Source organism: Astyanax mexicanus, chromosome 21, assembly GCF_023375975.1.
Source record: "Astyanax mexicanus isolate ESR-SI-001 chromosome 21, AstMex3_surface, whole genome shotgun sequence".
Lineage (NCBI taxonomy): Eukaryota > Metazoa > Chordata > Actinopteri > Characiformes > Acestrorhamphidae > Astyanax > Astyanax mexicanus.
Genome location: NC_064428.1, coordinates 12,386,556 through 12,458,644, shown reverse-complemented (window position 1 = coordinate 12,458,644; position 72,089 = coordinate 12,386,556). Strand labels below are relative to the sequence as shown.

Here is a 72,089-nt window from a genome sequence, read left to right as displayed (position 1 = left end):
TGTGAAAACAGCTATGAACAAATGCTGTCTCTGCTGCTCGATGCTGTTTACACACTGACCGCTGTGCTGCATTCACTGCTCGCAGCCACGCACCTAAAATTCACACAGCACAGATATACACACTGGAACACAGAATCTTTTCACTATTTTTACTTTCTTGCTCCTTTCACACAGATCTGACCAATCAGAGGAGACGATGTGCTCGCGTGGTTTATTGGTGCGCATGTTGGTGTGTTTAGGTTTATGCCTGTGTGAAAACAAACCAAACAGAGGGAGAAACACTCCAAATAAACTTAAATAAACTCATCAACTGATCTAGATCATAGAAATTTTCACAACTACAAGTGTGAAAACATCTTGAATATTTCGTAAAAGTCCCCGATGGTTCTGAGAGCAGCGTTTCTTCAAAACTGGAATCAAAACATGAGTAAAAACAGGGTCTGAGGCCACTGCCGAGGAAGTGATAAGGTTGCGAGTGCGTGTGTGTGTGTGTGTGTTTTGGACTGTGTCAGAAGTGTGTAAGTGTGTGTGTTTGTGTGTGTGTTGGCGGAGGAAGAGGAGATGCACTGTGGCGACAGCGCGCCCTCCGTTCTCCACCCAGCGTCGCACAATGGAGGAAGTCCCTGGCCATTATGCATTGTGTTTAGCGGTGGAGGCAGCTCGAGAGGCAGCTCGAGAGGCAGCTAGGGAGGCAGCGCCGGCTGCCAGGTACACGCCATGGTCAGGGCGCGGTGCCAGCCGGGCTGAGGAGGGCTCTCTCACAGCAGGGGAAGAAAGGCCCTCAGTGTGCGGCTAAAACCACACTAAACCACACACACGGCTCAGCGGCCCATTAGCGCTAGCATGTGATTTAAGGGCTTTAACTGATTGGACGACTGGGAGAGTCTGCTCAAGTGTTTAACGCTCAACATCAACTTCTACTGACTGTGGCCACTTTATCGGAAACACCTACCTACTACGGACCATGTGTTTCTACTCACTGTGAGCACTTTATTAGAAACCCCTACTATTACTTTATCTTTTGCTTCCACCTACTGTGGCCACTTTATAAGAAACACTACAGACCATGTGCTTCCACTCACTGTGACCACTTTATTGGAAACACCTACTGATCTACTTTATCTTGTGCTGTGGCCACTTTATTAGAAACACTTACCGTATTACTATACCTTGTGCTTTCACTCACTGTGGCCACTTTATTAGAAACACTTACCGTATTACTATACCTTGTGCTTTCACTCACTGTGGCCAGTTTATCAGAAACACTTTCTAATATGTTGCCCAACTCCACAAGCATTTAGTTAAACTCCGCCCACTTGTTTGACTTATTTAGTTGGTAACAGCAAGATGTTGGCACCACTGTCCACTTTCCTAAAATCTACGCAATTATAGATAGCAAAAATAAGCTTTATAGAATCTATATAATACTAAATTATTAAAATATTTAAAGCAAAAACCCATATTTTCATATAACTACAAAATAAAGTAAGATCTGTGTTTTATTAGTACCTTACACACACCAAATCACACATCAACTCTTTTCTATTGGCTCCTGGCATCAGTTAGTTGCATAATGAGTGTGTGTGCCCAGACCTTATTCGTCATCAGTGTGTAGTCTTTCCTCACAGGGCTACCTTCTCATGTGTATTCAGTTTTATTAATGAATTGACTGCCTGGCCACAGTGCTGTAGGCTATAGGAGCAAGTTACCATTTTCTTTACTATACATTTACATGCTTACTGAAAACTGCAATTAACTGCAATTAATTCTAAACCCTTTTTTGTGATGCTTATTGCTATCTTAAACCTCACCAACAGTCCATTTTAAATAGTGACAAAGTTTATGAATATATCTAGGCTGATGGGTGTGGTAGTCTGGAAATGAGGGGTGTAAACACAGGTGATTAGATCCCTGAAAACAGTCAAAAGTCAGGCATTCATTGCTATCTTGGCATCACAGGCATGCTGCATGTACACCCCTGCTCGCACACATGAACACACAGCAGCACAAACCCAACTTTTACATCAACAATAAACAGAATATTAAATACAATAGCTCTGTTATTTTGAGAAGAGTTTGTTGGACACGTCCAGGTAGCTGTGCTGTTAAAATAGCAATCCTTCACAGTCAGAGCTCACCTGACTCTTAAAGGGAATGATGAGCGACAGAGAGACACGTTGACTGGTTCATTTCACGTTATGCCCAAAATTAACCACAGCAATAATTAATTAAGATAAATAATACATTGTTTTCCGCGCAAGGGGTCCTTTTCCTGCCATTTTATTTCTAATTTTATTTTATTTCTAATTTTTCCCATTTTCTCCCCAATGTATACAGCCAATTACCCAACCCATTCATTAGGACTGCCCCCATCACTAGTGTAGCCCCAACACACCAGGAGGGTGAAGACTAACACATGATTCCTTCGATACATGTGAAGTCAGCCACCACTTCTTTTTGCTCGGTTCCGATACATAAGCTCACAGACGTCCTGTGCTGCGGACATCACCCTAGGAGTGACGTGGGAAGAGAGCACCATCTACCCACCCAGAGGGCCAATTTTGCTCCCTCTAAGCGCCGGCAGCTTGATGGCAACGCTGCATGAGCGGGGGTTCGAACCTGCGACCTCCCGCTTATAGTGGCAGAACTTTAGACCGCTGGCGCCCCTCTTGTTCACTTGTTAAAATGAGTTTAACTTTTCTGTTTTGAGAACTTAACACTTATTTTCTAAATGTTTGCTGAACTCTTTTATTTTCACTTGTGTGAAAATGTGAGGAAATTAAGTTTTAGGTCCAACTTCTTTAGAAATCTAAATTTCTTTTTTTTCTAGAAGTTTTAAGCTGCACTATGCATGCAGAGTGAAGAGACTGAAGAGAGAGAACAGGTCTGGATTGCTTTGGAGTGGGTTGCCTCTTCATCTCATAAAGCTGTCTATTGTTAGCAGTGAGAAAATGACACATTCGCTGCGAATTCGCTTTCATCTCCACCATCCGACACACGGCGGCTCACGCCTCGCGCTGACACCAGACTGCACACGCAGCAGGTTCCAGACCGTACGAGCACAGCTGAGGCACGAAGGCGAAATATATATATATATATATATATATATATATATATATGTGCTTATAAATATAACGGACGAGGGGCGAACATCTGTTTGGCGTCACCGAAATGAGGACCAGGAGAGTGCTTTAAGCTGCGGCTCAGACTCCAGCCTAAGAAAACTAGCTGTCGTTACGCCAAATGACTTACGACGGAGCGCGGCGATGATTAATCTGCAGAGAATTCTTTAACGCAGACGCGGGCGGGCGAGCCAAACGCGGCCCAAACGACGTGTGAATTTCCAGCTCCGCCAAACAGCGAGGCGTATCTCCAGCCTGGTTAGCAGCGCAGGAAGATCTTCAGAAATATCTACACAGCAATAACATCCCAGAGCCAAGAAGCATGATCTCAGCGTAGGCCTTTCCACACGCCAACCGGTCCGCCGTCAGCCGCGTGAGCGATGGGCTTGGCTCCGAGGAACGCTGCTAATGTTCTGAAAGTCTGAATCTGCTCCGGAGCTTAACGATGGTCCGATAGGTCCAGATCTGTTCGCTTGTTATAAATATATTTGGTCAGCTGGTCCGGCCGCTGCCAGAACGCTGTTCTCATCCAGATGGAAATCCAGTCTGCAGCCTTTACTCACTGCCAGTGTGGAATGTTTCAGATCAGGATGATACTGTAATGTCTCTCTGTCTCTCGCTGCTTGGTGGGAGGATATGATCCCATCCTAATCAATCCATCTGTGTTCATTACAATAGTGTAGATACTAGGGTTTAATAAAATACTTCTGTAGAAGTTGAAGAAGTATCAACTCAAGCTTTTTACTATTTAAGCAAAAGTGTTTATAAAAGTACTGGTTTCAAAACTACTTAAAAAGTATAAAAGTAATATAAGACGAAAAAATAAAGACATTAGGCTACATACGTCTGCTATGTTCTTGCTGGATTGTGGAAGGGGGGGTGGGGCGGCGTGTACAGGTGTGATGGATCACAGTATAAACCAATAGTGTAAAGTTCTGGTGGGCAAACATGGCGAGTGGTGCCAGGCTGTTGTTGTATAATATATATACTGTGGTGTACTGTACTATACTCTAGTGTAGAGTACGTGGCAAGTGGTGGCAGGCTGTTGTTGTATAATATAAGTATTGTTCTGTACTTGTGTGTGTATTGTTCTGTAGTGTAGAGTACTGTACTATACTGTAGTGTAGTGTAGTTTAGAGTATGTGGCGAGTGGTGGCAGGCTGTTGTTGTATAATATATATACTGTGGTGAACTGTACTATACTGTAGTGTAGTGTAGTGTAGTGTAGAGTATGTGGCGAGTGGTGCCAGTCTGTTGTTGTTTAATATACATACTGTGGTGTACTGTACTGTAGTGTAGTGTAGAGTATGTGGCAAGTGGTACCAGGCTGTTGTTGTATAATATGTATACTGTACTGTACTATACTGTAGTGTAGTGTAGTGTAGAGTACGTGGCAAGTGGTGGCAGCCTGTTGTTGTATAATATAAGTATTGTACTGTACTATATTGTATTGTACTGTAGTGTAGAGTATGTGGTGAGTGGTACCAGGCTGTTGTTGTATAACATGTATACTGTACTGTACTATACTGTACTGTAGTGTAGTGTAGAGTACGTGGCAAGTGGTGGCAGGCTGTTGTTGTATAATATGTATACTGTACTGTACTATACTGTACTGTAGTGTAGTGTAGTGTAGAGTATGTGGCGAGTGGTGCCAGGCTGTTGTTGTATAATATATATACTGTGGTGTACTGTACTATACTGTAGTGTAGAGTATGTGGCAAGTAGTGGCAGGCTGTTGTTGTATACTATATGTACTCTAGTTCACTTTACGATACTCTAGTGTACTGTGCTGTAGTGTAGTGTATTTTACTGTAGTATAGAGTACGTGGCGAGTGGTTTTAGCCGTTTGAACAGTAGCGTAGCTGCTGTGAGCTGAAGCTCTGAGGGGCTGTTCTGTAGTGTAGTGTAGTGTAGTGTACTGTAGTGTACTGTAGTGTACTGTAGTTTACTGTACTGTACTGTAGTGTAGTATAGAGTACATGGCGAGTGTTTGAGGCTGTTAGCATAGCCTCTGTGAGCTGAAGCTCTTAGGGGTGTTCTGTACTGTAGTGTACTGTTCTGTAGTGTAGTGTACATGGCGAGTGGTTTTAGGCGCTTGAACAGTAGCATAGCGGCTGTGAGCTGAAGCTCTGAGGGGCTGTACTGTAGAGTAGTGTAGTGTAATGTAGAGTACGTGGCGAGTGGTGCCATGCTGTTATTATATAATATATGTACTGTACTGTAGTGTAGTGTAGTGTAGATTACTGTAGTATAGAGTACGTGGCGAGTGGTGCCAGGCTGTTGAACAGTAGCGTAGCGGCTGTGAGTTGAAGCTCTGAGGGGCTGTAGCGGTGGGCCGTGGGCGAAGCGTGGGCGAGACTTGTTTCATGCTCCTCGGCCCGTGTTATGCCTCCCATTTTCAGCCTGCCAGCCTCCGTGATCCGGAGCCTCTGAGGGACCTTCGCTCACAGTCGGAGTAAAGAAGGCAGAGACACTGAGATTACAGACCCTCATACAGCCTACAGCCTCCACTGAAAGGGAGGAAACCGGCCTGGAGGGGGGCGAGATGCTCTGATGGGCAGTTCAGCAACAATAACCAATAATTAATGCCACAGTGTGATCAATATCTATAACAACAAGTGACTATTAGGCTCTTTTATGGTTTCATTTTTTAAAAATTATAACACAGAGGATATGGCTTGTAAAGATCTGGATTTTAATGCTATTTGGAAGGAGGATAACAGTTAAACATGTAGTCATCGTTGCTATCTTAGACCCTGTAAACAGCTTATTTTCACGCCTTCCTTCTGCATCCTTTAAATAGCAACAGTGCTTCTGAATATATCTACGCTGATGGGCGTGGTGGTCTGGAAATGAGGCGTGTTCAGGTAAATTTATGGAGTTTTGCTTGATTATCTTGGCAACAGAAAACACAGGAGCTCCACTGACTGATTTGAACCCTGACAACAGTTAACGCTCATGCGTTTATTGCTATCTTGGCAGTAAGTTGTCAGCACAGGCGTATCCCCTGCATACACACCTGCTCGTTACAAGCCTGCATTGAGTACATATCTAATAAAATACTAATTTAATAAAAGCCCATCTTTGTGGATTCCCACCTTTTAGCCCCCTAAAACCCTCACTCCTGCTTCACCCCAGGTAATTTGGTGGATTCCTGCTGTTAATTTCGTAAATGAGCTGCTGGAGCTCCTTCACAGTGTGAACGAGCAGCTCAGTTTCCTCTGCTGAGAAGCGTTTGTTGGACACGTCCAGGTAGCTGCACCGTTAAAATAGCAATCCACCAAAGTCAGAGCTCACCTGACTTTAAAAGGGAAAGCTGAGCAAAAGATGCACCGATTGCTTTATTTCATGTTACGCCCCCAAAATTAACTGCACCCATGATTCATTAAGAGAATTAGTGCTTGACTTTTGTGAGATTTTCGAGTCATGCAAGGTGTACTTTTCCTGTTGTTACGATAACAAAGACTCCACTGAAATCCAAGTTCAACTCATTCTTATAGACAGTCTGGCACGACTACCCACCAATGTTCATTTCTGTTGGTTGATTTCTTTTGGATACTAATGGTTTATTAATGATGAATAGTGTATGAGTATACCTGGAGAGACCTGAGAACAGTACTTTATCTGAGGAGCTCCTGCTGCTGCTTCTCACTCTGTATGAGTGTTTTTATCAGAGTAAAATAGAAAAATAACAGCAAACAGCAATTATTCACTCAGAAAAGTGACAAATGGAACTGCGCAATCAATCCACAGCTCAGAGAAAGGTCCTCTCACCCCTTTAGATGAGCCCAGAATTCAGCTTAAGTGATAGAACTCCTGAAAACTCGAAACGAAGTGCAAATAAACTTCAAGAGCAGCAACTACACCCCTTTTAAATGTGTTAATACTGTAGCTTGAAGGATAATTTTAATGCACACTGAACTGAATGTATTTGTTAACTGGAGAAAGAAGTTAACAAACTTGACATCAAATGGAATGAATGTAGCTTCTGACTAGCTTGTGACGTAAGCCTCTAGTTATAATCTTGAACAAACTTAGTAAGCAGTGTTTTACCAGTTAGTCACTCTTCTGATGTTGTCCAGCCTTCATAAACACACTTTCCTCGTAGTCAGCATAGCATAGCATAGCATATTGCTAACTCGACACACAGAAGGACATTAGCATTTGGTTTATCCCGAGTTCCACATCAGTCCTGCAGTAACCGTCAGCAGGAATTCTTTCCAGCGGGACTCCGCAGCTTCCAGAACCTTCTGTTTTATTGCGCTTCGAGTCGACAGTACTGAGAAAACAACCGCAGAACTCAGCGAAGTCGTCCTGGTGTATGTCAGGCCGAGGCCTGATTAAGCTGCCGACTCTGTAGATAAAAACGACACGTGAGGAGGACCAGACGCTCGCTCTCTCTCTTACACACACACACACACACTCTGTGTTTTCCTGCCGTTGTGGGCTGTTTCCATAGCTGTCGGTATGAGTATACATAAAAGCTCCTCAGATCCACTTAACCCAAACCAACGTCTCCTTACATACTACTGCCAAAGGTCCCCACAACGTCAGAGCTGCCATGTTTTATCATCTCTCGGGTCCCCACGAAGGCAAGAATACAAACGAAAACATATATGTACTATAAACACACAGTATTATCTGTATTAGTGTTGAACTTAGTGGTGTAGTAGCTCCATCCTGCTGTTCCCATATCTTAACATCCTTAACCTCAACCTCACCCAGCTTTAAACACAATAAACATGATGGATGCACGCAAACGTACACACACACACACACATACACACACACTCACACAAATCTTTGTATGCTTACATTATGACCACATCCTTGTTTCTACACCCATTATCCATTGTTTCAGCTGCAGCTACTACAATAATTACAGACTGTAGTGTCCATAATACTTCATTACTTTACTGAAGTAGAAATGTAGGTTTTCTATACTTTACTGGAGGAATTATACTACATTTTTTTACAGTTTCACACAATTATCTGAACTTTCTACTCCTTACATTTTAATAAAAACAACCTCATTGCTCCTATTTCATTTCAGCTCATTTTTATTCTGGCTTCTCATCGTTCAATAAAACCCCTCTCCAGATAAATCTCTCCTCCATCCAGATAGAGTGAATCTGATTGTGATTGGATGTAGAGAAGTATAAACATATACCATTCCGACTCCCTATTGGTTTATACTGTGATCCATCACCTAGTATGAAGATGATCCGTGCAGAGACTCAAGAGACAAACTCCAGACAAACTCCATGCAGTCCAACTAAGCTTCTTTAATATATTTACATTCTACATATAAAATACATTCATTTACAATATATGAGCATATATGCAGCTGAAACACTAGGGAGAAGCCTAGTGCAAAATCCCAAACTATATTATCAACATTAACATTTTAACATTGGGAGGGCAATATAGGACTCTGTGGGCGTGGCCTAAGCTTTTGTTCTTAATGGCTATTTTATTATTTTTTCTCCTTAAATTACTTTTACTTTTATACTTTAAGTAGTTCTGAAACCAGCACTTTTTAAACACTTTTAATTAAAGAGTAAAAAGCTTGAGTTGATACTTTAACTTCTACAGAAATATTTTATTAACCCAAGTATCTATACTCTATTCTACCTACAGAATTATGAAAATGGTACATTTTTATTCAGTTTGTGTTTTATGAAAAATACGTACAAATATTTCTAAATATAGTGTTTGTTCTGGGAATCTACTGAATATTCAGTTCAAATTCTGAAGGTTTAATCACTATACAATTTAAGTTATGCATTTCTACTAGTTATACTCTTTATATTATAATAATTTACTGATTATAGAGTTTAAATTGTGAAAGTTTATTTATTATTCAAGATTAAGTTCTGAGATTTTTACTGATTAAATTGTGTAATTTATAAAATCTGATTATACGGTATATCTTCTGAAATTGTACTAATTCTAGTATACATTGGCTTTAAGGATAAAAAAAAACATTATTTTTGACCAATTTTACTGTTTAATTTAGAAATGTAATACATTTTATTACAATAATTATAACCAATTTATGGTTAAGATATATAAAGTATTTTTTACTTAATTTGACTTATTATACTGCTGATTATATTAGGTTTATTATAGCATTCAAGTTAATGATACTTTATACTGGTATAAGCCTTTATTGATTATATTGTAAACTTTTAGTAAAGATATTTACTAAATTATAGCGTTGACTAATAATTTTTTTTCAGAGAGTTTATCAATCACATTTTATCTACTACTTGAATTAATTAAAATATTTTTCCTGATTATAAAAAAATTAACATATTTTAATGTGAAATAAACTTTCATTCAATAAATTGTACAAGTTAGGAGATCTATTTAGTAGTAACCTCTGTTATGACACTTTGTTAGGATGCAAATCCGTAAAAAGAATTATAGCAACTTGACCCAAAAATACTAATTCTAAATGTAAATGTCTGGATTCCTAAATAAATCTAATCATTGCAGGGCTAAAAATAAATAAATAAATTAATACAGTACCAGTCATAAATTTGAACATCTTAAAATTAGTGTTTTAATTTTTTCTGCATTGTAGATTAATAATGAACTCATCCAAACTATGAAGAAAAACATTTGGATTTATTTAGTAAACAAGAACTTGTTAAACAAACCAGAATATTTTGTTATATTTTAGATTCTCCAAAGTAGCACCTCTTGTTTAGATGATCAGTTTTGAACATCTCTGCTGGATTTTCTCAGTCAGCTTTGTGAGGTAGAGTCAACTGGAATTCAGGCTTTCAGTTAACAGCTGTGCTGAACTAATCAAGAGTTAATTACTTGAATTTCTTGCCTTTTAATGTATTTGTAATGTTCTAATCCATATTATGAGAAGCAAGAACTACTCAACTAAGTCAAGAAAAAAGTCAGTCTGAAACATTTCAAGAACTTTGAAAGTATCCGGTCACCACAAAGACCGTCAAAAGCATTATAATGATGGAACTGGTACTCATCAGGACCGCCCCAGGAAAGGAAGAGCGAGAGTTACTAGAGTATTTTGGTTTGTTTAACACTTTTTTGTGTTAAACTTCATAGGATAAAAAAAGTATTGTACATGTTTTACTAAATTACATTAAAACATTTTAAGTACTGAGGATCAGCCGTACTTTTTACGTTAGTTTTTTGAGGAACGGCGTTCAGTATTGAGGCTGAAGCTTCAGATCCGGGTGTGTTTATGATTATGAAAACATGCAGATAATAAGGCGTGACCAATGGTTTAGTCTGGTTCCGTTAAGCGACTTCTTGATGTTTGGCATTGGCCCCGCCCCCTTTTCCCCATTCTCCCCCCCAAGCAGACACAACACACTGTTTCCAGCGTCTGGCAGCGTCCCCCGTTAATCAGCCCCTTTAAATCTGAGGGCAGCAGCGGCGTTCTGCAGAACGCAGGGTGGCTCTGGAGCTCTCGGCCGGAGGAAGGAAGCCGGGCTTTCAGTGCTCGTTTGACTGAAAAGAACTTTTTTTTTAAGAATTAAAGTTTTGTTTTAAGAATTCATGTTTTTTTACTTCGGTGCCCCCCAGCAGCAAGACCTGAGGAATTACAAGGGTCCACCTTAACATTCAGCTTAAAATACCCTATATTAACTGGAAAATATATACACTTAAACTTTTATTTTAAAATAACAGCTCTTAACCTGATATTAGTGGCTGGTAATGTGTGTAATTATGCGTATTTTTGAATCGCTGGGCTGATTTATTTATTTGTGGGACCGCGTCTTTGCTGATGCCGCCTGTTGGAGACATGGCTTAGCATTTCTGCACTGTGCCTATATGGGATTCAGCGCCTCCCAGTGGTGTTTAATGACATCGCATATGGTTTGTATTTGGTTTGTAAGCGCTGCATCGTTGCTAGGTTACCTGTATGTGGTGGAGTGATACATGGAGAGCTTCGGTTACAGTGCATTACTGGCTGATAACAGCGCTCATAAAATACTATAGTACAGTAAACTATAGTACAAATATTATACAACAACAGCTAGATGTTTGGCATTGGACCCACCCCCTTTCCCTCATCCTCCCCCACCAGCAGACACAACACACTGTTTCCAGCGTCTGGCGGCGGCCCCCGTTAATCAGCCTCCTCAAATCTGAGGGCAGCAGCGACGTTCTGCAGAGCGCAGGGTGGCTCTGGAGCTCTCGGCCGGAGGAAGGAAGCCGGGCTGAATGAGGGGAAAACTGTGTGTGCGAGTGTGTGTTTGTTTGCGAATGCAAGTGTGTATATATGTGTGTGTGTGTGTATATATTTGATGGATGGCGGCAGGAAAAGGGCTGGGATAATGCGCTGATGCTCTAAGGGACGTTATCATGGTGAAAAGGTCATTCCCATGCACTAAAATAGCCCCTGCTGACCATTAGCCGCGTGAGACCTCCTGAACGTCTTCAATAGATGGAAGCTGATGGAGGATCAGCTTCTCTGGTTAAATACGGATACGCTAAATAAAGGAGGCGTTACGTTTGCGTGATTTAAAGATGTAGGACAGCGTGGGGCATAATCCAACATGGGGTCAGTTCAAAGTAGCACTGATAATTTAATGTACGGGTGTTCCCTGGAGTTCCCATAACTCGTAAAGGTTCATTATAGACAAAGGTCATGATCATGTTGGGATTATAGCTACATAACCTTTGATCTGTTCTTTTTTTTTAGAGCAGAATGTCTTTTTCCAACTTCAAAAGCACTGGAACAGTGATAGCTTCACTACCTACTATGCTATCTGTTAAGCATGGGGGTGGTAGCATCATACGTTGCCATTTTGGAAGCCAGTGCAATAAAACCACTCTTGTGTTGTTGGACGAGGCTGGTAGCAATGTTGGACCATGCCTGTAGTGATATAAAGAGATGAGATAAAGTGAGATAAAGTCTCTAGCCACTATGCTAATATCACTGTAGAAGTGTGGGACGAGGCTAATCATACTAATGCTGTGATAGCAGTGTTAAATTGTGGGAAAACGCCACTACAACACAATTACAGCAACATTATATATATGTATTTTTTTTCATCCATTAATAGCTGAAATGTGTTCCTTTAAAGTAATGAAACATACCAGTCCTGCTTAAAATTTTATAATCATTTTCTAACATTTTCTAATCTTAAATGCTTTTATTGCGGTCATTTTCACCTCTGCAGTGCCCTCTCAGGTTCAACTGTGCTATAGAACAGAATGATGTTAATCAATAACACCATGCCCCTGCTGACGTCCAATCATCTGTGTCTCACTGCCATTAGAGGTACACTGCTCAGCCCAATCAGCTCTCCCTCCTGACCCGCCCCTAAACCCATACATCACCCAGTGCAACTTTCAAACTTCCCCTCCAATTTTTTTGCATTTTTCAATTTAGAGCTGAGGGTGGAGTCAGCTAAAATCAGGGGGTGTTGGTTACTCTTTAAATTAATACAAAGAAAAGAGGCCACAGTTTCTAATAAAGAGGTCACTGATTGGAAATATAAGGTATAATAGTTTGTAATAAATTTTCCAGTAATTAGGGCTGAACAATTCATATTATTTTAACATTGATGTCGCAATATACACATGTGTAATAGTCACATCACAGAACATGCTGTATAAATTGATTTTTATCTCCCTAGTAGTAGCATTTATTTTTCTCCAATCATCAATACACAATTCCTGTATTTCTTAAATATTGTAATATACAGCTCTAGAAAAAAATGTAGAGACCACTTTAGTTTCTGAATGAGTTTTTCCGATTTTGATATTTATAGGTTTATGTTTGAGTAAAATGAACACTGTTGTTCTTATTCTATAAACTACAGACAACATTTCTCCCAAATTACAAAGAAAATATTGGCATTTAGAGCATTTATTTGCAAAAAATGAGAAATGGCTGAAATGACAAAAAAGATGCAGAGCTTTCAGACCTCAAATAATGCAAAGAAATCAACAAGTTCATATTCATAAAGTTTTAAGAGTTCAGAAATCAATATTTAGTGGAATAACCCTGGTTTTAATAGCATTTTTTGGCATGTTCTTTCTCCACCACCAGTCTTACACACTGCTTTTGGATAACTTTATGCTGCTTTACTCCTGGAACAAAAATTCATGCAGTTCAGTTTGGTTTGATGGCTTGTGATCATCCAAGTTCCTCTTGATTATATTCCAGAGGTTTTCAATTTGGTAAAATAATTTTTAAGTGGTCTATAATGACGTAGAACAAAAAGATAACACAATGTACGTTTTTCCCAGTATCGCACCGCCCTAGTCACAACGGTTTAGCATCCACAGGTGTGAACAGAGAACTTTAGGAGAACTTTGTGAAGTGATATTAGACCGGGTGAGCGTACAGCCTCCCTCCCTCACTGTGCTTCATCCTGCCATCATACCATTCACCAACACCAAGAGCCAAACTGACAATACTGCCTGAATTTAGCTACAGGCTGCACTCAGCGGCAGCGGCCTGAGCCGAGCTGACACGCCGGAGAGCCGCACGGAATCATGGGAGTTTGGAAGATGTGCCCGTTTCACTCAGGACGCTGTCATCCCGTCCGGACTCATCAATCAGAGCCCAGAGACACAACCTGAGTCTGGAGATACAGCAGGCTGGACCATCTTCCAGATCATCTCCAAAATACACTGCTTTATTAGAACACTGCATACTCTACCAGTGGCCAATTTATTAGAAACACCTATCTAGTACTAACTACAGTTTATTACAAACACCTACCTACAGTAGTTTCTAATAAAGTGGCCACATTGGGTGGAAGCATAAGGTCAGGAGTACTTAGTAGGTGTTTCCAATAAAGTGGCCATAGTGAGTGAAAACACATAGTCAGTAGAAGGTAGTAGGTGTTTCCAGTAAAGTGGCCACAGTGAGAGGAAGCACATACTCATTAGCAGGTTGTAGGTGTTTCCAATATAGTGGCCACAGTGAGTGGAAGCATAAGGTCAGTAGAAGGTAGTAGGTGTTTCCAGTAAAGTGGCCACATTAAGAGGAAGCACATAATCTGTAGTAGGTAGTAGGTGTTTCCAATAAAGTGGCCACATTAAGAGGAAGCACATAATCTGTAGTAGGTAGTAGGTGTTTCCAATAAAATGGCCACATTGAGTGGAAGCATAAGGTCAGTAGAAGGTAGCAAGTGTTTCTAATAAAGTGGCCACAGTGAGTGGAAGCACATAGTCATTAGTTGTTTGTAGTTGTTTCCAATAAAGTGGCCACAGTGAGTGGAAGCGGATGGTCAGTAGTAGGTAATAGGTGTTTCCAATAAAGTGGCCTCAGGGATAAAGTGGCCACTAATAATGTGCTTCCACTCACTTTGGCCACTTTAATAGAAACACCTACTACGTATTACTGTATCTTCACTTCCTCTCAATGTGGCCACTTTATTGGAAACACCTACTACCAACTTGTTAAAAACAAAGATATGTAAGAGTGTAAAAATCTGATCAAAGAACTGGAAAAGCTTTTCCTTTAAAATCTTTGAAAAATAGCACCATCTTGAGGCCACCATATACTGTACTTACTGGATACTGTAATCTCTTGCCACATAAATATAAATGTAAATATTATTTATTAATTGATTAAATAATGATACATTGCAATGTTGATTTAAATTACATTTAAATTTAGAAAAAAAAAATAGATTTTAACTGGCATGCAAATACATTTAAATAGATTTTTGAATTAGAACTAGAATTAGAACTACTGTTCTTATTTATTCCAAACTCATCCAAACTGTGAAGAAAAACATATGGATATATTTAGTAAACAAAATTGTTAAACAAACCAGAATGTGTTTTATATTTTACATTCTTTATTTTAGATCATTTTACTCTGATGTCGTTATTCTATATCTGTTGGTTAAGTGTAGTACAGTGGTTACTCCCACAGTTCACTGGTACTCTGCCCAAACGCTTTCCTCCTCAGAGGCTTTTAGTCTAATTTCCTGTAACTGCTCCTTTCCTGTTTCACACTTTTTGTTTTAGCCATTTTTCTTTTTGTTTCTGACAAAAAAAAAACCTGATGTAAATCAGATTAACTGGCAGAGAAAGGTCTGGAAAATCTGTTCCAAGGTCTGTTTAAAAGTTTGGAATTAAAAAAGGACAGCATAGATTCCTAATTTTAGAGCCATAATTCCAATATTCCAAACCCTTGAGTAGATTTCAGACTTTACAGTGATGATTTTAAACATTTGAGCAGTTCTTTTTTAAACTTTAAAGATGGACCTCAAACTTTAATCACAATTCTGAACTATAAAGCCACTTTAAAATTTCAAATAATTAAAAAATAATTTTAAACTTCATGACGGAAAATCTTTGATCATATTATCATACAATTCTCAAATTCTGGAATTTCAAACTTTTAATAATGATTCAAAACTTTAGAGACACAATTCTAAAAATGTTAGGATTTATTTTGGTACCACCTTTATAAAGGGTTTAGAAATGGTTTACAATTAGTTTATTAATGGTTACTAATAAGGTTGTAGATGCCTTACAAATCATTAATAATCAGTTATAACACATACGTAGAAAGGGCAACAATATAGATGTATACAATATAGTAATTTGTAATTTTTTAAGTAGTTTTTAAAATAGGTAATTTTACTTTTACTCAAGTACATTTTGACACAAGTAATTTACTTCGCTACATTGGAAAACTCCCAATTACTGAGTAAAATATAAAATGCTGGGAAGAAATTTGTCTGAATTGTGGAATAACGAGGCAATAACGTCCTCATGCAATACAAAATGTGCCCCTGCCCAACTTTTTAACAGTAAAGAAAAAAAATGGATAATTGGATAAACCTATACCACTTCTTAAAAATGTTTTATGGGGTGGTCTGAACAAAGTAAAGATACTTTTACTTAATCACAGTTGTTCAGTACTTTTTCCACCTCTGGCTAAAAGTGGTTTAACCCTTTATAACCCTACTAAACATTAACAATCTTAAATCCAGATTCTGATGGTAACTAGTGGTCTAAACTGGTCCTTGATGGTCCAGGTGGTTTCTTGTTCTAAACAGAGCTAAGCTAAAGGCGCCATCCTGCGGTTATAACCTGTTATTACACACCTTCACATCTTCATCACTACTCCCAGAAACAAGAGGACCAAATTATACATCATTCCAGTTTCTAAAAACTCTTCTAAAACATCTAACTGGGCGTAAATATCCCAGTACAGTCAGAGTAATCAGACTGATGAAGAGATGATCGGTGGTGTAAGTGAAGGATCTGCTGTTACTGCTTTTGTTAATATATATTTTTCCTGTATGAAACTCAGAGATTCCTGGAAAATGAAAGTAGCGGCGCTGAGGAGGAGTTTCGATTTCTGATGAAGAGAACCTGAGCTCAGCTTCCTCCAAACTCCAGACCACAGACTACAGCAGCTGCGCTGAGGCACCTGACGTCCGCGAGGTTGCTACGGTAGGAGGTTGTTAAGGGACCTTAGGTTGTTAAAGTTGCTACAATTGGTGGTTGCTGAGGTATTTATGTTACTAAGGTATCTGAGGTTGCAGAGTTAACTGACGTCCGCGAGGTTGCTACGGTAGGAGGTTGCTGAGGTTCCTAAGATATTTAAGATTACTATGGTAGGAGGTTGCTTAGGTTTTTGAAGTTGCTACAATTGGTGGTTGCTGAGGTATTTATGGTTACTAAGGTATCTGAGGTTGCAGAGTTACCTGACGTCCGTGAGGTTGCTACTGTGGGAGGTTGTTAAAGTATCTAAGGGGGGTTAAGTAATTGACATCTGTGAGGTTGCTAAGGTACCATAGTTAGCTGAGGTATCTGAGGTTGCTACAGTAGGAGGCTGCTGAGGTATCTGAGGTGGCTAAGGTACCATAGTTTGCTGAGGTATCTGACGTTGCTGAGATATTTGATGTTGCTAAGGTAACTGACGCCTGTGAGATTGCTACTGTAGGAGGTTTCTGAGGTATCTGAAATTGTTGCAGTAGGAGGTTGCTAAGGTACCTGACACTGTGAGGTTGCTAAGGTGGGAGGTTGCTAAGGTGTCTGAATTCGACGAGGTACCTGACGTCCGTGAGATTGCTAGAGTAGCAGGTTGCTAAGGTATCTGAGGTCGCAGAGGTACTAGATGTCTGTGAGGTTGCTACTGTAAGAGGTTGGTATGTGTTAAGTGGTAAGTGTTGTAAGGTTAGTAAGTGGCTGCTAAGATACCTTTGGTTACTGAGGTTGCTACTATAGAAGCTTGCTAAGATACCATAGGTTGCTGTGGTTGCTACAGTAAGTGCTTGCTATGGAATCTTAGCTTGCTATTGTAGAAGGTTGCTAAGGTACCTTAGGTTGCTGTGGTTGCTACAGTAAATGGTTGATAAGATACCTTAGGTTGCTGAGGTTGCTACTGTAGAAGGTTGCTAAGGTACCTTAGGTTGTTTTAATTGCTACAGTAAGTGGCTGCTAAGATACCTTAGGTTACTGAGGTTGCTACTGTAGAAGGTTGCTAAGATACCTTAGGTTGCTTTAATTGCTACTGTAAAAGGTTGCTAAGATACCTTAGGTTGCTGAGGTTGCTACTGTAGAAGGTTGCTAAGGTACCTTGGGTTGTTTTAATTGCTACAGTAAGTGGCTGCTAAGGTACCTTAGGTTACTGAGGTTGCTACCGTAGAAGGTTGCTAAGATACCTTAGGTTACTGAGGTTGCTACAGTAAGTGGTTGATAAGATACCTTAGGTTGCTGAGGTTGCTAGAGTAAGTGGTTGATAAGATACCTTAGGTTGCTACTGTAGAAGGTTGCTAAGATACCTTAGGTTGCTGAGGTTGCTACTGTAGAAGGTTGCTAAGATACCTTAGGTTGCTGAGGTTGCTAGTGTAGAAGGTTGCTAAGATACCTTAGGTTACTGAGGTTGCTACAGTAAGTGGTTGATAAGATACCTTAGGTTGCTGAGGTTGCTACTGTAGAAGGTTGCTAAGATACCTTAGGTTACTTTAATTGCTACAGTAAGTGGCTGCTGAAGATAACTTACACACTAAGAAAAATAAGAACAGATTTGTACTTAAAAGAGTACAAAGCTTGTCGCTGGGGCTGTACCTTATATTGACTATATCAATATACAATACAATACTATACTATACTATACTATACTATACTATACTGACTATACTTTATAACATTTTGTACCCATATTTATGTTAAAAGTAAAGATTGTAAAGATTATAAATCTTTTCATCAAATGAATATATTTTTTAATGAAATATGTATAAATAAAAAATACATTTTATAAAGTGTATCAGTACAGTGATACTGAATGTAACTTTTGGTTTGTTAAATGGTTCAAATCTGTACTTCCTGCTGTTCGGAAAGACTTCGGAAGCACATCTAAACTCTCTAAAGGCCAATATTATATCTTTTACGGTACAATTAACAATTAACAAGTGAACCTATGAGTACAAGAAAGTACTTATATAGTACCTCTGTTTTTAAGTGTGTAGGTTGCTGAGGTATCTGAGATGGGTTCCACGCTGAATGAGCAGTATGAGGAGAAGGTCAGGCCGTGTATTGATCTGATAGATTCTCTCAGATCTCAGGGGGTGGAGAAGGACCTGGCGCTGCCCGCCATCGCTGTTATAGGAGACCAGAGCTCCGGCAAGAGCTCCGTGCTGGAGGCGCTCAGCGGGGTCGCCCTACCCAGAGGCAGCGGTCAGTCATCCATATATACACTTATATACTCTTATATTCATTTATATACACATATATACACTCATATACACTTATATACACTCATATACACACTTACATACACTAATACACACTTATATACATGTATATTCACTTATATTAACTCTTATACACTTACATACACACTTATATTCACTTATATACACTTATATAAAATCTTATACACTTACATACACACTTATATTCACTTATATGCACGTATATAAACTCTTATACATCTATATATACACTTATATTCACTTATATACACTTAGATACACACTTATATTCACTTATATACCCTTATATACTCTTATATACACGTATATTCACTTATATACACTCATAACACTTATATACACTTATATTCACTTATATACACTCATATACATTTATATAAACTTATACACACTTACATACACATATATACACTTATATACACACTTATATACACTCATATTTACTTATATACAGTTATATACAGTCATAACTCAGCTATTTTAACTTTATATATAACCTTTACAGCACGTTATGATCCTGCTACAGGAGCCAAACACGCCTATCAGCAGGTCTAGAGTTTCATCATTTAATAAATTAAACAACTTAAATGTTCCATAAACTTTCCATTTTTTTATCTACCTTTTTAAAATAATTAAAATCATCATATTGAGTCTTTTCACTCATTCGTCCAAGCACCAAGTGCTTTTTACTGTACTGTTACTATAAACAGCTCTGGAAAAACATATATACATATATTCCATTTTACCAAATGGAATATATATATATATATATATATATATATATATATATATATATATATATATATATATATATATACTGTATATATATATATATATATATTTTTTTTTTTTTTTATTGCGTATGAATGAAAAAATGCTGTCTTCTTTTCCAGCCCAATATACAGAGCTTTATAAAAAGTACCACTTTTTTTAAATTATTAAAATAGCACCAGTATAAATGAATAATACGGCACCTGTACACATAAGTAGATATATTTAATAATGTATTTAATAGTGACACCTGCCGGATACATTCTGTACTGCAGTAACAGACATACTTAAAGTTATGTATAAATATCACTAAGATTATTAGGTATTACTTGAGTATTTGAGGTGTTGTTTCAAAAATCACACAATTATTTAGAGCCTGTATAGTGATTCTAACACCAGTCATTGTCTATTAAGCTCACAAGGAAGAAGCGTTAAAATAGTCCTCTAAAGCACACCTGGAGAACAGGTATAACCGGTTTATAATGCAGCTTAAACAGAAAAGAGAAACCCGACCCGCTAAAACAACACATTCAAATCTTCTGTTGTATGTTTTAAAGCAGGAAACTCACTAAAATATGCACTTTATCCATAAGTGTAGCCCCGCCTTCTTACGATAATACAGCAGAATAAGGTTTATAAACTGATTTTTGGGGTAAATTAAAATGTGATGATATTAGCGAAGGGAAAACTACCCATTGGAATTGTTGAACATTACACTGCAGTACTGCAACCAGCCAGCAGAGGTCACAATCACAATGCAAGACATTATATTTTCATAGGATTTTACATTACGATATTGCTGGAAAAAGGGTACCTCTGGTTTCCTTTATCTAACAATCCTTCACAGTATTTTCATATCACTGTTAAAAATGCTGATAATTACAGGTGTTGGACAATGAAACTAAACCACCTGTCATCATTTTAGTGTGGGAGGTTTCATGGCTAAATTGGAGCAGCCTGGTGGCCAATCTTCATTAATTGCACATTGCACCAGTAAGAGCAGAGTGTGAAGGTTCAATTAGCAGGGTAAGAGCACAGTTCTGCTCTAAATATTGCAATGCACACAACATTATGGGTGAAATACCAGAGTTCAAAAGAGGACAAATTGTTGGTGCACGTCTTGCTGGAGCATCTGTGACCAAGACAGCAAGTCTTTGTGATGCATCAAGAGCCACGGTATCCAGGGTAATGTCAGCATACCACCAAGAAGGACCAACCACATCCAACAGGATTAACTGTGGACGCTGTAAGAGGAAGCTGTCTGAAAGGGATGTTCGGGTGCTAACCCGGATTGTATCCAAAAAACATAAAACCACGGCTGATCAAATCGTAAGAGATTAAAACATTCTTTCTTTTCTCTCTAAAATTCACGTAAAGGTATCGTGACGCGATGTCCTCTGGAGCTGAAGATGAAGAGGTGCCGGGAGGAGGACAGCTGGCACGGGAAGATCAGCTACGACGGCTACGAAGAGGAGTTAGATGATCCAGCCGAGGTGGAGAGCAAGATCAGAGAAGGTACGATATCTACGATTGTAACATGAAGCGAACAAAATGAGCATTATTGTAATTTTGAGAGATAAAAGCTTTCAGGCAGTTTTCATACATAACACAAGACAACCTGTGCACAGTCCTGAATGGAACCAAGCTAAGATTGGTTAGCTAGAATCCCTTCTAGACGACCAGCTAACAAATTAGTGCCCATTCCAGCAGTAGAAAGCTTATTCCAGCTTTCAAATGCAGATTTTACCCCAAGTCTCCTCGTGATTCAGGGGATGTGTGTTTGCAGGGTGCTCTCTTCGGCATAGATTAGTTACCCAGCTAACAAATTAGTGCCAGTTCGATCAGTATTAAAGTTAAAGCCATATCAAATGGAAGCTTTCAGCAAGACTACAGCTTTTAATCTCTATGGGCCCTTTAATTAAAAATACTAAAGTTAATGTTTCATTATTCCATGTGGTGGCGCTATAATCAAATGAATAGGGTTAATAAACCTGCAGTGAAAAATACTGGTTGTTAAGTTCTGTTAAAATAACACCAATTAATAAAACACCAATAATCCAAAATTTATGCAAGTATTTTATGCAAGATTTCTCATAATAATTATCCCATTTTATCCAGTTACTGTCAATTTTAATTTGAATTTAATTTTTAGCCCAGGATAAAATAGCCGGGGTTGGAGTGGGGATCAGTGATGACCTCATCAGTCTGGAGATAACTTCTTCCAACGTTCCTGATCTCACACTTATCGACCTGCCGGGGATCGCACGAGTCGCCGTCAAGGGCCAACCAGAAGACATCGGAGACCAGGTACCCAATCACTGCACTGATTCACAAGCACACACCTGCTGTTCCTAATGAAGTGGCCAATGAGGGACAGTACAGACAGTTAGCAAAAAGAGTGGGTAGGTGTTTCCAATAAAATGGCCAATGAGTGAAAATTGAAGGTAGGTGTTTCCAAAAAGGTGGCCAATGAGTAACAATTAAAATGTGGCCAGTGAGTGACAGTACAAGGTAGTACAGTAGGTGTTTCTAATAAAGTGGCCACAGTCAGTGAAGCACAAGATATGCAGGTGTTTCTAATAAAGTGGCCAGTGAGTGAAAATAGTAGGTAGGTGTTTCCAATAAAGTGGCCAATCACTAAAAGCTCAAGCTATGTATGTGTTTCCAGTAAATTGGCCAGTGTGTAAAAGCGCATTGTATGTAGGTGTTTCCAATAAAGTGGCCAGTGTATGAAAGCACATTGTATGTAGGTGTTTCTAATAAAGTGGCCAGTCACTAAAAGCTCCAGCTATGTATGTGTTTCTAATAAAGTGGCCAGTGAGTGAAAGCAAATGTCAGTGCAATAGGCGTTTCTAATAAAGTGGCCAGTCACTAAAAGCACAAGGTTATATTCATGATTCTAATAAAGTGGCCAGTCACTAAAAGCGCAAGGTAGTAAAGTAGGTGTTTCTAATAAAGTGTCCACAGTCAGTAGAAGCACAGGGTACTACAGTAGGTGTTTCTAATAAAGTGTCCACAGTCAGTGGAGGCACAAAGTAGTACAGTAGGTGTTTCTAATAAAGTGTCCACAGTCAGTGGAGGCACAAAGTAGTACAGTAGGTGTTTCTAATAAAGTGGCCACAGTAAGTGGAAGCACAATGTAGGTAGGTGTTTATAGTAAGGGGTTCAGGTGTTTTAACGCTGTAAAAACCTCTCGCAGATTAAGAGGCTGATCCGGAAGTTCATCACCAAGCAGGAAACGATTAACCTGGTGGTGGTGCCGTGCAACGTGGACATCGCCACCACTGAAGCTCTGAAGATGGCTCAGGTGGAGGATCCGAATGGAGAGAGGACTCTAGGTCTGTTCATGGTGGTGGATGAGGTGTTGGTGATCAGATACAGCAGTGCTGCTGGAGTTTTTAAACACCTTGTGGTCTATCCTGTGGGTACTGAGCATTGTTGCGTGTTCTGTTCACTGCTCATCAGGCATCCTGACGAAGCCGGACCTGGTGGATAAGGGGACGGAGGAGACGGTGGTGGAGATCGTTAATAACGAGATCATTAATCTGACTAAAGGCTACATGATCGTTCGCTGCAGAGGACAGAAGGAGATAATAGACCGCGTGTCTCTGACTGAAGCCACGGAGAAGGAGAAGGCCTTCTTCAGGGATCATCCTCACTTCAGGTGGGTCATGAGTTCTTCTCAGGGTTCCAGTTTTACTGGTGATCAGTCAGAGAGTGCAGTTGCAGCTTAGCAGTGATGCTATGATGTAGGTGCTTGTTGCTAAGGAGTGGTTGCTAAGGTGTTGCTACAGTATTGGGGTTGGCTCCTGAGGTATTGTTTGGTGGTTGCGATTTGAAGGAAATGGTTGGTGAGGTGTTACTAGACAGTTTCTAAGGTGTTGTTGCTAAGCAGTTGCTAAGGGCTTTGCTAGGTGGTTGCTAAGATGTTGTTACAATGTATCTGTTAGGCCAACACTATTTTAATTTAAAGTAATTAACATTACTTACGAGAGTAATAAACAATGATAAATAATGATTAAGTAATGTCTCAACTAGTAATTAATTGACACTAATTAATACCTAATTAAGACATTAGTCAAAAATGTTCTACTGATCATTAATGTCTTAACTGGCGTCAATTAATAGTTAGTTGAGATATTGGTACATAAGTCCTGATAAGTACTGATAATTAACATACACTTATTGTAAAGTGTTACCGCTGATAGTGTTAATGTGTTGCTAGGTGGTTTCTAAGGTAAAAGTGTTGGCTGCTATGGTATTTTCTATGCTATAGGTGTTGGTTTCTAAGATGTTTCTTAATGGTTGCTAAGGGTTGATTGTAGTGTTTCCACTGTTAGTGCTAATGTGTTGCTAGGTGGTTGCTAAGGTTAAAGGTTATCCACTTGAGGATGCCCCACAGATGCTCAATTGGGTGGGTTTTGTGCAGTTTCTCAGTTTTAGGATGTTAATAACCTTCGTATAGCCTAGGCCTTCATTGTGGAGAGCAATAGTTTTGCTTTTCTCATCCTTAGAGAGTTCTTTGCCATGAGGTGATTTGTTGAATATCTACTGGCCAGTATGAGAGAATTGTACTTGAAATGCCAAAATTAACAGCCCTGCTCCTTATTTACAACATAGACCTTATAATGATACCAGTCACATGATACCAGTGAGGGAAAATGGCTAAATAGGCACAATTTATACAATACTTTACATAGCTTCACTGTTGCCATCACCACTAGAGGGCACAGTACACCAGACTGTCAACTCATGCCTATAGATTTACAGTATACTGCATTTATGGTCACTCTGCACCCCCTGAGAATCCCTCTACTCCTTATATCTAGAGTCTAGGGGGTTTCAACCATAGTACTGTAGAATATATAAGAGTATGACAGTAATAAACATTGAAAAATAGTTAAATGATTACATTATTAAACTTTACTTAAGCAATAATACACTCGAGGTTTGTGCTATAATGTGTAATATTGGCAGTTTGCTGTGCTGTGGTCTTAAGCACGAGGCCACAGGACGAGTATTACACGTTATAGCACGAACCTCGAGTGTATTATTGTGATTATACCACAGTTCCATTATCACTGTTTATTGAAAGATTTTAAGTTAAAAAGGAGGAGAAAATATGATCTGTTTTGTTATAAAAACTCCGCCAGTTGAAATAGTTCCATTGCTGCTCTGTTTGTAGCTGCGCTGTTTGGTTTGTAAGCACTGCATTGTTGCTAGGTTAGCTTTACTCACGCAAATAAACGTTTTTTCGGTGAGAAATCTGTGAAATGATTAAAGTCCAGCACTCGTTTATATAAAAGAAAATGTTTCCACCTTTCCACTTTCCACATTCAGCTTAAAATACTGCATATTAACTGGAAAATATATACACTTAAGCTTTTATTTTAATAATAACAACTCTTAACCTGATATTGGTGTCTGATAATGTGTGTAATAGTACATATTTCAAATCATTGGCCTTATTTATTTTTGGGGCCACGTCTTTGCCTGTGCCGCCTATTGGAGACATGGCTTAGCATTTCTGCACTGTGCCTCTATGTGATCCAGCGCCCCCCAGTGGTGTATAATGACATCTCATTTGGTTTGTATTTGGTTTGTAAGTGCTGCATCGTTGCTAGGTTACCTGTATGTGGCAGAGTAATACATGGAGAGCTTCGGTTACAGTGCATTATCAGCTGATAATGTCACTCATAAAACACCTCTCAGCCAATCACAATGCATTTTATTACATTTAATTAAATATAAAAAGTGCTTCAAAATTCTGTTTGCATTTCCTTTTTATGGAGTGCAGAGTGATAGGGGGCAATTTTATTTGAATTATATATATATATATATATATATGCTGCTGCCCCGCAACCCAGACCCCCGGATGGATGGATATTTTCATCACCTTTTCTTTTATGTGGATTTTATGAAAATTAAAATGAATTTTGAGTGTGTTGAACGTTTTTTGCAGCGCGCTGTACGACGACGGCAAAGCCACCGTCCCCAAACTCGCTGAGAAACTGACGCTGGAGCTGGTCCATCACATCGAGGTACAGAAACTTATCATCATCATCAGAAGGAGAAGGATGAGCAGAGGGACAGTCTAACGCGTTTGGGGTCTCTAAACTAAATTTATATATTATCAGCACGTTCTAAAAAAGTTACACTAACTGAAGCATGTACAAGGAAAAAAGAAGTGGGCCTAACACAGAACCCTGTGGAACACCATAAAGTATATCGTGCTCCTTGGAGCGGTGGTCAGCTATGCCAACAAAGTACTTTCGACCCTTAAGATAAGAATTAAACCACTGCAAAACATTTCCAGATAGGCCTACCCAGGTTTTCAGGCGATTTATAAGAATGTCGTGATCCACTGTGTCAAATGCTGCACTTAAATCTAAAAGTATACTGTACGTTATATATTTTATTACACCATTTGGGCAAACATCTAGGCATATTTTATTCAATGTAAATGACAGGTAATGTAACTATCCTGACACTTCTACTTTGTTGGTATATTTCTTGGCAGAAATCGCTGCCGAGGCTTGAGGAGCAGATCGAGGCGAAGCTGGCCGAGACCCAGGACGAGCTGGAAAAGTACGGCAATGGTCCGCCCATGGAGCCCAGCGAGCGCATCTACTATCTGATTGATGTGAGTTTATCTCTACACACCCAAACCCAAACCAACAGAAATAAAAGTATAGAAAGTACAAACTGGAATTACGAAGTCCTGCTGGAAAATGAAATCCGCATCTCCATAAAATTTGTTATCAGCAGAGGGAAGCAAACAAAACTGCACTGACTTTAGACTTGATAATAAAACACAGTGGATCAACACCAGCAGATGACAGATATGTCTCTCCAAACCATCACTGATCATCAGTAAATTTCACATTTCATTTAAAGGAAATCAACGGAGCAGAGTCTGGAGGAAGAGTGGAGAGACACACAGTACAAACTGCTCGAGGTCTAGTGTGAAGTTTTCACCAATCAGTGATGGTTTGGAGATGCGGATTTCATTTTCCAGCAGGACGTGGCACACTGCCCACACTGCCAAAAGTACCAATTGGTCTTATATAATATTAAAATTTTCTGAGAAACTTATTTTTGAGTTTTTATTGACTGTAAGCTTCATAATCATCAACAATTAAAGTATACAAATGAAAGTATAGAAATTACCTGTCCAAAAGTAACTGGACACCCATTGCATGTTCCATGAAGGTAAAGAATGCTCCACTGACTTGTGGGATATGTAGGCGGGGTCTTCTGTATTAAATGCGGACACGGACAATTCTTACCAGACACCGCCAGGTCACCATCATTACCACCTACAGCACTGCACTGTCTACTGTGGGTGGTAATATTGGCCCTCTGACATACAAGTATTTCTGGTACACTGGCTCAATTATAATTCCTATCATCTTGCCATAACCACACTGGCCAATGTTAAGCATCACTAACAAGATAGCACCTCACAACTTACACAGCTACGGGCCTTTCCAAGCTGTCCCTTAAGGTAACAGTTAATGCCCAATTACCGAACATCAACTAGAGAGATAAAATGCACACAGCACTATAGTGATGTAAATCTGATTTATTCCATTTTTTTCTGTTTTTTTGTGTTAGAAAGTGACGGCGTTCACTCAGGACGCTCTGAACCTGACCATGGGGGAGGAGCTTAGGACTGCCCCCCACCTCAACATCTTCTCCAACCTAAGGATAAAGTTCGAGAGCTGGAAGCAGCACCTGGACCAATCAGGAGAGACCTGTGAGTGTTCCATTTACTGCTGTCCAGATCAGAGATACACTGTCTGACAACCCAAAAATCTGTGTCTCAATTCAATTGGTATTTTTGGCAGTGTGGGCAGTGTGCCAAGTCCTGCTGGAAAATGAAATCCACATCTCTATAAAATTTGTCAGCAGCAGAGGAGAGCATGAAGTGCTGTAAGGTTTTGTGGGAAAACAAAACTGCACTGACTTTAGACTTGATAATAAAACACAGTGGATCAACACCAGCAGATGACAGACATGTCTCTCCAAACCATCACTGATCATCAGTAAATTTTACATTTCATTTGTGAATCAAGGGAGCAGAGTCTGGAGGAAGAGTGGAGAGACCCACAGTCCAAGCTGCTCGAGGTCTAGTGTGAAGTTTCCACCAGTCAGTGATGGTTTGGAGATGCAGATTTCATTTTCCAGCAGAACTTGACACTGATTTTTGGGTTTTCATTGTCTGTAAGCCATAATCAACAATAAAATAAATAAACGCTTAAAGTAGATCACTCTGTGTTTAACACATCTTCATTTTTCTAAAATAGCTGTTTTATGAATGTTCCAGTTAACAGGCGAATTGAGAAGGAAGTGCAGGAGTATGAGGTTAAGTACCGGGGCCGGGAACTTCCAGGATTCATTAACTACAAGACCTTCGAGGTGATGGTGAAGGACCAGATCAAGAAGCTGGAGGAACCTGCTGTCAGGAAGCTGAAGGAGATCTCAGGTAGACAACAAAGTGTTTCATTTAAATACAGAAGACCCAACTTTCTGAGAGTCCATCACTACAGACCTCCAAACTTCATGTAGCTTCAGTAGAGCATTGAGAGACTCATGGAATGGAGAGTTTCCATGGCCGAGCAGCTCAATCCAAACCTCACGTTACCAAACACACCAATGCAGACAAGCGCAGGATACTTTTGGCAATGCTTTATACACGTGTAGTTATGAACATGTTGTTTTACCATGTATCCACAGATCTTATTAGAAAGGGCTTCATCCAGTTGGCTCAGAACAGCTTTGTGGGCTTCCCCAACCTTCTCAGAACAGCAAAGGTAGGTTCTTATTTTGACTGACAGTATTTACTTAAATATATTTTTGACTTTGATTTAGTTGCAGACAGTACAAACCCAAGATATTTCATTTATTAATATACATCCAAGTTGTATGTTGGGACAGTAATGCATTTCCCACTGTGTGATGCGGCCATTCCTTCTCACAACACATATAAGATGTTTTACAACTCATGATACCAAGTGATGAAGTGTTTCAGGTTTTACTTTAGATTAAACTGATAATTATCACAGCTAAACACAAACGCTGTCACTGCTGCTGCTCCATGCTAAGCTATTTTCACACCGTATGCCGTATGTGCAGCGTTCACTGCTCACGGTGAATATAATAAATCTGTATTGTAGAGAAGTGGGCGGAGCTTCTGGACATGGTAAAGTTGTAAGTGGTATTAGTGAATATAGTAACTCTGTATTGTAGTAGAGAAGTGGGCGGAGCTTCTTCTGGTCATGGTGAACGTAATAAGGCTTGTGTTGTGTACAGTAGTAAAGTTGTAAGTGGTATTAGTGAATATAGTAACTCTGTATTGTAGTAGAGAAGTGGGCGGAGCTTCTGGAAATGGTAAAGTTGTAAGTGGTATTAGTGAATATAGTAACTGGGATTGAGTTTTCTGATGGTTAGCTTGATAACATGCTGGTTGCTCTTCGTTCCTCCAGACCAGGATCGACAGTATAAAACAGGAGAAGGAGGCGGAGGCCGAGTCGATGTTGAGGACCCAGTTTAAGATGGAGCTGATCATCTACACTCAGGACAGCACCTACAGCAACACCCTGATTTCTCTGAAGCATGAAGAGGAGGAGGGTGAAGAACAGAAAGGAGGAAATTCCTACGTAGTCTCTGGTTTTGGTTTTTCCAGTCTGCTCTCCAACACGAACAACCACGCCACCCTGCAGGAACTGATGCGGCACCTCAAGTCCTACTACGGCGTGAGTTCCTTTAACTGATATTTACTTACCATACTGCTTTATTGTGATTCTTCACCCATTATCCATCTTTTCAGCTCCACTGATCTTTTTGGCATATTTGTGGTTCTATAATCAATAATTATGGTTGCTCATTGCTTTAGCATTTTTTCTTATTGAAAATGAATTGGGAGAAATTTGAAAGCCCGTGTACGTCACATTTTTCAAGATACGAAGATGAAAACTTAGCAACACCATAGCAACCACCATAGATACCATAGCAACACCTTTGCAACCACCTAGCAACTGCATAGCAACATCATAGGAACCACCATGGATACCATAGCAACGCCTTAGCAACCACCTAGCAACTCCTCAGCAACCACCTAGCAACATCATAGCAACCACCATGGATACCATAGCAACGCCTTAGCAACCACCTAGCAACTGCATAGCAACATCATAGGAACCACCATGGATACCATAGTAACACCATAGCAACCACCATGGATTCCATAGCAATGCTTTAGCAACCACCTAGCAACACCTTAGCAACCACCTAGCAACACCTTATTAAACACCTAGCAACTGCTTAGCAACACCATAGTTACCACCACAGAAATATTAGCAGAATGTTAGCAGAACAAGACATTACCCTAGCAAGTTGTTTTTATTGCAGTATATTATCATTGTTGCGATTCATCTCTCATCACTGATCTCGAGTGTAAAGCCAGTGTTGTGCCGAATTTAGCACCCCCGCCAGGAAAAGCACCCACTCTCTGGAGCATGCACACACGTCTACTTGGCTTCAACTTTACTTAGAAAATGGAAATACTCAAGATAATGTTCTAAGCTACACTGACTTATAAGAAACAAGGAAAAAGAAAAGTCACCTGCAGCCTCACCCAAGAGGGGGTGCTTTTCCCGGCGGGGTTGATGAATTCGGCACCGTAGTAGTGTCTAAATCTGCACCCCCGCCATGAAAAGCACCCTCTCTCGGAAGCACGTATGCACCATCTTGTTGTTAAAAGCGGTGGTAATTGCTTTAGCTAACTTGACTTAGAAACGCTCTCCGGAGAGTGGGTGATCTTCATTGCAGGGGTGCAGATTTTGGCGTGCTTTCAAAATAAAAGTTTATTTGAAAACAATTTCTGCTTTTTCTGCAGTATCATTTTGGGGGGACAAACCCACCTAAGTCTGATCCCCCAGTTCCTACGCCAATGTCAGCACCCCACAGGAGGTGGTGGTGTATGGGGTGTTAGTGTGTGTTGATCTGGTACAGTCAGTGGATCAGATACAGCAGTGCTGCTGGAGTTTTTAAACACTGTGTTTAATCATCTCTCACTGGGTCCTCTGCTATGTGTTAGCTACATCGTAGATTCAACGTAGAACTATAAATTGTCCTTAACACCTCATTTACCGCCACCATGCCAACCACTGTAACTGCAGTACAGAAGAGAATAAGCCACAATCTAACTAATAACAGCCGCTCTGTTAGTGCTGGACGATATGGGAAAAATCATATTTCACGATATGAAATTTTCTATATCACGATAACGATATATATCATGGTATACCACATTCAAGCATGTTTTCAGTTATTCTTCGAAAAATATGACAAAATAGTATCATTGCTTACTTTTTTCCAACTTTATTTCAAAGTGACATTAAACCCAAAACCACATTATAAGATTACTTTATTATCACTTATATAAATGCAAAGTGACCACGCCAATACATTTCATCGTAGCCTACTTTATATATTTGCATGAATAATTGATGAAATTACTGTAGAAACGATAGGGACGACAGAAGCTAAGTAGCACGATAGACACTTTTCTATCTTCCCCATGATATTTATCCTCATATCGCACAGCACTACGCTCTGTAATAGTAAACACATTTAGAAACACACTTTTGATGATGTATACATCACTGCCTCTTGACTGCTTGACCGGCCTGTGTTTAGATTGCGAGTAAGCGTCTGGCGGACCAGGTCCCGCTGATGATCCGGTACCTGCTGCTGCAGGAGGCGGCGCTGCAGCTGCAGAGGGACATGCTGCAGCTGATACAGGACAAGGACTGCACCGAGACCCTGCTCAAAGAGGACCACGACATCGGCAACAAGCGCGCCAACCTGCTGAGCCGCCAGAAACGCCTGATGAAAGCCCACAGCTACCTCGTCAAGTTTTAGCGCATCCAGACTGAAATGACTGGATGAAGAAATTCATTAAATTACTAATTTCATTTTAGTCTAAATAACTATATATACAACCGGCAGGTTTTCTTTATGTATCCTTATCTTACTTTTGTTCAGTTGTTCCATTATTTACAGAGGACTAGGTTATAAGGTGTGATCATCAGTGTAGATGTTTTGGGGTGGGTATCTGGTAGCTAAACCAAAGATGAGGTTTTAGATTCAGTTTCTAAAGTATATAGATAAAGAAAATCAAGAAATTTTATCAGTGTATTGAAATGTGCCACAGTTCCAACAGATTTAATGTACTGGGTAAGCATGGACCATTTACACCAATGGATCAATTATTAGGAAGGTTTCAATATGGGTTTAAGATATATGCTACTGTAGCTAGCTGATAGCTAGCAATCAGTGTCTCAGAAAATTTGAATATCATATAAGACTAATTAGTACTTTTGCAAGTCCTGCTGGAAAATGAAATCTGCACCTCCATAAAAGCCATTTTTGTGGAGATGGAAGCATGAAGTGATGTAAGATTTTCCTGGAAAACACTGCACTGACTTTGGACTTGATAATACAACACAGTAGTGTCCAAGCTGCTTAAGGTCTAGTTTGAAATCTCTACAATCAGTGATGGTTTGGTTGGAGAGTCATGTCTGTCATCTGCTGGTGTTGATCCACTGTGTTTTATTATTAAGTCTGTCAGTGCAGTTTTGTTTTCCCACAAAATCTTACAGCACTTCATGCTTCCCTCTTCTGACAGCTTTTATGGAGAAGCAGATTTCATTTTCCAGCAGTAATGGGAACACTGCCCACACTGCCAAAAGTACCAATTGGATTTATATAATATTCAAATTTTTTGAGATTAGTTTCTAGTAAACGTTACCTCAGACAGAAGAACTGGGCTCAAGAACAACGTCCAAGTCAATCTCAAACGAAGTCAAAAAGAGGACAAGACTACCGATTGCTTGAAGACCAAGCACTGAAGACCAAAATCAAGCACTCGAGTACTAAAACACTACATTTGCGTTTGTAGGAAAGAGCAACCTGGCCAAAAATTCTGCTAAATTATCCTTTATACTGTGGGCCAGACATTAATCAGTGCAACTAATTACACCAGCTCTACTTCTGTGCTGTACTTTGTGTGTTAGTATTATATGAAGGTGTTTGGCTGCCTCTTTAAGTGAGTGCAGAGAAGTTCCCTGCAGGTCAGTTTTATTAAGGTCAGCAAGATTTATTAAGGTGCTTAATTCTGCTGGACATTTTCTTTAGACCAAGCCTCAGTTGCTGAAATATATTAATAAATCTGTTCTGTCTGTATCTGACTATTATACTGTATACGGTTTGCAAATAAATAGATTTGTTTCATTCTATGTGCTTTTTCATTGTGTGGTCTCCATCAAACGTATCAAAAATACTAAATTGCTAAATTGTTTAGAGGTTCAACTGTACCTCTTCTCGTAAATTTGCATCTGGAGCATGATTGGAAATAAACTTGTAAAACATGAGAAATGCTGTCTACTCAGGCAGGATATTAATGCAAGAAATAACCCATTGGTATCCAAAACTGAGTTTAGTAATCTTGCCTTTAACCGGAGTCTGAGAGAGTACAGTAGGTCATGCTGCTTCTCCATCAGCAGCTGGAGTCTGAGAGAGAGGGAGTACAGTAGGTCATGCTGTTTCTCCATCAGGAGTTGGAGTCCGAGAGAGAGAGAGAGTACAGTAGGTCATGCTGTTTCTCCATCAGCAGCCAGAGTCCGAGAGAGAGAGAGAGAGAGAGAGAGTACAGTAGGTCGTGCTGCTTCTCCATCAGCAGCCAGAGTCCGAGAGAGAGAGAGAGAAAATAGAGTATGTCGTGCTGCTTCTCAGCAGTGTACAATAGGCTACCCTCCTAGTATTGACAGCATAACTAGTAATAAGCTAGAACTCTGGTAAGTGGGCTAGGTAATTAACCTTCCAAATTAGTGAGAAAATGGGACAAAATTTGAAATAAATCAAATACAAAGATCAAAATCACAAACAACCCAATAAAAAAGATGTACAACAGAAGCATTGTGAAATAAGACACTTCCTCCCATTGTCTCTTCAATCAGCTTTAATGCTCTTTCCAAAACAAAACCAAAATGGGTCACAATGTGGACAGCACACATTCAATCAACTTCTCACACCCATTCCTTACACTCACTGCTAATCTCTGTCCTATGCTATCAGTCATTAATGATTCTAATTTAACGTCACTGAATGTTGGCCTATACAGACAGCTGGATGTGAATCTGGATCGTAATCTTCATCTCTATAAAGAGATTTCGTTTGAAAAGAAGGATTTTATTTATTATTATTATTATTAACTTTAAACCACAGCATGGTGGTAAAAATCACAAACATACCTACATTAAAAAGACGCTTTATAGTGGAAACATCCCATTACATATGTACATTTTTACACACATCATCAAAAAACAAAGAGACAAAATGACAAAAGATTTCAAAGCCAAAAACAAAGAAAAAGAAAAGAAAAGAAAAAAGAAAACCCTCTCGATCTTCACAAGCTGCACCTTTCCAGAGTTACTGGTCTGTCTGGGCTTTCAGCTTCCTCTCCCAGAGCTTCTGATGGTCCGAGAACCCCTGCTTGCCTTTGTTAAAGGAATTGGGGCCGGCAGAAGTGGGTGTGTCCCTGGAAAGATTGGCAGAGGTGAGACATCTATTCAACATCAGCTGGAGAAGTGAACATCTAGCCAAATTAGCTTGAGCAGTTAAATAGTTAACATCAGTAAAGAACTTAATATCAAGCTAATATCAATAAAGATGCAAACATCTAGCCAACATTAACTGGTGCAGTTAACATTTAGACAACATGATAAAGAACAGTCAGCTAGAGAGGTGAATATGTTGCCAACACTTACAGAAGCTAACATCTAGTCAACATCAGCTAGAAGAGATCATATTTAGTCAACATCAGATCAAATAGAGGAATCAACATCTATACAACATCAACTATAGGAGTCCTCGTTTAGCCAACATAAGCTGAGGTGAGTATCTAGCCAACATTTAGAGAAGCCAACATTAGCTAGACAACTGAATATTTAGCCAACAATAACTGAGTAATTAAAATCTAGCCAACATCAGCTAGAGTAGAGAACATCAGCTGGAGTAGAGAACATCAGCTGGAGTAGAGAACATCTATAGCCGAAACCAGCTGGAGAAGTTAAATAGTTAACATCAGTACAGAACTTAATATTAGGCTAATATCAATAAAGATGCGAAAGTCTAGCCAACATTAACTGCTGTTAACATTTAGACAACATGATATAGAATAGTCAGCTAGATGTCGTCAGCTAGAGAGGTGAATATGTAGCCAAAACAGAAGCTTAAATCTAGTCAACATCAGCTAGAAGAGTTAACATTCAGTCAACATCAGCTAAAGAGATTAAAATCCAGCCAAATCTAGAGAAGCTAACATCTAGGCAACATTAGCTAGACAAGTAAATATTTAGCCAACATTAATTGGGTAATTAAAATCTAGCCAACATTAGCTGGAGTAGTGAACATCTAGGTAACATCAGCTGGAGAAGTTAACATCTAGCCAACATCAGCTGGAGAAGTTAACATCTAGCCAACATCAGCTTGAGCAGTTAAATAGTTACTATCAGTGAAGAACTTAATATCAAGCTAATATCAATAAAGACACAAACATCTAGCCAACATTAACTGGTGTAGTTAACATTTAGACATGTTATAGAATAGTTGCAATCTATCCAACATCCACTAGATGTAGTGAGCAAGAGAGTTAAATATGCAGCCAATATTTAAAAAAGCTTAAATCTAGCCAACCACAGCTAGAAAAATTTAAGCCTAACCAACATCAACTAGAGGAAATAACATCTAAATGATATCAACTATAGGAGTCCTAATTTAGCAAACATCAGCTGAGGTGAACATCTAGCCAACATTTAGAGAAGCTAACATCTAGCCAACATCAGGAGTTATCATCTAGCCAACATTAGCTAGACAAGTGAATATTTAGCCAACCTTACCTGAATAATTAAAATCTTGCAAACATTAGCTATTGATCAACATCTAGCCAACATCAGCTGAAGAAGGTAACATCTAGCCAACACCAGCTTGAGCAGTTAAATAGTTAACATCAGTACAGAACTTATATATAGCTAATATCAATGCAAAAGCGAACATCTAGCCAACATTAACTGGTGCAGTTAACATTTAGACAACATGATATAGAATAGTCAGCTAGATGTTGTCAGCTAGAGGTGAATATTCAGCCAACACTTACAGAAGCTAACATCTAGTCAACATCAGCTAGAAGAGTTAACATTGTCAACATCAGCTAGAAGTGCAAACATTTACTCAGCATCAGCTAAAAGAGTTCTCGTTTAGCCAACATCAGCTGAGGTGAACATCTAGCCAACATTTAGAGAAGCTAAATGAAGCTAAAAGCATCAATAGGTGCAGTTGTTAACATTTAGAAATAGGCTGCAACAGTTTACATCTAGAAGAGTTGCAATCTAGCCAACATCAGCAAGAAGATCCAACATCTAGACAACATATAACACAGTGGATCAACACCAGCAGATGACATGTCTCTCCAAATCATCACTGATTGGTGGAAACTTCACACTAGACCTCGAGCAGTTTGGACTGTGTGTCTCTCCACTCTTCTTCCAGACTCTGCTCCCTTGATTTACAAATGAAATATAAAATTTACTGATGATCAGTGATGGTTTGGAGACCCATGTCTGTCATCTGCTGGTGTTGGTCCACTGTGTTTTATTATCAAGTCTAAAGTCAGTGCAGTTTTGTTTTCCCACAAAATCTTACAGCACTTCATGCTTCCCTCTGCTGATAACCTTTATGGAGATGCAGATTTTATTTTCCAGCAGGACATGGCACACTGCCAAAAATAGATCACACTGTGTGTAATACATCTATATATGAGTTTCACGTTTTCAACTGAATTACTGAACTAAAGTAACTTTTCTTTTCTACACAATGTAATCACATGAATGCAGCTAAAAGAGCAGAAACTGTATTTCTGGGCTGTATTAGCTCAGCAATATTGGCAGCAAGTTTACTAAACCAAGAAGGGTTCGTAATAAATGAGCATGATGGCATCTGTGGGAGTTGAAATAAACAAATATTGATAACGGAATGTGTGATACCACGCTCATTTATCCTAATTTTGATGTGATACGCGATGAATTAAAATCTATATCAATTAACTAAGTTAATTTAAACTTCAGTTTTTTTCTGACTGAAGGCCAATTCATGCTTCTGCACCAAATCTAGTGCAGACCTCACTCTACCTTGAGTCTAGTTATGTTGCATGATCACAGTCTGCAGTGTGAAAAGCTCCATCTGTTGCTGCATAAAAAATCTTAAAAATAAGATTTACTGTACAGCCTTAATAATGCCTTTTAAAGTCATAAAAACATAAAAAGGTCCAACACACCTTCCTATATTTTTCATCCTCATCTTGGCTTCTGGAGGCATCTCCTCGGGTTCACTCTACAGAGACAGTTGAAAAGATAACCGGTGTTAAGCTTTATCACAACAGTATCCAATACAATTACACAATACTACAATCATGCAGCTCAATTAAACCTAAGCATGAACCGTATATATCGCAATCTAAGGCGCATGTTATGCATCACTAGTAACTAGTAAATAGTCGTAGGAACTCCTGCCGTTGCCATGTTTTCCTTCTAATTTCAGAAGGTCTTGCCCCTGGGTGGGGGAGACCTGTAAAGCTAAGCTACTTTAAGTACACAAAACTGTAATTCTTAAATTAAAAAAAAAAAAATTCAGATTAGTCAAACGAGCGCTTGATGTTAATCTACACAGATTTCTCTTCTGAAAACTGTTTATTGCTTCCGTTTATTTACAGCTTAGATTTTTAGATTTCCACTAAAGCTGGAGCATTAGCATTAGCGGCTAACCCAGGTCAATATTAACTAGCGGTTTGTCCCACGTAGCTTGTTTTAACCCTGTAAATGTACAGTCTACAGTCTGATAATTATCACCTCTGAACAGCAAAAGAGCTTGTGCTAACAGTGTTAGCGGCTAATGCTAATGCTGCTCCAGCAGTGCTATCCAGGGTGAGCAGCAGGCTACAGTCTGACAATACTCACCTCTGGACAGCTGAAAGACCTGGCGCTTAGCGTGTTTAGCAGCTAATGCTAATGCTGCTGGAGAACTAAGCTAAAAGCTTAAACTCCTGTATAACGCTGTACTTCAGCGGAGTGGCTTTACTGCTCCTTAATACCTGATTGATAGAATTCATAAAGCACACTGGCGATTTCTGAGAACATTAAGGGGTTTTAAGTTCACTTTATAGTGTGAAACATACAGTAGTATATTCTGTTCAAATAACACATGAAATCGAGATCTAACAGTCCTGATTCTTTGATCAGCTGACACTCACATCATCACTGTCCTCGTTGAATACGGATGCAGGCTTTTTGACGGCTGGGGGAGGAGCAGCTTCCTTCGGTTTCTGAATAAACACACAGAGAGGACAGAGTATTTAGTGAAAGCTGAACTCATTTCTGCTCATAGTAAATGGTGCAATATCTGCCTTATCCTGTTTTCACACTAGCAGAAAATCGAGCGACAAGTGACCAGTCATTTCCTACAGAAGTGCACATTATGTACCAGCGATTTAGTGACAAGCAGCAAGCAACGATGTGACAGAGCACCAAATAATGTGCTAACATGCAACATAATGCAAGATTGTAATGTAAATAAATGCCACATTTCTTTTCTGCTTTCTACATGTTTGATCCAATTTATCTGCAAATATAATTGATTTTACTCCAACATTAGATGCACATAACACATTTTTAATATCATGACATTTTTGGTTGTTGACTTGAAGTGAAATCTGGTAAATATCGCTGTATATCTATAGTTAATATTCATAAATGCATTGCATATATAAAGAATGCCAGCAAGGAGAGCCAAGAAACTGCAAATTTAATTTTTAGGAAAGAAATAAGCTGTACAGGGCTAGGATAATACCAGTAGCAAGTGTTACCAATACCACTAGAGAAGGGCGATACGGCCCTAAAATAATCAAGATATTTCATAGTATTTTCTCAATAATGATACTCTTGGCGATATGACAAAACACTGAATTAAAAAAAAAATCCAATTAAAATAAATGGAAAAAAAAATAAAAGACCACTTAAAAATCATGAGCTTCTTTGATTTTACCAAATAAAATATGGAATATAATCAAGAGCAAAATGGATGATCACAAGCCATCAAACCAAACTGAACTGCTTGAATTTTTGCACCAGGAGTAAAGCAGCATAAAGTTATCCAAAAGCAGTGTGTAAGACTGGTGGAGGAGAACATGATGCCAAGATGAATGAAAACTGTGATTAAAACCAGGGTTTTTTCACCAAATATTGATTTCTGAACTCTTAAAACTTTATGAATATGAACTTGTTGTTTTCTTTGCATTATTTGAGGTCTGAAAGCTCTGCATCTTTTTTTTGTTATTTCAGCCATTTTACATTTTCTGCAAATAAATGCTCTAAATGACAATATTTCTATTTGGAATTTGGGAGAAATGTTGTCCGTAGTTTATAGAATAAAACAATAATGTTCATTTTACTCAAACATAAACCTATAAATAGCAAAACTGTCCTACTCACACTAGCTCCCAGCTTGATGGAGATGGGGGCAGGCTTCTTCAGAATCGGGCTGGTCGTACTGATGCTCGGTTTGGAGATTTTGAAGGGCACGGCCTGTTTCCTGCGCTGATCCCCCGCCGTACTGCTGCCTTCGGCCGGGCGCTTCCCCAGGCCTCCCCCGGGGCCGGTGCTGGAAGAGACCGTGTTACTTTTCGCACTGCCTCCCTTCTCCTCTGGTCCTGCTGGAGGCGAAACAACTTACCAAGGTGAGCGACTGTAGCCATGGTGACCAAAGGAGAGCTACAGTTACCTGGAAGATGAGGGATGCCAGGAGGACCTGCTCAGAAGTGCTGCTGGTGAGCATAACAATGGAGGAACTTCTACTGCTGCATTAACCACCACCACCATCATCTTACAGAACTAACCAACACTCTAACTTTCATCTCTCAACATCCTGTTACAAACCAGGAAAAGTCATATATCCTCTTGTGGTTTACAGTTTAGAAACATTACTCAACCAACAATTAAATATAGTTAAATAAAGTTCAAAACTTGATCTGTTTGCTTTTCATAGTATATAAATATTACATTATGTAGAATGTTAGCTAACAGTTGATAACTACCAGTATCGTCTAGTCACCAGGTCTTGATATCTGTTATTCCTTAATATTTATTAAACACCCACTCTGAATAAATATGCTTAAATATTAACCATTGGACTTTTATCTACATGTTGGGACTAATAAATAAGAGTTGTCAATAGCCCTATCCAGACGGGATTAGTTTCTCAGGGGGGCGTCTGTGAAAAATGACACACTTCTACTCAGTGATAAAACTCCTGCATCTGGACCACAATTAAAAAAAAAAAAAACAGAAAATCAGGAGGACCAGTGAGTTTTTTTTTTTAAGGCTTTCTCGTTCACGTGACATCGCGTTCAGTAGCTCCTCTATTTCCTATTGCTGTTGTGTTTTTAACGTAAATCTCCATGGAAACACACAACCAAAGTGTAATTACGGTGCGTGGCAGTGGACAAATAGCTATTTAATTAAACACGAGGAGATGAAACTCAAACGTGGATCTGGACGGGACTAAAATTACCGGAGGACCATAGAGTTTATTAAAAGGATTTTATCACAGAGGATAAAAAAAAAACATAAAAGAGAAAATTACCCCCGAACCCCCTGAGAAACAAATCCTGCCGGGATAGGGCTAATAACTCTAAAAAAGTTGAATAAATGTCAACATTTAATATAACTTAGGCATTAAAATACATTATCATACATTATCACACAGTGCAGCACTAATGTCTCTTTTGAGCATCAGTGGCAAGCCACAACCTTCCTCGCCATAAAGTGTAACGTAGCATTGCATAGTCTATCAAAGTGATTAAAAGTAGCATACCTGCAGGGAGAGCAACATAAAACTAGAAATATATATTAGAAATCACTGAAAAGTTAGTTTATTTCAGTAATTCAGTTGAAAATGTGAAACTAATATATATGATATAGATGTATTACATACAGAGTGATCTATTTTAAGTGTTCATTTCTTTTTTTTTTTGTTATTATTATTATGGCTTACAGAGAATAAAAAACCCAATGTAAAATGTACTGATGATCAGTGACGGTTTGGAGAGACATGTTATCTGCTGGTGTTGATCCACATTTTTTTATTATCAAGAATAAAGTCAGTGCAGTTTTGTTTTCCCTCAAAATCTAACTGCCCTTCATGCTTCCCTCTGCTGACAGCTTTTGTGGAGATGCGGATTTCATTTTCCAGCAGGACTTGGCACACTGCCCACACTGCATACTAAAAGTAACAATTGGTCTTGTACAATACTCTAATTTTCTGAGACACTTGACTTTTAGGTTTTCATTGGCTGTAAGCCATAATATTCAACAATAAAAGAAATAATAATAAACGCTTAAAATAGATCACTTTGTATGTGATGCATCTATATAATATACGAGTTTCATATTTTCAACTGATTTTTTTTGGATGCACCTGTAAATGAGCATACACTTAGCGTTGAGTTTCTTAAAATAATGCTTATTTTACCTTTATTAAGATAGCTACTTTGGAGAACAGTTAATTCTACTCGGTTAACCTGTAAAACTTGAGCAACCTAGTTAACTATTTGCAGTAAAATTAGCTAACTAACTGTATGTTTACAAGGCTGTAGTGTCCAGGTGTTAGTTTACTAGATGTTAGATATTTCGTACCATTTAACATTAGTTAAATGAGCCTGAATCGGCTTTATTTAAATTGTATAATAACAATTTAAACACTTTAATAGTTATTAATGGCTATAAATGGGCTCTAAGAGGTCTGAGTAGGTTAGTTATGTTATACTATTTAAGCTAACGCTAACTAAGAATAAAAATAAAACTCCAGTTTAAACCAGCCCAAACCTTACAGTCAGAAATATCATATTTAAAGCATAAAAAACACAAAATGTGATATTTTACACCACATGATAGTACATTTTAACGGTAAGATACGAATTTCTTAGCTGCGCAAAATTAACAGCAGCCTGTTTATCAGTTAGCCTAGCCTAACCTAGCCTAGCCTATATTAGCTTTGCCAATCTTAGCCTAGCCGGGCTGTAGTTAAGCGGCTCCCCGCTGCAGTAGCGGTAGTTATCTCCGCTGTACGGCGATTCTCTGCCGCGGCTCTGCCCGCAGTCTGAGCCGCTGTACGGCGGGTATATGCCCGCAGTCTGAGCCGCTGTTTGGGGTAATATCTGGGGGGTAATTTGCTGTAATTTCACCTCCTCCGTGCTGCTCCACTCCCTCCTGCTGCTGCTGCTCGTTCGCCATAGCGCTGCAGAAACGCGGAAGACGGACGGAGGCCCGGTAGGAGCAGCACAGACCCGTTTCTACTGATTCACTCTCAGGAGTCGACTCACGAGTCACTGTAGGAATCGATACATTTAGAACGCATTGAAACTACTGATAAGAATTCTGGCACTTTTGGTTCGGCTCACTGAAAAAGAGCCGGTTCTTTCAGCTCCCAATGAATCCTCATATTTTTTTGATACTTAAATCAATTTACTACCAAATTATGTGTAAAATTAATCATAAATAAGAACCATTAGTCAGTGTAACGTTTTATTCTGACTGTATCAAGCTTAATTCGAAAGTAGAAAATTGAGAATAAAACTTCATAATTTAGTTTTTTTTTCCATTCAGTTCCATTCAGTGATTTTCAATTACTTAGTTTTTCATTTCAGTCCTTCGCAAACATAATTTAAAGAAAAATTAAATGATGAATCTGTCGATTTTTTTTAGATTTGTCCTTTTTTGTGTCTTGCAACATATATCTGATGTTATAATCCAACTTGCAAATTGCAAAAATGGAAAAATCAGAAAATAAAGAAAAAATATTTTTTCATTTTTCCTTACTTTCCGATTGTGAGGGCCAGAGAGGAAAAAAAAAACATTTAAAAATGAAAAAATATATATTTTTTACATCCAATTTTCTAATTTTGCATTTAGCCTCACGCGGCCAGAAAATTAAATTAATAAACTTTACGCTAACCACCATTAAGGATTACATTTTCAGTAGTAAAATGATCAAAGATCTGTGTGGACACTAATGCTGCCTTCAAGTCCCCCTCGGAAATGATGTTTTTATCCCATTAGAACTGTGAATTACTAGACCAGAGACTGTAAAAAAGATGGACGTCGTGTCGCTGTTCCCATTCATTTAATGAAAATGAAGCTAAAATCTTCCTCCATGTTGGCGATCCTGAAACCCGAGTCTGCGCAGTTGAGACCAGAGGAGGGAGAAAGACTGTGTTGAAACAACTTACTCATTTAAATAAACCCGCCCCTGAGGTCTGCCTGGAGGTCACAGGCTGCTGAGCGGAGCAGAGCAGAGCTGACGGTCTGTTATTGGTCCCGCCCATAACCAGCCCTTTTACTACCACACCTTTTTTAAATAGAGCCAAATAACGTTTTAAAAACCAAATTCTGTGGGGATATAATATATATATATATATATATATATATATATATATATATATATATATATATATATATATATAAGCAGAGGTTACACTAGCTGTTGTATTTAAATAATGGAGGTAGAATTACAGTATATTGAAAAAAAAAAACTTGATTGAAAGTTGAATTGAATGTTTTGCCATTGAAATCTATGGGATGGGTGGGGTCACACAGCTTTCTGCAACCGAACAGCAGGGGGCGCCCAACCTGTGGTGGCTTCACTTTTGAGAGACAATGCTCTGTCTAGCTATACACAGTCTATGTACTAGACATGTACGTTTTTCACATATTGCTAGTGATTTTATTAGTTAGTTAATAACAACCTGCAAGTGTTTAAGTGTGAAGCTGTTTACCATACAAACTGTCTGCATCAATTTATTACATTTATTTATCAATTTAAATAAATTAAATTAATTTATTGACCTCTTGTTACTGACACGCCCCACACTGGGAACCTCTGGGATTATCTAAAAATCCTAGTTTTTCCGTTAAAATACGATATTTCCGACATGACTAGAAGGGAGTCCATTACTGAGGCTACCAGCTTTAAATAGTATTGATGTCAATCGATTAAAAAAATGTAATCAGATTAATCACAACAATATTCTATATTAACTTGCTCTTCTTTTTTTATTTGCTGAGTATAAAAATCTCAGGAAGTGTTTAACACTAAGATATAAAAATTCAATAGCTGCACAGAATTACCAGCAGCCCGTTTTTCAGTTAGCTTAGCATAGCTTAGCCTAGCCCGGCTGTAGTTAAGCGGGGAGTCACTGCAGTAGTGGTGTTTATCACTTAGCTTAGCCTAGCCTGTACCCCAATAAGCTCTTCCTTATACTCTAATATATCTTCATTACATTCACACATATAAAGATGAATTACAGTATAACAACGCATACACACTTTAAAATGTCCTTATACATTCCTTATAAAGCCAATGCAGACACTGGCTACCTAATATTATTGCTTGTGTGTATAATTATAATAAATATACAGTACCAGGCAAAAGTTTGGACACACCTTAAAATTAATGTTTTTCTTTCTCCTACATAGTAAATGAATAGTGAAGGGATCCAGACTATGAAGGAACACATAAGGAATCATGTAGTAACTTAAAAACAGTGTTAAACAAACCAAAATACTCTATGAAACATTTAGGTACTCTTATCTGGAGAGCTGTTAACTTGTGGTTTCTGAGGCTGGAAACTGGATGAACTTATCCTGTACAACAGAGGAAACTCTCGCTCTTCCTTTCCTGGGGCGGTCCTGATGAGTGCCAGTTTTATCATTGTAACATTCTTGATGGTCTTTTTAGAGTGACTGACCTTATATATGACCTATATATTTGTTCTTTATTTAGTTGAGTAGTTCTTGCTTCTTATATGTATTAGAACATTACTCAAATTGAGATATTCACTGTATACCTGTAACTCTACCTCTTCACTACTTTACAGCTGATGCCCTCAAACACTTTATTAGGAGACAAGAAACTCAAGTAATTAACTCTTGATGAGTTCAGCACAGCTGTTAACTGAAAGCCTGAATTCCAGGTGACTCTGCCACATAAAGCTGACCAAGAAAATCCAGAAGGGACGTGCAAAGCTCTCATGTAGGCAAGAGGAGCAACTTTGAAGAATCTAAAGTATAATAATATAATATGATATAACATGCTAATGCTAATATTAGCCAGAGGCTGCAGGGCTGCTCCTTCCTATGGAGAAAAGCAAAGACGAAGAAGAGGCACTTTTGGAAAAAGAGTTTATTGTGAAATGAATGAACGTGTGAGGGCTGGGCTGGGCTGGGCTGAGCTGGGCCGGGCTTGGAGGGGGGAGTACCGTGTGGCGCAGGCGGTCGGCGGCTGCCGAGGCAGGTGCCTTTGGCACGGCTGGCTGGTGGTGGAATGACCCGGGCGGGCGAGGGAACAGGGAACGCACCCCCACTTTATGAGTGGACGCCGCCTCCTCCCTTCGATCTCCGCCGCAGCCGCGACTCGACTGCTAAGGGGGGTTTTGGTGGGGGGCAGGCGGGCGAAAAAAAAAAAAAGAAAGGTTTACAAGTGTGTCATCTCATAGTCCATTTTTTTTGATGGTTGTTTCTCGTTGGTCTTAGAGTTGATGTCCTGACACCATGGGGTCTGTAGATACACCGCCTTTCTCACCACTCTCTGGGGCTGGGGGAGTCTTACACAGACAGGATGTGCTTGACGAAAGCTGGAAAAGGAGATGCGAGACTAGGTCAGTTGCCAGTCGCATATATACTGTATATATTTATGTATATATAGCTAGATAGCTAACTCTCCCGTTCCAACATAAATGGTGCAACAGATGGCAGGGGCTGCAGCATTTAAGGTGGAACAGAAAAATAAAATAAAATAAAAGCTAAGAAAAGCTAATTTTAGCTCCCCATCATAGAGGAATTAAGGAATAGACAATAATAATTATTGTAATCCAGCAGCAGCAGCTAGGTTACTGAACTTTAGCTATTCTGATGATGTGTTGTCCCAATACTTAGGTGGAGGATTTCACCCCTTCCCCTTCTAACTCTGTTCCAAAAGGAAGGGTTACACTCGAAAAAAAGAAGGGGTAGGGGCAAGTGGTAGAACCAAGGGGTGAAATGGGATTGGACCTGAGAGTGGGTCATTTAGAGAACGAGAACCCTGGTGTGTAGATAACTCTTTTTCAAATCTGGTTGAAGACCAAAATGTACAGCCTCAAAAGTCACCCCTAGGCCCTGGCCCTCGTTTAAAGTTTAAGTTTAGACAGTAATAAGGTGTTATGAGTCCAGATACGAACCTTCATAGTGGACAGAGCCGTTCTCATCCTCCTGTCCCTGCATCAAGGCATCGACCTCGGGCTCGGCCATCTTCTCTCCTGTGGCAAAGAACAAAGCGAGAAGGTGTTCAGACCCAAAAGCTTCCTAAACCAAACTGATAGCATGATATGAAGTCAGTCAGGGGAAGGCCTACATTTCCCACAATCCCCTCCCTGACCACTCACCCAGTGTGGACAGGACAATACGCAGCTCAGCACCCATCACTGTGCCGTTGCCCTCCTTGTCAAAGACGCGGAGACCCTCAACGTAGTCATCGTAGGTACCCTTCTGTGCGGCATCCACGGTCTTCAGCATGGGCAGGAAAGTGTCGAAGTCGATTCTCTTGTTGGCCATGTCTGCACGAAAACCAACAAGCACATATAATATATCATACTGATACAATACACTGTATCACACTGCTACACTACACACTGCTACATTAACCACTGAAACACTACACACTGCTACACCACACACTGCTACATTAACCACTGAAACACTACATGCTGCTACACCACACACTGCTACATTAACCACTGAAACACTACATGCTGATACATTAACCACTGAAACACTACACACTGCTACACTGCTACATTAACCACTGAAACACTACACACTGCTACACTACACACTGCTACACCACACACTGCTACATTAACCACTGAAACACTACACACTGCTACACCACACACTGCTACATTAACCACTGAAACACTACATGCTGCTACACTACACACTGATACATTAACCACTGAAACACTACACACTGCTACACCACACACTGCTACATTAACCACTGAAACACTACATGCTGCTACACCACACACTGCTACATTAACCACTGAAACACTACACACTGCTACACCACACACTGATACATTAACCACTGAAACACTACATGCTGATACATTAACCACTGAAACACTACACACTGCTACACTGATACATTAACCACTGAAACACTACACACTGCTACACTACACACTGCTACATTAACCACTGAAACACTACACACTGCTACACTACACACTGCTACATTAACCACTGAAACACTACACACTGCTACACCACACACTGCTACATTAACCACTGAAACACTACACACTGCTACACTACACACTGATACATTAACCACTGAAACACTACATGCTGATACATTAACCACTGAAACACTACACACTGCTACACTGATACATTAACCACTGAAACACTACACACTGCTACACTACACACTGATACATTAACCACTGAAACACTACATGCTGATACATTAACCACTGAAACACTACACACTGCTACACTGATACATTAACCACTGAAACACTACACACTGCTACACCACACACTGATACATTAACCACTGAAACACTACACACTGACACAATACACACTGATACACCACACACTGAAACACTACACACTGCTACACCACACACTGATACATTAACCACTGAAACACTACACACTGACACAATACACACTGATACACCACACACTGAAACACTACACACTGCTACACCACACACTGATACATTAACCACTGAAACACTACACACTGACACAATACACACTGATACACCACACACTGAAACACTACACACTGCTACACCACACACTGATACATTAACCACTGAAACACTACACACTGACACAATACACACTGACACAATACACACTGATACACCACACACTGAAACACTACACACTGCTACACCACACACTGAAACACTACACACTGCTACATTAACCACTGACACAATACACACGGATACACTACACACTGCTACACCACACACTGCTACACTACACACTGAAACACTACACACTGCTAAACTACACACTGATACATTAACCACTTACACACTACACACTGACACAATACACACTGACACAATACACACGGATACACTACACACTGATACATTAACCACTGAAACACTACACACTAAAACCCACCGATACATTTAAACTAATTTCCTGTAAAGTTTGGTGGAGGGGGGATTATGGGAGCTGGGCTTCTGAAATGAAATCTTAATGCTTCAACATACCAAAAGATTTTGGACAATGTTGGTGCCAGGGTGGTTCTTTAGTTTCAGGTATTTTTAGCTAATTCTAGCATAAATTTAAGCTGTTTTATGATATAAGATATTTTAGGAAATGTATTTATCTACGTTAAATCTGACAATATTTAACCTTTTTGTTTACTTATGTATTTTAGACAGTGTAACTTTCCCTATGTAACAGAGACTGTATAGTATGGTGTGTAGATCTATGGTTTAAAACATTATTTCAGAGTTCTGGTTTGTGTAAAGTAAAGGAAATGTAAAGTTGGGCCGTACCATCAGCAGATGGGTCTCCCAGGATCTTCTTGACGTCTTTGTTGGTGGGGTTCTGGCCCAGGGCGCGCATGATGTCGGCGACCTGGTTGAAGGCGACCTTGTTGTCACCAACTCTGTCAAAGAGACCAAAGGCCTCCTTGAAGTCTGTAGATCAGAGGAAGAACAGGATTTATTACATGATTTTTACCATATATAGTAACGTTTTTTTTTTCCCTTTATTTTTTTTTAAGCTCCTCAGGTCCAGTCAATAACCAGAAATAGTAAAAGATCCAGTGTCCAAAATGTGCAGCAAACTGCCAGGGCTTTTAAGTAAAACAAAATTAACTAAAAACATAAAAAAGAAAAAAGAAAGTCATTTTAGTATTGTAAAAAACATAAAAATTAACTTTTTTATATTGTAAAAGTATATTGTAAAAAACGAGTGATGCACTAAATTTGTATTTATGGCTAAAATAAATTAAACAATGGGACGCATCTAAACACCAATCACATTTTTTGCAGGTTTTAGTTAAATATGCCACCTATTCACCATTACACAAATTATATTTATACATTTATATTATAATTACATTTATAGATTATAGATTATGTGTATAGTTATAGTGTTAGAAACTATTACTATAATAAAATATATGTTTTTCAACAAATATGACTACATACAATCTACAAGGTCATAGAAAGTGAAGGTCCTGCTCCTGCACTCTGCCCAGCTACCGCTAATTACCAACCGCTAACTAAGGGACAGCTGTGTCCACAGGAAGAAAAGGAGTGAGACTAAACAAGACAGAGTATATATGAGTCTATAAGTTTATGGGTCTATGAGTCTATGGGTATATGAATCTATTGGTCTATTAGTCTATGAGTCTATGGGTCTTTGGGTCTATGAGTATAATGGTGTATGGGACTATGGGTTTTTGTATGTATGGGTCTATAGTTCTATGGGAGTATTGGTCTATGAGTCTATAAGTTTATGGGTCTATAAGTTTATGAGTCTATAGGTTTATGGGTCTATAAGTTTATGAGTCTATTAGTCTATGGGGCTATATGTCTATGGGTGTATGAGTCTTTGGGTCTATAGGTCTACAGGTCTATGGGTCTACTGGTATATGAGTCTATAGGTCTATGAGTCTACAGGACTATGAGTCTATGGGTCTATGGATCTATGGGTCTTTGGATCTATGGGTCTTTGGATCTATGGGTTTCTGGGTCTAAGAGTCTATGGTTCTATGAGTCTACAGGTCTATGAGTCTACAGGTCTATGAATCGATGGGTCTATGAGTCTATGGGTCTATGAGTCTACAGGTCTATGAGTCTACAGGTCTATGAGTCTATGGGTCTATGGATCTTTGGGTCTTTGGATCTATGGGTCTTTGGATCTATGGGTTTCTGGGTCTAAGGGCCTATGGTTCTATGAGTCTACAGGTCTATGAGTCTACAGGTCTATGAATCGATGGGTCTATGAGTCTATGGGTCTATGAGTCTACAGGTCTATGAGTCTACAGGTCTATGAGTCTATGGGTCTATGAGTCTACAGGTCTATGAGTCTACAGGTCTATGAGTCTATGGGTCTTTGGATCTATGGGTTTCTGGGTCTAAGGGTATATGGGTCTATAGGTCTATGGGTCTATTGATATATGGGTATATAGGTCTACAAGTCAATGGGTGTATGGTTATATGATTTTAGCTAGCATAGCTTCAAAACAGCTGCCAAGAATCTATCTCTATTTCAGCTGCTGGATTTGATTTGGCCAAAGAGGTCCAAACTGTTATGTTTAAAAAAAAATGATTTGACAGAAAAAAGTCTTCTTTGAAAAGTAAAGCAGTAAAATTAAAGTAAACCTTTGGTTTCAGCTAATTGCATTCCTAATTTTATGAATTTAACTAGTATAGCTTCAGAACATCTTCATTTCTGCTACTGGATCTGATTTGGCAGAAGAGGTCCAAACTTTTATGTAAAGAAAAAAAATTGACAGAATTTTTTTGATGTTAGGCTTGTTATTTTAACTTAATAAGTCAGAACAACAAAATAACTTCAGTAACTATGACTACTAATATTACAATAGTATTGGAAATATAATGTAATATCAATACTACTAATAACACATTTATGGTGGGCTGGCCTAAGCTTCTTTATTATTTAGGTTTTAGAAAGACTGGATATTTTTGTAGGAACTAGAAACCCTGCTAAAATGACTTGGCCATATCTTTATGGGTTTATGGGTCTATGGGTCTATGGGCTCGGCAGGGAGCTGAATGGAAAGTGATCCTCCAGCAGATTGATGACCTCCAGCACCTTCCCTACTGTAGCAGCTGCTCCTGCCCGGCCTCTTTTGGGTGGCATTTAGTGCGCTGCCCTGTCAGCCGATACGTCTTGAGAAAGTTCCCCTCGCCAAACATGGCCAAGCCGCCTGCACCAAGTTTAACAGGGGAATGCTGAGTACTGCGTAACCCGCCACCCCCCGGGACACGCTCCGAACTGCTGCTGCCGCGCTACTGTACCGGATTACATTACGCTAATTATAACACCAGATTATACACCAGCAGTATTCCCAGATCTTTCGGAAATACAGCTAATTATCGTAGATAACAGAGGGATAACTGAGATAACTGAATTTAAGCTAGCGTGACTTTCCTGTAGAGCAGGAGGATCACTTGCTGACATTCCTCCCGAACAGCCTGCATTAGCTGGGGATCAACACTGTGTCCAAATGCTAAAGGCCTCCGTAAAGTCGACGCCTGCATTTGTGTTTTACTGTTCCAGAAATATCCAGCACATGTTTACCCTCAGCAGCTGAGGAACGTTAGCTAGTGACCTCTACTTTTTAGTAGAAATGAACTTCCCAAAAGTGAATTATTGGTTTTAAATGAACTCTAATATATTCCACTTGCTATTTGGGCTAATAATGCTAATAATGAACATTTTACTATCAGTTTGCTTGTTTAAATTATGAAAGATAATAATCTCATATCTTATATGCTGCAAGTTCTTAAGTTCTATAATCCTTTAGCTACCCCCCTCCTCCTCAGGCCCTTTGATCTGAATGAAAGCAAGCAAGCTAGCATGCTAACATGCTCCACTTACTATTTCATTTAGCCCTAAACAAAGCCTGTACTTGAACTTCTGTTGGCATTTCTGACTGAAAAGCTTATATTTGCTGTCCAAAAATACACTTTACATCACATTTTTCCCTCAAATTATTACTAATATCATCCATATGATCAATAATTCTATGTTATCCTAATTCTGCTAACTCCTGCTAGGTCTAGAGTGTCCGTATTAAATGTTGGTAATGAGTTTTTAGCATTACTTTAGGGATTATTATCCAACCTCAGAGGACAAACGATGAGTTTAATAGAAATACCTGAAGAATACTATTAAAGCTATTAACACTAGCTACATTTTTGTTTTAATGCTAATACTAGGTAGTTTGCTAGGGTTGCAGGGTTGATTAGGACTTCTCGTTAGTTCTGGAGTAAATTTTCACTCTGGTAAATGTTTAAATATTGAAATCATTGACTTAGAATAATAGAATATAGGTTTTGAATGTGATTTAGAAGCAAATTTATTTGTCTTAAAATGACAAAAAAAAACTGTACTTTTAAGTGATTAAATCATTTTAACCAAACTTTGACTAACCAAATTTAAAAAAAAAGTCATGTATACATTGTTGCCAAATTGGTGTTTGTTATTCTATACCATTTTAGCTACCTGACATTTTACAATGCAATGCTAATTTTATGATATATGGATATACCAATAGAAATGCTCTACAATGACTTTGACTGTCAAAGAAAAATAAAAATATATATTCCTTCTCCTGTAAAATTGCTATTTTTGTATTTTGTGACATAGACATTGTGTATAGAGTGACAAAAATCTTCAGTAAAAATAAGTCCTAGGAGAAAACTAAGTGTATATATTTTATACTATATATATATATATATATTTTTTGAAACACATATAAACCATATATAGATTTACTGTAGCTACATTGATTACTTACCCTCAATCTGGTCAGCAGAGAACTCACTCTGGCAAAGACAAACACAGTATAGTCAGTACAGCAGTATAAACGACTAACAATAAATACAGTTACTCACAATGATTACAGCATCATTAGATGGTTCAGTGGGTTTAGTTAGTTTATCTTCCTGCTAATTCTTTGAAGGGTCTCAGTTTTACACTACTATACTTTATCTACGCAGACCTGCAGGTAATAGTCCTAAAGTTTCTGTACAAAATTGGACTATTTTACATTGGAAATTTAAGAAAATCAAAAATTCTGTGTATCTTAAATTTTTTTTGTATTTGTTTTGCAATGATGTCAGAGCTCTAAGCTCCAACAGGGCTGGAAAACAATTGAAAACAAGCATGGCGTTTTTTGATCCAATGAGGAACATTCTCAAAATTCTCAAATTTCAAACATTTACGTCTCAAGAACTCAATAACTCAAAAAGGTCAGCTATATAGGATGAATAAAAAGTGACTTATCCATCCTTTGCTGCTAATTCACACACACACACAAAAAAAAAATCAATAGAAAAAGTATCCTGAAATTGCCCGGAAGCCAGGTTGCCAGATTTCCGCAGCAGAACCAAACACGAGAAGCGAAGAGAAGCAGAAAAGTGAGAATATTCCGTATAAAGTACACACCATGATGCAGTTTAGGTGGACGGGAGAAGGGGCAGAAGTCAACAAGCCTTAGTCCCAGGAGAGTGGTCCTGAGCCTCGGGCACGGGCCTTCTTATTTAAGTGCGGGCGCTGATGTCACGGGGAGGATCGGCTGACGCTCTGGACGTTTTTTAACTTTCTTAGGGCAAGCCGAAAGGGGAGCTGCGTCCTCCTGTTGGCGCTGCTATATTTAGGCTACTCCCCAGACCTCTATTAAGACTCCTTGGCTCTGGTCAGCAATTCACCGGTTCCACAGAGCCTGATTACATCAGGCCCGATCACCAGCGTTCAGCAGGTAGATCACTGTAAACGTGAACGCTGTGATTCTACTGTAATCCGTGTGTTTAAGACTCGGGTTTTGCCAGATTGATGCTGGGGAGGTGACCTGGGGGTGCATCTCACTTTCAGTGGTGGTATTTATAACCAGAGACTCTCAGCCACATATGGCCTAGGCCCTGTGAGCAGCGTGCTAAAGTGAAAGTCAGGTCAAAATTGGGATTCTCAGGAAAATTCTAGAATCAGTTTGTCTGATTTTGCTATTTATTTAAAATGAACATTGTTGTTTTATTCTATAAACTACAGATAACATTTCTCCTAAATTCCAAATAAAATATTGTAATTTAGAGCATTAATTTGTAGAAAATGAGAAATGACAAAAAAAACAACAACAACAAAAAGATGCGAAAAGAGTTTTCAGACCTCAAATAATGCAAAAAAAAAAACAAGTTCATATTCATAAAGTTTTAAGAGTTCAGAAATAATCAATATTTGGTGCATTAATCTCAGTTTTTTTCATGAATCTTGGCATCATGTTCTCTTTCCTCCACCAGTCTTACACACTGCTTTTGGATAACTTTATGCTTTTGATCATCCATTTTCCTCTTGATTATATTCCAGAGGTTTTCAATTTGGTAAAATCAAAGAAACTCATCAATTTTAAGTGCTCTCTTATTTTTTTCCCCAGAGCTGTTTATTTGTCTAATCCAAAAATGTTTACATTTTTCTCACACCAAAACCCATGTGACATTTAAAAAGCATGTTTAAAAGCAAGTTCACTAATTCCTTTAATTTTCTCTCAAGAAAGTCTTTATGTTAAAGAAATGTTCAAATTGTTGATATTTATGACCAAAAAATCACTATACAGTATATGCATGCACATTGTATTTTCATTAAATATACAAAGCTTATTTTTTCAAGAAGACCCAAATCTTAAATGGATCAAATGTATTATCATAAAATGTATTATAATGATAATAAACAAATTGATACATTTGTTTATCATTAACTAATATTCACATTAAAAAATCTATAAAACCAGGAAACAAAACTCAGTCCTGTTACTGAAAGTAACAGAAATGAGTTTTTAGCAAAGAATTAGCAAAAACATGAAAAATTATTATTAATTTCATCATTATTATTATTATTATTATTATTTCTTTATTTTATATTTTACAAATTCTTTACTTTTTGTGTGAATTTGTTTTTAAGGTATTTTTAGATTTCTTTTTCTTTTTAAATAAATACTTTATTCATCTATATTGGATGTTGAATTAAAAATTATATTGTATTTCTTTTATTTATTATTTCTTACTATTTTGTTCCTTATTTCTAATTTCTTGCTTCTTACATAAATATTTTATTAATCTATATTAAATGTTGATTTAAAATTAAAATGTTTTGTTTATTTTTATTTATTTATTACTATATATTTTTCTAATTTTTATACAGTTTTTTTATTTTCATTCCTATGGTCTTAGTTCATTATTATTAATTTTATAATTTCTTATCATTCTTATCATTTTACTCTACGTTTTCTTTATTTTACATTTCATAAATGCTTTACTTTTTGTGTCAATTAGTTTTTGTGTTTTCGAATTGTCTTTTTTTTTCTTTTTACATAAATATTTTATTAATCTATGTTAAATGTTGATTTAAAATGAGTATTTCTTTTATTTTTTTTTCATTTATACTGTTAATGCTCAACAACATTATAAAAGAGGGTCACTCTTAATGTATTCCTCAGTGAAAATAAAGGTTGCCTGACTGAAATGTGAGGGGTGTGCTCACTTTTGTGAGAAACTATTTCAGCACAGTTTAAGTTCACTGTGCCACAAGGGTAAATAACCTCCTTCCAGAATCTTCCAGCACCTCCAGGATCTGCATCCATCACCACACCCACCTCTTTAACCCTGATCCTAACTTCCATCTGTCCTCTCCTGCAGGCCATTCCCTGTTCCCCACTGGTGTAGAATACCACACACTCACAGATTATTTACAGAGCACGGGATTTACAACACAAACTAACATTCAATTCAACAAATATCCAATAAAAAAGCTGAGAAAGAACAATACTACTGGATAATGATAAACTAGACACTTTGAAACATTTACGATCTGATACAAATAACTTTAGCAAGTCCCAAATAAAAGTTTCACATAAAATTCCATCTTGACATGTATGTTTTCTTAACCCTTCAGACCTGAGTTATTTCCAGTGATCAAAAAATAAATAAAAATAAATAAATATATAAACATTACTTAGGTGATTATGTGGAATGCTGCCATGCTTTACTTCAGCGTGCAGATTTTTACTTGCTCTCTCGCACTGTCTCTCTCTCTCATGCTGTTTCTCCATCTCTCACAATGTCTCTTGCTGTCTCTCGCTCACTTTCCCTCTCTTGCATTGTCTCGCCCTCTCTCACGCTGTCTCTCCCTCTTCTGCATTGTCTCTCCCTCTTGTGTTGTCTCTCCCTCTCTTGTGTTGTCTCTCCCTCTCTTGTGTTGTCTCTCCCTCTCTTGCACTGTCTCTCCCTCTCTTGTGTTGTCTCTCCCTCTCTTGCACTTTCTCTCCCTCTCTTGTGTTGTCTCTCCCTCTCTTGTGTTGTCTCTCCCTCTCTTGCACTGTCTCTCCCTCTCTTGTGTTGTCTCTCCCTCTCTTGCACTTTCTCTCCCTCTCTTGTGTTGTCTCTCCCTCTCTTGTGTTGTCTCTCGCTCTCTTGCATTGTCTCTTGCTCTCTCTTGCTGTCTTTCACTTACTCGCACTTACTCACGCTATTTCTCTCTCTCTCACTCACTCTCGCTATTTCTCGCTCTCTCTCACTCTCACTGTCTCTTGCTCACTCGCGCTATTTCTCGCTCTCTCTCACTCACACTTGCTGTCTCTCCCTCTCTTGCTCACTCATGCTTTTTCTCGCTCTTTCTCCCTCTCTCGTGCTGTCTCTCCCTCTCTTGTGTTGTCTCTCCCTCTCTTGTGTTGTCTCTCCCTCTCTTGCACTGTCTCTCCCTCTCTTGTGTTGTCTCTCGCTCTCTTGCATTGTCTCTTGCTCTCTCTTGCTGTCTTTCACTTACTCTACGCTATTTCTCTCTCTCTCTCACTCACTCTCGCTATTTCTCGCTCTCTCTCACTCTCACTGTCTCTTGCTCACTCGCGCTATTTCTCGCTCTCTCTCACTCACACTTGCTGTCTCTCCCTCTCTTGCTCACTCATGCTTTTTCTCGCTCTTTCTCCCTCTCTCGTGCTGTCTCTCCCTCTCTTGCGGTGTCTCTACCTCTCTCGCACTGTTTCCCTCTCTCCCACTGTCTCCCTCTCTCGTGCTGTTTCTCCATCTCTCGCAATGTCTCTTGCTGTCTCTCGCTCACTTTCCCTCTCTTGCACTGTCTCGCCCTCTCTCACGCTGTCTCTCCCTCTCTTGCATTGTCTCTCCCTCTCTTGTGTTGTCTCTCGCTCTCTTGCATTGTCTCGCCCTCTCTCACGTTGTCTCTCACTCTCTTGTGTTGTCTCTCGCTCTCTTGCGCTGTCTCTTGCTCTCTCTTGCTGTCTTTCACTTACTCGCATTGTATCTTGCTTACTCGCCCTATTTCTCGCTCTTTCTCACTCGCTCTCGCTGTCTCTCCCTCTCTTGCTCACTCACACTATTTCTCGTTCTTTCTCACTCGCTCATGCACTGTCTCTCCCTCTCTTTTGCATTGTCTCTCACTCGCGTTGTCTCTTACTCACTTGCACATTTCCCTCTCTTTCTTGCACTCTACCCTGAAATATTATAATACAATTAAGTAAACCAGAAGTAAACCAGACGTAAACCACTATACCATATTATTACTGTCTCCCTCCCAAAAATACAGGGAACCAGCATTTAAAAAAATAATAATAAAGTGATTAAAGTGATTGACCCCAATAAAAAAAATATTATATTATCTAATGCTGATATTTCTTAAAAAGAACTCTTAAAATCTGACATTCTTCCAGAAAAATGTAGAGTTTAAGCAGTTAAAGTAACGCTGTTGTTTTTGTTAAAAAAAAAACAATAAAGCGCCACAAACAATCATGCTTATTGTTTTCGTTCAGACAGGATCTAGAAAGATGGAGTCTTTCATTGTGACAGTATGACAATAAGATTACTTCAGCAGGCTGTTAAATAAATACATTGTGTGAGAATAATTATCGCTTTTTGTATTTTTTGGTTACAATTTAGAAAAAGGTTTTTTTTTTTAAAAAGTCTTGTTTGGGTATCAGTATCGGTATTAAACATTTTAAAACGATCCCCAGCAGTAACCAAGAGCAGCTCTGTGGTCTAAATCTAACCACTGATGAAGCTGTAGTGGTTGGCTAATGTATTTTTGGTTGCCTCAGCCATGTTTTAACAAGGCTAATGCAGCAAAAAGTCATAGCAGCTTAATGCTTTTCTACCAATTAGCATTGTGCTAACTGCATTCCACATTCCTACACTATTACACACACTTCTCAACACTGAGTACTCTTCTCAAATAGACATAAGTATGTAGAAGTATGCAGTTTTCTCCTCCACCAGTCTTACACACTGCTTTTGGATAACTTTTTGCCTGCACTCCTGGTGCAAAAATTCAAGCAGTTCGACTTCAGTTCATCCATCTTCCTCTTGATTATATTCTAGAGGTTTTCAATTTGGTAAAATCAAAGAAACTTATCATTTTTAGGTTCTCTCTTATTGGAGCTTGATGGTTTGATGTCCAGAAACGGTCACGTTCTCTGGTGCTCCCCCCACTACACACTCTCATTAAACTCAACAAAACTGCATTTTGCAGTCGTGCTTATTCCTCGTGCCCCGAGTGTCCACTCACTTCTTTCTGAATGTGCCGAGACTCCGCCCCCCGGGGCAGATGAGCTCTATATTTAGGCCCTGTCTCTGTGTTCGGGGGTGTCGGGTTCCCCCTGAGGGTCCTCAGAGGAGGGAACTCGGGCTACTCAGTAGTCGTCCAAACGTCTTACAGCCGCCCACCATCCCCCCCAGCAGCCCACAGATCGTAAAGATGCTCAGCAACAGCTCAGATTACCCACCTAACGCCAAGCACTGACTCCAGACCAGCCAGCCAAGACGCCACACTGAGACTCCACGCCAAGACGCTCTAAAACAAGGCTGGTCTCCAGTCAGTCGCTGAAGTAGGGTTTAAAAAAAGCCGGAGTGAGAGTCCATCATTGTCCAGCAGCAGCCGTGAGGAGGCGGGAGCCTTATTAGGATCTGGCAGGGAGCCTCGGGTCACCAAGCTTCTCACCAAGATCCCATTCCTCATAAGATCTCCGCCATTGTGATCTGACACATATATAATACAGCAACGTTCTTCAGCCTACCGTCTACTTACTGCAGTGTTTCCTTTAATCCGCATAAAGAATAACGGGTTCTTAACCCTGGCCCTGGATTACCTCCACCCTAAGACTAGCAGGCTCATGTAGGGGGAACATGGAAGGAACAAGGGCTCTCAGTGGGTTTGTACCATATTTGTTGCCAAGGGTGTCAAAAGTACTCAAATTCATTACAGAGTGTAGGTACAAGTATAGATACTAGGGTTTAAAATACTTCTGTAGAAGTTGAAGCATCAACTTAAACTTTTTACTTAAGTAAAAGAATAAAAGTACTGCTTTTGAAACTACTTAGAGTATAAAAGTAAAAGTAATGTAACAAAAAAACAATAACCAATAGGGGGTCTGAATGGTATATGTTTATACTTCTCTACATCCAATCACAATCAGAGTCACTCTATCTGGATGGAGGAGAGATTTATCTGGATAGAGGTTTTATTGAACGATGAGATGCCAGAATGAAAACCAGCTGAAATGAAATAGGAGTAACGAGGCTGTTTTTATTAAAATGTAAGGAGTAGAAAGTTCAGATAATTGTGTGAAAATGTAAAAATAATTACTACAGTAAAGTATAGATAACCAACGTTTCTATCTAAGTAAAGTAATGAAGTATTTGTACTTCAAATATTCAGAGGGATGCATCGTACCTGTCCTTATTACATGCTTAACCAACCAGCTGTAGACTGTAACTTTACACAATCAACTTACAAATATTGCATATAGCAATAAAATAAATTACCAGTCAAAAGTTTGGACACATTCAATTCTCATTAATATTGAAGCTATCAAATCTATGACATTTGAATTTACGTAAAAAAGTACCGATAACTGCATAAGAAAGTAAGGAGTAGAAGTAAAAAGTCGTCTCCACTAAAGTATAGATACCCAAAATTCCTACTTAAGTTTTTCTTCTTTGTTACTAGACCCAATTCTCATATCCCAGATAGCAAAAGAGTTTTATCAGCCCAGCTCTGGTTTGAATCTGGGCCTGATTTAGGCCCAAATGCTTGGCTCCCATTTAGACTACTGTATATTCGCACTATAAAGAACACTTAAAATCCTTCAATTTCCCAAAAATCATTAGTGTTTCTTATAATCCGGTGCTCCTTATGTATGAATTCTACCAGTCAGGTATTAAAGAACAGTAAAGCCACTCTGCCAAATTGCAGTCTTAATCAGGAGTTTAGGATTAACTAAAAACTTGTTTTGTCAAAAATGTTGTGTCATTCACATGTTTCACACCATATTTTTTTTGACAATTAAAATTAGCAACTAGGAATTAATGACTATAGCGTATATGTCATATATGTCTTATTGTCATTCATAGAAGCTTGTGTTGCAAGCTTCTATGACCAGCTGGACCAAGACAGCATACAATCTATATACACTCTGCAACACAAAACACAGTAACTTGCTCTTACAGCCTACAACTATTATATAACACATACAGAACATAAACCCGAAGAGAAGAAGCAGCAGCCTGTGGGGAATGAATACACACTGATGGTGAGTGAGAGGTGGGAGGACACACCCCTGCATAATTGCTCAGTAGATCCTGTTTAACTGAAGAATTAAACTGAGCATGTGCAGTAGTGCAGAGTAGTTGGCTTGGCCTCAACTAGGGTTCAACTACAAGTATAATAGTATAAATATAATACGGGTATGATGCGTAAATTGGATCACGCAGCTTGTACCAACACCCTGGTTGCCGAGTATACACTTTGTTCAGCCCAAAAGAGTGAAAAGTATCAACATTTATTACTCTGTAGGTAGAAGTTCAGATAATTGTGTGAAAATATAAAATAATTACTACAGTGAGGTATAGAAAACCTACATTTCTACTTAAGTAAGGAAACAAAGTCCATCCTTCTTTACAGATACATCATAAGGAGAGTGCTGCCATCTGTTGGGAGACTGTTTTTGTGCTTACACACAGAATCATTTTACTTTGACTTCTATTGAAAGTTAGGAAAATGTTATATCTCTCCTGTAAAGTTGCTGTTTTGGAGATTTTTGTGTTTTTGATAAAATGGTGACAATATAATGTAATCATTTCATATAATGCATAGAACAGTATAATATGCTGAGGCTCTGGCACTATGATTGGGAGATCGCTGGTTCGAATCCCAGTCATGCAGCTTGCCATCAGCTGCCGGAGCCCTGAGAGACCACAGTGGTCTTTGCTCTTTCTGGGTGGGTACAGTAGATGGCGCTCTTTCCCCTTATCACTCCTAGGGTGATGTGGATCAGCACAAGGCTGCGTCTGTGAGCTGATGTATAAGAACCGAGTCGCTGCGCTTTCCTCCGAGCGTGGGTTGGGTAACTGGCCTTGTAAATTGGGGAGAAAATGTTAGGGTTAGCGGTCTCTCACCTGGAATTCTTGTTTTTTTCTTACAGTTTTTGGATTAGCGCAATAGTAGTACTTTAAACTGAACTGCAACACAAAAGACACATTATACTGATATTTTTCACTCATCAGTAAGAAAGTATTGTTTTAAAAACATGGAAACAATCTGTAACAGTGCAAACCATTGAGCCCGTCGCCCACAGAAACCTCTTTGTCTCTACATCTTGATACATATGAAAATTGTGTTCATAATGTGACATCACAATCATAATTTCATTTGCATATGAAAGCAGAAGTAAAGGACAAATAAATACAGTGCCAGGCCAAAACAAAGGTCACCACCTGGATTAAATGAAGCAAATACAGCCATGTTTGGCACCAGTAAAAGTTAAAATATTGCAAAAAAAATTAGGTTTTTCTACACCAAAAATTATTGCAACTACAAGTTTTGTTATACACATGATTTTTTCCTTTATTTGAATTGGAACAGTGCAAAAAATGGTGTCAATTGATTAAAACATTTGATCAATATTCTGTGATTTACTGCGATTAATTGCACGTGTTCTACTTAAGACGCAATTTGTTAGTGGATATTTAAATACTAATAAAATAACTAATGTAAGAAATGTAAAATGCTATTTATATATTTATATTAGTGGTGTCTAAAATGAAAATTCTGGTATGTACCTGTATGTTTAAGGGGAGGTAAAGCCAACATGGGGCGCAGTAATAAAAAATGCATAACAAATATGGGCCAGAGTACCACAGAACTTTTTATTTTATTTTATTATAAACTTTTCAGCTTGGTTGTAAGGATTTCTGTATTAGAACTTAATTAGCTGAGTATAAAAGAGCGTTTTCATATCTGTAGTTGTGAAAGTTTCCGGATCAGTTGATTTTATTTTATTCGAGTTTACTTGGTTTATTTGTATTGTTTCTCCCTCTGTTTGATTTGGTTTCACACAGGTATAAAAACCTAAACGCACCAAAGTTGCGCCACAATAAACCAGGTGAGCACGTCGTCTCCTCTGATTGGTTTAGAGCTGTCTGGCTTCTGTGACATTTTGACACAGAACGCTGAAAATGTGCCGGAGTCGCGTGGCTGTGTGCAGTGAGCAGTGAACGCTGCACATACCGTGCTTAGTGTGTAAACAGCATGAAGCAACACAGACAGCAAAACTTAGGGTCCAACTTGGTGGCGTAGTTAAAATAAAAAATAAAGTGATACTGATTTTAAATTAATCAACTGCGTTAACGCTTTAACATTGAAAGCCCTAAAAAAACACACACATGAACATAATTTCACACAAAAACTCCAAAAATTATCACCATCTTTTCAAAATTTTGGGTAAATAACTTTGTTTTAGGTTCGGATTTCATGTGATGCTCGTTTAAATTCAGGTGTGAGCAATATACAAAAAATAACACCTAAAACCAGATAAAAGGGACAGAATTCACTTTCCATCTCTCAGACTGATGGAAGTCTGTGGAAGTCAGTCTACCCCACAGCTGCCCATCGTCCAGTTGATTCACCTGCCTCAGACTAGCTGTTCAATCTCCACTACCAATTACATTTTTATACAAAGTTTATAACGCTTTCTCATAATAGAAATCACCTGTGTAATTGAAGGTCAAGGGTCACTGACCTACGGCTTACCAAACAAAATGTGTGTTCCAATAACTTGTGCTAAAGGTATTTAAATCAATAAATGACAAGGGTTCCCAACTTTATGCATCTGCCTAATTTAGTTTAAAGAATTTTTGCACACTTTCTGTAAATCCGAACAAATAATTTTACTTCTCAAATATCACAGTGTTCATCTGCTATATGACATATTTCACTGAAATTGCTGATCCCAACAATCAATGATTTGTAAATATGCAGTGTGAGTAACTTATTATAAGGAACTAATAATAATAATCTTAATAAATGTATTGTTACACACTGTTTGTATGCAATAAAACTTTTATTTAAATTGTGCTGCAATATGGAAGATACATTATGCTGATATTTTTGACCCATCAGTAAGAAAGTATTGTTTTAAAAATATATATGGAAACAATCTGTAACAGTGCAAACCGCTCAGCCCGTCACCCATAGAAACCTCTTTGTCTCTACATCTTGATACATATGAAAATTATGTCCATGTTCCAGGAATGGGCATCACAAGCAACTTGATTTATGGCTTGCGTACATTTACATCTCGTTTGCATATGAAAGCAAAAGTGAAGGATAAATGTATTTTGTGTGTATTGGAACAATACAAAAAAGCATAGAACAAAGGCCAAAACTCATCTAATTTAACGTGGCCAAACTAAATTATTGGAACTTTTTTTTTTTTTTCAAGCATGTGATGCCCACCTGTAGCAAGCGATTAACAGGTGTGGACAATATATAAAGGAAAGATGTTGACTATACACTGTAATCCTGGATAAGTTGGATTTACTTTTAAAAAATTGAGGAAACCAGTTGCCTTAAAAAAGTTAAGTAATGGGGAATGAAAACTTGAGTTAGCATAAATTAAAACATCAAGTTATTACAACTAAAGGGGAAGTTGATTTAACTTTAAAAGTTGATTGTGACAGAAGCCAATAGAAAAGAAGCTGTTATTGGTAACAGACTAAACTCAGTTATTATAAGTTGGTTCAACTCAAAGATCTCAGTTTGAATAGTACAGTATATGTGCTCACAAATGTTCAACTAACTCAAAATAGTTGAGTATTGTTTAGAAATATCCAATTTTATGTAAAACAGAAATGTTCAAATTTTTTGAGTTCAAACAACTTATGGGTTTACAGTGTCGGCGTTCCACACTAAGCATAAAGAACAGAAGAGAAGAGTGGAGAAAAGAACTGTCTGAGAACTTGAAAACCAAAATTGTAAAAGAATATATCAACAATCTCAAGGTTAAAAGTCCATCTCCAGAGATATTGATGTTCCTTGGTCCACAGTGTGCAACATAATCAAAAGCACATCATTCTACCGTTTACCGGAAATATAATGAGGCCTACAAAGAAAATAACTCAAATATGGTGAAGTTTCAAAGATGTTTTGGGGTTGTTTTGTTGCAATGTAGGAGGATCCTGAAGTGGCCAGCCAGTGGCGCAAAAAGGGGGTATGCAGCGTATGCGACGCATAGTGGCGCTGCACTAGAGGGGGCACCAAATTTATTCCGGAAAATTATTTCTAGTCGGCATTTTCTGTAAGAGCTGTTTGTTCATGTATGTTATACAACAGTTAGTTCCGACCTCACAATCTGATTGGTTGAGAAGTGTTCTAGCCATGCTGATATTTGTGATAACATCACAACCTTTTCACACTTAACTTGTATCACTCCGCCGACACGTTGCCGAGTAACGGCGTATACACACACAGGACAATTCTGAATCATCACCTCCACTGGCACCAGCAGCAGCGTTAGCTTAGCACAGGCTAGCACTCAACCACGGCACGCTCGCCCGCAGCGCTGACTCGTCTTTTGTGGAAAAAAGGGGAAGAAAATCGCTCAGCTAATTCCGTCTGACAGCCAGAACGGTAACTTAACCAGCCAGGCTAGGCTAAGCTAAGTTAATGCTGAGCTAAAGCTAAGCTACGCTAACCTAACCACAGTCCAGCCGACTAGCTAAAACCAACACCACCCAGCAAAACAAGCAGAAATGCTCAAAAATGCGCAGCTTTCACCTGAAGACGACTCCACGGAGCAGGAGAGGAGAGTATTAGCGTTATTTTACGGCCCTAACCATCTTATATTCCCAATTTTGTTTTTAAGCTAACTTTCGTGGTTAAGTTACAGTTCTGTTACAGTTGTGGCGGAACTACTTTTTGGCGGAAGGCACAGTCCATATTAAAGCAAATCACAGCCGTGATGTTATTCGTGTTCTATTGCTTAAATAATACACAGGGGCGTCGCCTGGCCTGGGCTTCCGGGGCTTTAGCCCCGAATAAATTTCCAGTACCCCCGAATCGTTTCACTCAGCTCAGCTGTATTATTAATGAGGTGACAGGCCGCTGTCCGCTGTGAATCGAAAATCTCTTGACGCGAATCACGGAGCCAGTTCAAGGATAAAGTTACGCCTTTCAGGAGAAAAGGCCAATCAGCTCGCTGGTTTTGCAGAGCGCGGTGGGCTAGTAGGGAAGCCCCCGCCCTTGCCCCCCCACAGTCTCGCTGTAAAGGATTTGTGAGGGTTTTTGAGTTCTTGCACCAGGTTTTAGCACTGATGTTAAAACATATCTGGATATACGACGATTTTCCTAAAAGAAAGGTAACTAAATTAACCATGTAAACTGTGATGACATGTTTCTGATAGCTGGTTAAAAAGACTCGTCTCTGAATCAAAACACACAGATCAAGGTTTGAGAATGTACCTGATCAGCCAAAAATCTTTAATTTTCAAACTGTTTTTATTAATTAAGGATTGCAGGATTACAGTAAGCTATAATGAATGAAAATGTATTTAGCTAACCAGTTAGCTAGAAGCTGGATGTTGTGGATAGCCAGAATTTAGTCCTATACTTAGTTTAAATAATTTTCTTAACCCTGATCTCTGCCCTAAAATTGTATGTTTTCCACCAGATCCAACTGATCAGCTAATAAACTAATATAATTAACTGGGCTGAGCCATACCCAGGCAACGCCCCTGATAATACACATAAAAAAACATGATGCACCTGCAGGACAGGTGCTGTATTTACAATATAACGGATCATAACAAGTAAGTAAGTAGATGGTGAATCATAAAATTAATAAATTATAGATCAGGGGTTGCCAACATTGTTTTTTATATTACGTGATTGATATTCTGCATCTAGAAAAAATTTAGGGGGGGGGACGCCGATAGTATGTTTGCATACACCTCAAAAAGTATGTAGTTGCACCTCTGTGGCCAGCAATGAGTCCGGATCTAAATACCATTTAACACCTGTGGAGAGATCTTAAAAGAGATCTTGCTGTTGGGAGTAGAAACCCTTCAGATATATGAGATCTGGAGCTGGAGTTTGCAGAAGAAGAATGGTGCAGAATTTGATTTGAGAGGTTTAAGAAGCTTGTTGATGGTTACAGGTAGGAACTGATTTAATTTTTTTTTTTTCAAAGGATATGCAACCAGGCTGCAGTGGGTTTGGGTCGTCATCTTCCTGCATGATAAAGGATCTCAAAATCATTTTGGTTTTAACCTTCTTTTAAAATGACAGACAAAAACAACTGGAAATTAAAGCTGAAGTGTTGAGCTTCGGCTTTCACAATCACAAATCACAAATGCTTTGGTATTAATATCTTAATTCATTTTGCTTGCAATGAAAAAACACAAAAAAGAGAATGAAAACAAAGTCAAATCAATTATCATTTTACACAAAACTCCAAAAATGGGCCAGACAAAAGTATTGGCACCCTCAGCCTAATACTTGGTAGCACAACCTTTAGACAAAATAACTGCGAACAACCGCCTCCGGTAACCATCAATGAGTTTCTTCCAATGCTCTGCTGGAATTTTAGACCATTCTTCTTTGGCAAACTGCTCCAGGTCCCTGAGATTTGAAGGGTGCCTTCTCCAAACTGCCATTTTGAGATCTTTCCACAGGTGTTCTATGGGATTCAGGTCTGGACTCATTGCTGGCCACTTTAGAAGTCTCCAGTGCTTTCTCTCAAACCATTTTCTAGTGCTTTTTGAAGTGTGTTTTGGGTCATTGTCCTGCTGGAAGACCCATGCTTTCTCACATTGGGCCCTACATTATGCTGCAAAATTTGTTGGTAGTCTTCAGACTTCATAATGCCATGCACACGGTCAAGCAGTCCAGTGCCAGAGGCAGTAATGCAACCCCAAAACATCAGGGAACCTCCGCCATGTTTGACTGTAGGGACCGTGTTCTTTTCTTTGAAGGCCTCGTTTTTTTTTTTTCTTGTAAACTCTATGTTGATGCCTTTTCCCAAAAAGCTCTACCTTTGTCTCATCTGACCAGAGAATATTCTTCCAAAACGTTTTTGGCTTTCTCAGGTAAGTTTTGGCAAACTCCAGCCTGGCTGTTTATGTCTCTGGGTCTTTTCATTCAGATGTCGACAGATAGTACGGGTTGACACTGTTGTACCCTCGGACTGCAGGGCAGCTGGAACTTGTTTGGATGTTAGTTGAGGTTCTTTATCCACCATCTGCACAATCTTACCTTGAAATCTCTCGTCTTTCCTAAATTTCCTTCGGGATAAATAAAGTATCTATCTATCTATCTATCTATCTATCTATCTATCTATCTATCTATCTATCTATCTATCTATCTATCTATCTATCTGTGTTTCTGTCTGTCTTTGTATGTATGTTTCTATCTATCTATCTATCTATCTATCTATCTATCTATCTATCTATCTATCTATCTATCTCAATGTTTCTGTTACGTCCACATCTAGGGAGGTTAGCCACAGTGTCATGGGCTTTAAACTTCTTGATGACACTGCGCACGGTAGACACAGGACCATTCAGGTCTTTGGAGATGGACTTGTAGCCTTGAGATTGCCCATGCGTCCTTACAATGTTGCTTGTCAAGTCCTCAGACAGTTCTTTGGTCTTCTTTTTTTTCTCCATGCTCAATGTGGTACACACAAGGACCCAGGACAGAGGTTGAGTCAACTTTAATCCATTTTAACTGGCTGCAAGTGTGATTTAGTTATTGCCACCACCTGTTATGTGCCACAGGTAAGTAACAGGTGCTGTTAATTACACAAATTAGAGAAGCATAACATGATTTTTCAAAGGGTGCCAATACTTTTGTCCACCCCCTTTTTTATGTTTGGTGTGGAATTATATTCAATTTGGCTTTTTGACCATTCTTTTTGTGGTTTTCCATTGAAGACAAATTAAATGAACATTTTAATATCAAAGCATTTGTAATTGCAATCATTTTCTGGGAGAAATTGAGCATTATCTGACAGAATTGAAGGGGTGCCAATACTTTTGGCCAGCACTGTAAATAGCCACTGCTCCTGACTCCTAGTCACTGACTGAGCCAGATATCAAACATGTTGAATATTTGCCGGGTGTTTGCGACTGGTGGGTGATCAGTCAGTGACGGATCGGCAAGCATCTTTCACAGGGCCCCTTTTTCAGCCCGGGAGTTTCATGCCCAAATCCGGCCCACTTTTTCCATGGAGGATGAATTTGAATAAATGAAACAGCAGCTAGCTCTTACGATGCCTTTTTATTGCATATAAGTTCAAGTATATGTTGGTAAGTTAACAAAACATCCTTCACTTAAACATGTTTCATTCAAATTTAAATCAGATAAAGGATAAAAAAAAAATATATGAATTAATATTACTTAGAAGCCTTTACAAAATCAATTGAAAAACACTTAAAATTATTTAATTGAACATGTAATGGTCAAAACTAATTTATCTCCAAAGGACTGGAAACTTTATAAGAATAAAAACTACTTATTCATAACTTATTTTGCACTAAAGAAGGTGTTTTTGTATATTTTACTCGCCACCTGATTGGCCGACAGGGTCAGCTGACACATATTTGATCAGACGAGACTTTAAGCTTTCCGTCCATACCGGTCGCTTAAAGGGAAGTTGTGTTACAGCGGATTAAAATAGATATTCATTTATTATGGCTCAAATTTCTTCAAGCACTGTTGGGAGATAAATGAGGATTACTAGAGACTGGATTGATGGATCTGCTGGTTTGTGGAGCGGAGTTTGAGGCTGGAGTCTGAGTTGAGCGTGTGTCCTGAAGTCACCACAGCTGATCAAAGAGCCTGTTTTTGAAGCTGCGGTAAAAAAAGTATAAGCACTCTTTCGGCTCTAATTCAGGAAGCGCATCCTATAGTATCAAGGTTTACATCCTACAGTAAAAAGGTTTACTGTTCCGCTTTAGGTCAAATATGATACGAACAAAAAAAACACAAATATGAAAATTATGAATCATAATTCTAATAAACAAGGCATATTTTGCCCTAAATGTTTATTTTCTAAAAGGATATACAGCTAAATAGACTAGATAACTGAACATCAGAGATTCTAAGCTTTAAAATGGCATATTTGGTGTCTATAATTATACATAAACACAGCAAGATATTAATTATAACATATTTCTGGCCCGCCGGCGGGCCAGAGCGTGTTAAGAGGTTAATGATGAGTATTGCACTCTACAAAATAAACTACGCTAAGTCGACATTGCAAACGTTGCGCAATAGCAGGATAATTCAAGATTATTTCCATATCTCTGTTTACCGGCTGCAGCTGGAGTCTCTGGAAAACAAGCTTGTTAATTTTGCACATTTGGCAGCTTCTTCTTCCATCTTCTTTCTTATTTTTTTATCTGGCCTTTTCGTCTCCGCCTGGCCTCTTTTTTTACCCTCCATCACAGCCGACTGAGGCTTGGTGCTATTCTGTTGCTGTATTTAAATTTATCGCTCCAGAAAAGACCACTCGTGGGCGCAACCAACTCAAACATCTGGGAGAGGAGAATTCCCTCAGATGGTTGAACCCATCTAATCTACTGTGAAGTGAAGGGGCTGTGCTGTCAGTTGAATAGAGAATGCATACGTAGTTGAATGGAAATGAATGCAAGAATAAGATTAGAGAAGTGACAGATAAGTGTCAAAATTATTTCTCCCGTCCAACCGGCCCAAACTCGAGATTGACATGAGCCGGCCAATCGGGAATCCTCCCGAATCTCCCGATTAGCCTCTCCGGGCCTGATTTCGGCAACTGAAAACCGATCTTTAATGTTAATATTCATGTTGTAAGTATTTAGTACTTTATTGTTAGTAGAAGTGTTATTCTGTATTTCCACTTTAACACACAATAGCTACAGTCTGTAAACAGGTTTTTGTTGTTGGAAATTCATGCAAAGTGTGTGGGTTGACCTTTAGATGACGCACATGATAAGGAGATGCTTATTAGAATAGAGATATGGATAGAGAGAGAGATAAATAAATAGAGGGATAGAGAGGAGACGAGAACATTCGGGGAGAAGAAACGGACAGAAGCGCAGCAAGAACGATATAATCGATATAAAGTGAAATAAAACCCTATAAACAAGTAAATACTGAAACTGCTTCCGTTTTTCCTACAGAAATGGATCAGAAATGGCTTTCAGTCGTCCTCGTTCTCTCAGGTCAGTGTGTTTTATATTACATTATTTAATAATTTATTAGAAATTACTAATAACTAAAAATACTGACTTACTATATTTTTAAGTAAATATTGTTATTGTCTGTAATGCTTTACACCCACAGAAGAAAAATACTTATTTTACACCAGTTACAAATAAATAAACAGAAATTAGATGATAATGAAGTGATAATATCATTCTTATACACTGTACGCTGTAAGAGTTTGTGTATAAATACACACAAATTAGGAAAGTCTAATACTTTAATGTATACATTCTTAACACAAATTAATAATTTTACCAATTAATTTTACCAATTTGTAACGAACCTCTTTCTAGACAAGCAGGTTAATCGCATTCTCTGAGGGGACTCTAACCATCAGCCTATGTTGCATCAATGAAACATCACAAATGATGCCTTTTGCACAAAATATGTATTTCCACACAAATGTTTACACCTCAGTATTCAACCAATTCTCAGTCAGAGCTGATATGTTTTTTAGGTTTAGTCTATGAACCAGATGAGCCTCTGTTTGAACAAAAAACTACCAAAAAAAAGGAAAAACCAAAATGAAAAAAATACAAAAAAGGACTGATCTTACCGAGTGAGTAGTCAAAGTTCATTAAAGGGTTGATTTAGTAGCAGTAGTCCAATCCGAAGCCAAGCAGAGTGAGCCATGATCATCATCGTCCTTAACACCCATGAAAGTCCAAAAAAATTGGAGATAAAATCCAAGACCCTTTATTTTACTGTCTATATTCCATTCAAATCCCAGAAAAACAGAGCAATGCACACAAAAAAGGTTCTTAATGGGCTTAAAACACTCAGTTTTCCCAAGAGAAGAACTTAAAATGCTCAAACAGCAGGTGAGCAGCAAAAAAACTGTTTGTAACACCTGTACCGGTAACACTGGCCACTTATTTTACTAAAAGCTGATCACCAGAGCTTGGGCTCAGGGTAGCCCCCTGATGTTGAGAGAATGCAATTACAACAACAAAATCTGTTAAAAATTGATGTGACCATGGGATATTAGTAAAAAATAATTTTACCAATTAATCAGAAAACTTTAATACTTTAATGTATACATTCTTAACGCAAATTAATAATTTTACCAATTAATCAGAAAACTTTAATACTTTAATCTATACATTCTTAACGCAAATTAATAATTTTACCAATTAATCAGAAAACTTTAATACTTTAATGTATACATTCTTAATGCAAATTAATAATTTTACCAATTAATCAGAAAACTTTAATACTTTAATGTATACATTCTTAACGCAAATTAATAATTTTACCAATTAATCAGAAAACTTTAATACTTTAATGTATACATTCTTAACGCAAATTAATAATTTTACCAATTAATCAGAAAACTTTAATACTTTAATGTATACATTCTTAACGCAAATTAATCATTTTACCAATTAATCAGAAAACTTTAATACTTTAATGTATACATTCTTAACGCAAATTAATCATTTTACCAATTAATCAGAAAACTTTAATACTTTAATGTATACATTCTTAACGCAAATTAATCATTTTACCAATTAATCAGAAAACTTTAATACTTTAATGTATACATTCTTAACGCAAATTAATCATTTTACCAATTAATCAGAAAACTTTAATACTTTAATGTATACATTCTTAACGCAAATTAATAATTTTACCAATTAATCATAAAACTTTAGTACTTTAATGTATACATTCTTAACACAAATTAATCATTTTACCAATTAATTTTACCGATTAATCATAAAACTTTAGTACTTTAATGTATACATTCTTAACACAAATTAATCATTTTACCAATTAATTTTACCGATTAATCATAAAACTTTAATACTTTAATGTATACATTCTTAATGCAAATTAATCATTTTACCAATTAATTAGAAAACTTTAATACTTTAATGTTTACATTCTTAAATTAAATTAATAATTTTACCAATTAATTAGAAAACTTGAATACTTTAATGTATACATTCTTAATGCAAATTAATCATTTT

The 72,089-nt window shown here is 38.5% G+C and overlaps 4 protein-coding genes across 6 annotated transcripts in view; 2 read left to right on the top strand and 2 right to left on the bottom strand.

Moving 5' to 3' along the window:
- The first annotated feature begins 16,459 nt into the window (after positions 1 to 16,459).
- Positions 16,460 to 32,889, top strand: LOC125785893 (interferon-induced GTP-binding protein Mx1-like). 2 transcript variants are annotated; one of them, XM_049470093.1, is made up of 13 exons: positions 16,460 to 16,547; positions 18,569 to 18,776; positions 20,963 to 21,100; positions 21,738 to 21,892; positions 22,785 to 22,923; positions 23,051 to 23,249; positions 25,548 to 25,626; positions 26,106 to 26,228; positions 27,203 to 27,344; positions 27,915 to 28,073; positions 28,325 to 28,401; positions 29,074 to 29,343; positions 31,289 to 32,889. In XM_049470093.1, the coding sequence occupies exons 2-13, from the start codon at positions 18,587 to 18,589 to the stop codon at positions 31,511 to 31,513; spliced, it is 1,896 nt and encodes a 631-aa protein (XP_049326050.1). In that variant the 5' UTR covers positions 16,460 to 16,547; positions 18,569 to 18,586; the 3' UTR covers positions 31,514 to 32,889. The 2 variants fall into 2 exon arrangements, with proteins under 2 accessions (XP_049326050.1, XP_049326049.1); XM_049470092.1 differs by having other exon boundaries at positions 16,483 to 16,547; positions 18,562 to 18,776.
- Positions 32,890 to 33,593: 704 nt separating this feature from the next.
- LOC103044181 (PEST proteolytic signal-containing nuclear protein) lies at positions 33,594 to 42,045 on the bottom strand. Of its 2 annotated transcripts, none has more exons than XM_049470115.1 (5): positions 41,943 to 42,045; positions 39,193 to 39,413; positions 37,956 to 38,027; positions 36,984 to 37,039; positions 33,594 to 34,190 (listed from the first exon to the last, which is right to left on the bottom strand). In XM_049470115.1, exons 1-5 carry the CDS (start codon positions 41,989 to 41,991, stop codon positions 34,082 to 34,084), a joined length of 507 nt encoding a protein of 168 aa, XP_049326072.1. In that variant the 5' UTR covers positions 41,992 to 42,045; the 3' UTR covers positions 33,594 to 34,081. The 2 variants fall into 2 exon arrangements, with proteins under 2 accessions (XP_049326072.1, XP_015457216.3); XM_015601730.3 differs by having other exon boundaries at positions 39,193 to 39,410; positions 41,943 to 42,032.
- A 2,875-nt stretch (positions 42,046 to 44,920) lies between these two features.
- mylz3 (myosin, light polypeptide 3, skeletal muscle) lies at positions 44,921 to 53,117 on the bottom strand. The gene is made up of 6 exons (XM_007234824.4): positions 52,987 to 53,117; positions 52,337 to 52,364; positions 48,333 to 48,476; positions 46,176 to 46,346; positions 45,972 to 46,049; positions 44,921 to 45,389 (listed from the first exon to the last, which is right to left on the bottom strand). Exons 1-6 carry the CDS (start codon positions 52,987 to 52,989, stop codon positions 45,361 to 45,363), a joined length of 453 nt encoding a protein of 150 aa, XP_007234886.2. The 5' UTR covers positions 52,990 to 53,117; the 3' UTR covers positions 44,921 to 45,360.
- A 16,916-nt stretch (positions 53,118 to 70,033) lies between these two features.
- LOC111193463 (macrophage mannose receptor 1-like) overlaps positions 70,034 to 72,089 on the top strand; it is a 5,559-nt gene continuing 3,503 nt past the window's right edge. Inside the window, exon 1 of the mRNA XM_049470059.1 lies at positions 70,034 to 70,073. Coding sequence (XP_049326016.1) covers positions 70,034 to 70,073 — 40 coding nt within the window. The remainder of the gene's footprint in view (positions 70,074 to 72,089) is intronic.

What these genes read in the sequence shown, in the direction of transcription:
- LOC125785893 (XM_049470093.1), top strand. Translation starts at nt 18,587, where the DNA reads ATGGGTTCCACGCTGAATGAGCAGTATGAGGAGAAGGTCAGGCCGTGT. An exon ending in CAGAAGACATCGGAGACCAG is followed by an intron (nt 21,893 to 22,784) that starts GTACCCAATCAC and finishes AACCTCTCGCAG; the next exon opens with ATTAAGAGGCTGATCCGGAA. An exon ending in GAATGGAGAGAGGACTCTAG is followed by an intron (nt 22,924 to 23,050) that starts GTCTGTTCATGG and finishes ACTGCTCATCAG; the next exon opens with GCATCCTGACGAAGCCGGAC.
- LOC103044181 (XM_049470115.1), bottom strand. Translation starts at nt 41,991, where the DNA reads ATGGCGAACGAGCAGCAGCAGCAGGAGGGAGTGGAGCAGCACGGAGGA. An exon ending in CCATCAAGCTGGGAGCTAGT is followed by an intron (nt 38,028 to 39,192) that starts GTGAGTAGGACA and finishes GTGTTTATTCAG; the next exon opens with AAACCGAAGGAAGCTGCTCC. An exon ending in TCAACGAGGACAGTGATGAT is followed by an intron (nt 37,040 to 37,955) that starts GTGAGTGTCAGC and finishes CTGTCTCTGTAG; the next exon opens with AGTGAACCCGAGGAGATGCC.
- mylz3 (XM_007234824.4), bottom strand. An exon ending in CTCTGCTGACCAGATTGAGG is followed by an intron (nt 48,477 to 52,336) that starts GTAAGTAATCAA and finishes TCTGATCTACAG; the next exon opens with ACTTCAAGGAGGCCTTTGGT. An exon ending in CGGCTCTGTCCACTATGAAG is followed by an intron (nt 45,390 to 45,971) that starts GTTCGTATCTGG and finishes CTCCTTTTCCAG; the next exon opens with CTTTCGTCAAGCACATCCTG.